Here is a 72089-nt window from a genome sequence, read left to right as displayed (position 1 = left end):
ATAGATGATTCCAGGTCCCTTCAGTAAAAACCAGTTATGAATGAAAATAAGATCTTCCCAGGAAACAGTTTATGCCCAGCCTCCTTGCCCTCTCCTGCCTGCTCATTGCATCCTTTAGTCCGGTCTTTCCCAGCCCGCTCCATCTTCTTGCCTTTGGCCTGAGTGGTGCGATGATTGACTGGCCACACTGGACACCTCTGCCCTTGCCTGTCTGCACATGAAATCCATATGCCACTAGCCATAAAACGATAGCTGAAGGAAACTTGCCCAGTCCTTGCCCCCCCGCCCAGTCCACTCACTGTCTAGGACCCAGTCATGTACTGCCTTCCACTGAGCACTGTTTCTTCCATCTGTGCCCACCGGGACCTCCTCTGAACACCTGCCACTTGCCATGTCCAATCACGTGCTACGAGGATGCAAAAGTTTTCGCGTATGCCCTCTGTCTTCAGTAGAGCTATTCACAACTACCCGAAGGGCCCTTTGATGGGTGAAGAAATGAAACAGCCTCACAATGGAATATTATTATGCCTTCAAAATTGCTAAAAGGGCTCCTCAGCCACTGATGGCTCAGCGGGTACAGTGCTTGCTGTGCAAGCATAAGGAATTGTTAAAATCCACAGAGCCCAGCCCGGTGGTGGTGGCGCATGCCTTTAATCCCAGCACTTGGGAGGCAAAGGCACGTGGATCTCTCTGAGTTTGAGGCCAGCCTGGTCTACAAGAGCTAGTTCCAGGACAGGCTCCAAAGCTACAGAGAAACCTTGTCTTGAAAAGCAAAACCAAACAAAAAGATCCACTGGGTTCGTGTAAAAAGCAGGGCGCTGCTGTGCTTGTCTGCAATTCCAGCACCAGGGATACGAGACAAAGACAGGAAGAGCCTGGGGCTGGCTGGCCAAGCAATCTAGCTGAATAGCAGGGCTCCAGGTTTCAGTGAGAGAACGCGTTCCAAATACTGAGGTGAGAGTGAGTGAGGAAGACATTTTATGTCAGCCTCTGCCCTCACACACATACGCACTCTCATACACACACACACACACACACACACACACACACACACACACACACATCAACCCCTTCCCATGCCAGACTGCTATGATTTAAGCCAGAACTCGTGATGCATGTATTTGGGGAGTCAAGCAGGAAGACTGAGTTCAATGCCAATTTAAACTATGCAATGAGTCTCTGTCAAAATAAAAGGAAACACACAAACACATTTATGCATGCGTGCACACACACACACACACAATGGTGCTAACAAGTTGAGCAATAGAAAGAAGAGAATTAATGACTAATGAGTATAGAGTTTAGTTGGGGAGGATAAAAACCTGTGAAACTGTATAGTGGATGTCGGTAGCACAGCAATCAAAACACGTTGAACTGTATATTTTAAATAGAATCGTGAGTATCATGCTAGGTGTCTACTGCTATAATTTTCAATTCAAAATCTTCCAGAGATAATGATCATCAAACTTTAGGGACGCAGCTCTGTGGAAGCTCACACCTGTAATCCCAGAATCTGTGAGACTGAGACAGAGGGATTTCCACAAGTTCCAGAAATTCCTGGGCTACGTAGTGAGTTCCAGACCTTCTTGGTCTGCAGAGCAAGATTCTATCTCGAAGAACAGTTTGGAGGGCTGGTGAAATGGCCCAGCGGGTAGAGGAATTCGTGGCCAAGCCTGATGACCTGAATTCGATTGCCCTGGGACCCATGATGAAAAGAGAAAACTCACCCTCCACGTTATCCTCGCTCTCTACATTCTTTCCATGGCACATGCACACCTGTACACTCACACACACACACACACACACACACCTGTGTATGCGCACGCACGCATCTACACACAAATGCATACATACCTGTGTACATACACACACCACCACCACCAACAACAACAACTATTATTATTATTATTATTATTATTATTATTATTATTATTATTATTTGTCCAAATAAAGTTTTTAGTGTACAGAAATTGCATAGCATGCATGAGTCCCTGGATTTGGTGCCTTTTATTATCCAAATCTCCAGAACCTTGGACATGACGAGCAAACGCCCTACCACACAGTCACACACACCCCCTCAACCAACCTATCTTTCTTCCTCTCTTTGTTTTTTTTTTTCTTTCTTTTGGTCAGGCTTTTGCTCCTTAGCCTGGGCTGGCCTCAAGTTCACAGTCCTCTTGCCTCAATGTCCTCATTCCTGAAATTATAGGCCTATACCAAGAAGCCAAGCTGTAAATTGCTTGTCTACCCTCCAACAATGACTAATGAGCGGCGTGTTGTTTTTAGTTTCTCCTTCTAGTGCAGCAAAATGTTCCAGGTTCCTCTTGCATGCTTCTTGACCCTGACCTTGAATTAGCCATTTGTCCAAAGAGCCCATCGGGAAAGAATGTTTCAGGGTCACACTCCAGACCTTGCAGATCATATTTCAAGCTCCAAGCTTGCTTTGCTTTCTGCCTCCAAGTCTCCTCTCTGCTTCCCCTCTTCGCCTGCTGTACTGGCTAAATGCACATTCTGTTTGCTGTGCATTACGAGCACCCAAAGAGTGAAGAACTAATGTGGTTTGCCTGCTGTCTCTGCTCATGGTCTCCACCACCTAGAACAGTGACTGGTCCAGAGCCGGTGTGCAGTGACTGAATCCGCAAGATCTATACATTTAAACTCACAGCTGTCAAAGACGCCGTAATAAAATGAGGTTTTCTGTGGGAGTGCAAGGGCAGACTTTGGAGTGTTCTTATCTCCTGATCCATCTCCCCAGAGCCCCTTTACCTTTTAATAGTGGAGCTGTCTTTTCTGTTTTATTTCATGTTTTCACTTTTAAACTCCAATAGAAAAGCTCAAACTTCGTAGAAAAGTTACAAAATCGGTACAAAGAATTTTTTATCCACTTGTTCATTCAGTAAACATATTAGTTATGTCATAACCACTTCTGGATGAGTGTCCTTACTCTGAAAACCCCAAGTCCAAAATACAATAAAATCTGAAAGTCTCTGAGCCCTGACATGATGTCACAAGTGAGAAATAACAGGTCTTATTTCATGTAACATGTCATAGTCAAAATCGAGGTGAACTAAAAATACTGCTTAAAGTTATCTGGATGTCATGTATTTAGAGCATGTGTGCCATATAGGGGCTGGAGCTTAGGAGCCACAGAGCCCCAAGTTCTACCCACAGTGCAATTCAGGTGCAGTCCTACACTCCAGTAATCCAAATGCTTGTGAAGTGGAGGCAGGAAGTTCCAGAGGTCAAGACCATCCACCACTACGTAGCAATTTTGAGGCCAGCCTGGGGTATGTGACATCCTTTCTTAAAAAAATAAAAAGACAGATGGCTGTGGTGGCCCGCACTTGAGAAGCAGAGGCAAGTGGTTCTCTGTGAATTTAAGGCTAGCCTGGTCTACATAGAGAGTTCCAGGACAGTCAGAGATACATGATAGAGAGACCCTGTCTCAACAGTAACAACAAAACAAAAGACAGACAGACAGATAGAAAGAAGGAAAGAAGAAGAGAAGGAGAGAGAGTGAAAGAAAGGAAGAGAGAGAGAAAGGGAAAAAAGAAAGAAAGAGAGAGGGCCAGGCATTCATGGTGGCGCATGTCTTTAGTCCCAGTGCTCAGGAGGCAAACATAGGCAAAGGTTTGCAAGTTTGAAGATAGCCTGGTCTAGAAATCAATTTTCTTTTTTTTTTTTTTTGGTTTTTTCAAGACAGGGTTTCTTCTGTAGCTTTTTGTAGACTGTCCTGGAACTAGCTCTTGTAGCCCAGGTTAGCCTCGAACTCACAGAGATCTGCCTGCCTCTGCCTCCCGAGTGCTGGGATTAAAGGCGTGCGCCACCACCGCCCGGCTTTAGAAATCAATTTTCTAGACAGCAGGAGAATCACTGGAAACGCTCAGACCAGGTAGCCTGGAATATGCAAATGAGAGACCCTGCCTTAAATAAAGCAGGACTGACACCTGACTGTGTCCTCTGGCTTCCTTAGGGGTCCATCCAAACACACACAAGCACATTCACATAGCTAAAAAATCGAAAGGAAGCCAGGCAGTGGTGGCGCACGCCTTTAATCCCAGCACTCGGGAGGCAGAGGCAGGTGAATCTCTGAGTTCCAGGACAGCCAGAGCTGTTACACAGAGAAACCATGTCTAGAAAAAACAAAAACAAAACAAAACAGACAAACAAAACACCAGAAAGGATGTGCAGGTATAAAAGTAAGACTCTCTGTTTAAATCTAGCCCGTGAGATACTGTGAGTTAGGATGCCGACATAGGAAGCTGAGGCAACCTAATTCATGCTAAAACTGAATCAGCAGATTTACCTAGCTTGATAGTCGTTCATTTGAATAACTAAGATTTATTACGGCAGGGGGAAGGCACGTGACAGCAGACTGGGAGGAATCTAGCCGAGGCTTCCACTGTCCCTCATGTAGGGTGAAAGCCCAGACAGCATGTTTTCTGTATAGCAGCAAACTGCAGACATGGGCTCACTGCCTCTGCACAGGGAAGCTTGCTTGGTATTGTAATGTCTGAAGCCCATATGGTTGTTGGTCACATAAACTCATACGCTGGTGGCTGTCTATGGTAACTGAAACTCGGGGTCCCAACAATGAAAGCAAGCATATATATATGAACATATATATGTTCAGTCGTGTGTGTGTGTGTGTGTGTGTGTGTGTGTTCAGTCTTTGTGCAGAGCAACCATACCAAGATGACACAGCGTGCTCTTGTATTACAAGTGTGCACCGTGAAATCATCAGTCCTGCAGCGGCGTGAGTGATCTTGTGGTCAAGTTCCCAAAGATGCAGAGTTCTTTGGAAGCTGGGCAGTGGTGGCGTACGCCTTTAATCCCAGCACTCGGGAGGCAGAGGCAGGCGGATCTCTGTGAGTTCGAGACCAGCCTGGTTTACAAGAGCTAGTTCCAGGACAGGCTCTGAGAGAAACCCTGTCTCGGAAAACCAAAAAAAAAAAAAAAAAAAAAAAAAAAAAAAAAAAGGAGTTACTTGATTAATGGAAATGACTCTTTGCATGGCACTCACATAAGGGACACTTCTTCATGTAGACTGACTGGATTCTTACATCAGCCTTCTCAGATCTTAGAATGTTTTTCTCTCTTCTTGCCTTCTTCATTTTCATTTCACGTATGTGGGTGTTCCGCCTGCACATTTGTCTGTGAAGCAAGCGCGTGCAGTTGCCCAAGGCCAGAAGAGCCCTGGGGCCTGTGGAAGAGCAGCCAATGCTCTTAAGCACTGAACCATCTCTCTCCAGCTCCTAAATATTTTTATTTATTGTTTTGAGACAATGCTAGCTTCAAATTTGCTATGAACAGCCTTGAATTTCCAAGGCTCCTGCTTCTATTTGCCAAGTTCTGGGGTTCTAGGCAGCATCACCACACTCCACTTATGAGGTGCTGCGTGGGGGTGGAGCCCAGGCCTGCTAGGCGAGCGTTCCAACTCAGTTGCTGCATTCCTAGGCTTCGCCACTGCTTAGAATAAAACCCAGCGTCTTTTCGGTGTTCAGAGCTCTACTCTCCTTATTCTTGCTCCTCTCGCCCCATCGCCTGCCATTTTCCTCTTCTCTTTCTCCTCTGTCCCCATCACACCAGAGCCATACTTGCTTTGGACTCTTCGCTGAAGTGTGGCAGCCAGCGCCTCTCTCTTAGGTGTTCTCTGTAATTGCACACAGCCTGCTCCCAAACCTCCCCGACTCTGTCTACACCCCAGATATTGTCTCAGACACCTTCTCAACCATGTTACTCAAAACAGCAGCTGCTGCCATTCCATGAACTTCCCGTGTTTTATTTCTTCAAACCTGACAATATATGCTTAACATGAATCTTGACTTCCTTTTTTGTTTGTCCCCCTACTGATCCCCAACCTCAACACTTGCTTCATGAGGGCGTGAAGAATAATCTCCTGTTCCTTGCTGTATCCTCAGGACTAGCTTACTGCCTGTACACAGTAGGGGCTCACTGCTCACAGAAGAAATGGATGACCGAGCTAGATATGTAAAAGAGTATGAATCTTTATTTTAACAGTCTGCCTTGGTGATACACTCAATCCCAGCATTCCCCAGTACTCATAGGGTGAAGCCTGGGAAACATAGCCAAAAGATTCTGCCTGGGAATATGGCCTAATTGGCAGAGTGGTTTTGCTTATCACAATAAATTTCTGCATACATTCCCGGTGTCATATGAATTGGGCATGGTAGTACATACCTACAATTCCAATATTTGGGAGATAGAGGCAGGAGATCAAAGACAGGAGTTCAAAGTCACCCACTGCTCCATAGTGATTTTGAGGCCAGCCTTGGCTTTCTCTACTCCTCCATACATCAGACAACAGACGAGGGAATGGTGTCAGATCCTTTCAGCCTGGGACTTCCAGTGTGAATCAAGGCAATCAAGACACTCTCCCACAGACATGCCCACAGGCCAAGCACTCACTGACACTCTTGTGATGATTCTAGATTTCATTAAGTTGATTGGTCATCAGAAGAGGCTGTTTCGTAGGATTTTCTCTCCTTGTTCCTATCAAAAGTAAGATATATTTACAAAGGGCCGCTCAAAATTGAGCAAAGAATACTGTGTGCTGGAAAGTCCAGATCACGTGGACTAGAGCTTAGGAAGAGAGAGCCAGGAACTACGTGTTTTCTGCAGAGCTACTGGCCCACAGTGGCTGTAGGTAGTACCTGGGTCAAAAGGGCTCTGTACCCATGAATAACTTGGCCACATCCAAATGACCTACTTTACTATTTATGTTCTTTGCCTCTTTTTCTAGGATAATTCCTTTGAGTGCATATTTTCAATTTTTGTATATTAAAAAATCTTGTCTACAAAAATATTTCATTTTTCTCTCTGTTTATTTCCATCTTCAAATGAGTTTTTTTTCTTTTTTTAGTTGTATTTGCACTTGTAGAAATCTTCCTCTTAACTGATCCAACATTTTTGTTGTTATTTTTGGTTTCTTGAGACAGGGTTTTTCTGTAGCTTTGGAGCCTGTCCTGGAACTAGCTCTGTAGGCCAGGTTGGCCTTGAACTCACAGAGATCTGCCTGCCTATGCCTCCCAAGATTAAAGGTGCTGGGATTAAAGGTGCGCACCACCACTGCCCAGTGACTGCCCCCACATTTAAGACTTATTTATTTTATGTTGTGCCTACATGTGTACCACATGTCTACCAGCTGCCCATGAAGGCCAAAAACGGGTATCAGATTCTCTAGAACTGGAATTACAGACAGTTGTGAGCCACCATGTGGGTGCTTGGAACTCAAACTGAGTCCTCTATAAGAGCAGTCAGTGCTCTTAACTGCTGAATCATCTCTCCGGCCCTAGTTTTGTGTTTTCTACCATTTAGAAGCAGTTTTTATTGTATACTCAATTCTTTCTGTGCTTTGCATTTGGTTCTGGCCATGGATATCATGCTTAGAAAGGTCAAGAATGTAGCTAAGTTGGTGTAGTGCTGGTCTAGCGTACATGAAGTCCTGGGTTCGAGCCCCAGCCCTGCATGAAGTAGGTATAGTAGCACATGTCTCTAATCCCAACCCTTGGGAGATAGTCAAGAGGACTAGAAATCCAGGGTCATCTACTAAATACCAATTTTGAGGCCACCCTGTAAGACATGAGACCATATCTCAAAATAACAAGAGAAAGTCTTACGCCTAGGCTGGAGAGATGGTTCAGTGGTTAAGAGCACCGGCTGCTCTTTCAGAGGACCCAGGTTCAATTCCCAGCACCACATGGCAGCTCACAGCTGCCTGTAATTCCAGTTTTGGGAGATCTGACACCCTCACACACAGGTATACATGCAGGCAAAACACGAATGCATATGAAATAAAAATAAATAAATGATCTTTTAAAGTCTTACCTAATCCAGAGTGATAAAACTTGCTCACCAGCATTTTCTCTGGGTATTGGCACAAGTTGATCTGTATCCTTGTGAAATTATCAGCACACCTGTCTGGTGACACCAGACATTCTCTGTGCACTTATACCAGGTCCTGTGCCCATGGAAAGGTGAGCCCTTGTGGAGAGAAGTGCTAGTGGGAGTCTTGTTCTCTTGAGTGGGATGCATAGAGACGCAGAAGCTGGTTGCGCCTCTAGGGCTGCACAGCTATGGAAGCCCAGTTCTTCTAATGTCCCAGCCTACACAGGACTAGTGTCAGGATCCAGGCTGGTGTACATGAAGTCTTTGGAAGATGAGGCAGTCAGTGGGTTCCAAAGGGGTTATAAAACTATTACCACGCCGGGCGGTGGTGGCGCACACCTTTAATCCCAGCACTCGGGAGGCAGAGGCAGGCGGATTTCTGAGTTCGAGGCCAGCCTGGTCTACAAGAGCTAGTTCCAGGACAGGCTCTAGAAACTACAGGGAAACCCTGTCTCGAAAAAACCAAAAAAACAAAACCAAAAACAAAAAAAAAACTATTACCGCATAACCTTAGGAAACATTATTTGTTTTGTGTATGTCTCCATGTCACACGTGGAGGTCAGGGAACAAATTGCCAGAGTCAATTCTCTATTTTCTTCCACTCTGTGGGTCCCAGGCAGGCAGGCTTAGTGGCAAACTGAACCATCTTTCCAGCCCCATGAATATGATTTCTTTTTTTTCCTGGTTTTTTCAAGACAGGGTTTCTTTGTGTAGCATCGGCTGTACTGGAACTAGTGCTGTAGTGCTGTACTGGAACTAGGCTGGCCCCAAACATACAGAGATTGCCCTGGTTCTGGGATTGAAGGTGTGAGCTACCAGTGTGCGGCGATCAGCATGATTTCTTTAGAAAACTTGATATTCCTGTTTAAGTAAACTACTAAACCGTTCTTCCAAAAACATCCTAGCCCCGAACTGTGATCCTTCTATATTAATCTATCTAACTAACATCACCCCCCTCCCGCCCCACCTTCTCTCTGTACCAGGGAAGAATAAGAAACAGAGAGGAAGGTGGAAACCTGGAGGGGTGAGGGGGGCTCTCAGGAGCTGGAAGGGCGTAGGGAACAGAGCAGGATGAGTGGGGGGGCAGCCGGCGAGACAAAGGCTCACGTCATACGCGGTAAACTGCACAGAGCACAGAAAGAGCCGCGGCTTGGACTTTCTCTTTAGTCTGCATTTTTCTAATTCAAAAAGTTCTCTTATTTCTCTAGATTCCCCGTCTGAAGCTGCGTAGCTTGTTTTCCTTTGTTTTTTAGAGGCCATCTCTCTATGTGGCCCAAGGTGGACTCAAACTCAACATGGCCGTTCAAAAATGCGAACTATTTCAAATCAGGGAAAATGTTATCTGGCATGGAAACCAAACGATAAGGGCTGCTTTCAAGGAGCAGATGGCCACGGCCAGAGGCTGTGGGTTCTGGGGCAGAAGCCACCCTGGAAAGCAGGTGACAGGAACACACCTGTCAGTTTCCAGGGCTCTGACTCAGCAGTTTTTCCTAATGCAAGTTAAACTGTTACCTTTTCACCTAGGATTCAATTATATCGAAACTATTCTATTGAAAACAACAATATCCGTACATCTATTTACTGTGTAGAGGGCAGTGCACACTTAATAGTGAGCACACGGAGGTTAAAGGACAACTTGCAGCTGTCTGTTTTCTCCTTCCGCCGCCGTGTGGGGTCTGGCAACGGAACTCAGGGCCTTGTGCTAGCAAGCACTCGACCAGCTGAGCTACACAAAGCCTAGCTTCTTTTCATGGGTTCTGGGAACTGGACTTAAGGAAGCAGTTTACTGGTTGAGTTGTAAATTCCCCAGTCCTCCAAGAGGGTCTGGATTTTAAGGCCACAGTCAGCTATGTAAAGAGTTTGAGAAGATCCCGGACCACACTAGCCTCTCAAAAAGAGAAAGCCCAAAGTCCCTGCTAAAACTGCTTCCATGAATCCCTTCGCCTCAACAAGCCCCACACTCTCCTTTGTCAATACTGGAGACTACACCAGTCATTCTAGTTGTTTCTCTCCCAGAGTTCTTCCCTTCCACCATGCTGAAAAGGTCCAGTTGTAATTTTGCTCCGTTTGTATTTTGCTCATTTTGTAAACGAGCTTTCGTGGGCACCCAATTACCAGTGACTGCTTCAAAAACAGATATGAGGATTAGAAGGGTGGGTTTGTTAGGAGCAAGACAAGTCTCATTCATTCATTCATTCATTCATTCAGTGTTTGTAGTGTGTCTACGTGTATGAGTGTGAGCGTCTTACACAGTACCCGTGTGGAGGTCTGAGAACAACTTTTCAAAATCAATTATTTCCTTCCGCCATGTCAGTGTCAGGGATAGATCTCAGGTCATCACCTTGGCAGCAAGTGCCTCTACCAGCTGCGCCGTCTCACCAGACCAACAGGAAGGCTTTCAGGAAAAGGAAGGGAGACAGAAATAGAGCACTACGGGGCAAAAAGTGCGAAAATTCATTACATATGTGTAGGAAGCTGTCCCACAATTAAAAAATCAACTTTAAGACTGGGTGTGTCAGTGCACACCTTTAATCCCAAGACTCAAGAGGCCGAGGAAGGTGGCTCTCTAGGTGTTTGAGGCCAGCCTGGCCTACACAGCCAGTTCTAAGCTACAAGATCCAGGCTAGTCAGGACTACATAGTGAGACTCTGTCGAAATAACACTATGGTATATATTTTAAAAATACAGGCGCGAGCTTCCATTCTGGCAGTTGACACAGAAGTCCGTTTTGAGGAAGCTTGCACTTGGATTTCTACTAGCAGCCCTTGTGTGACCATAAAGATAGACGACTATTGATGTTCTTTTTTGTTTTTCCCTTCTCCCTCCTTCCCACTTTCCTTTCCCCTTTCTCTCTGTTCTGTTCCTTTGTCTCCTCTTTCTTAGGACCTTGAACTAGCACACACTACTGAGCTACACTCTCAGGCCAGGGACAGCCTCTGAGCAGCAGTGATGACGGAAATCATGTGGGTACTTGGCATCACAGTGGAGCAGTGGACCAAACATCTCTGGACTTTGCCCTCAGGTAGCTCATTAGCTCCTGTTCTGAAAGCAGCTTGGAGCTGGGCCGTCTGACTAGTCCAGAGGTTGTTACGATGACCTCACCCAGCTGTCATCCGGAGCTTCCTTTTTATTCCTTTTCGCTCTCCTCTATAATGTCACCTCCAAAATTAGGAAATTCAACATTTTCTCATACCACCCTGGGATTTTTTTTTTTTTTTGTAACCTAACATTTTGCTAAGGCAGATCCTGTGGCAAAAGCTTGCCCTCTGTTTCCCTCTTGTCTTCCTGGCCAGATCTTTCTCCAAGGCTCCTTCTTAATGTAACTTCTTCCTGAAGGCTTAATTCCCCCCAACTTTAGCTGTGTCTTCCTTTGAATAGTATCCTTCTTCTTTTTTTTTTAAAAAAATATTTATTTATTTATTATATATACAATATTTTTTCTGTGTGTATGCCTGCAGGCCAGAAGAGGGCACCAGACATCATTACAGATGGTTGTGAGCCACCATGTGGTTGCTGGGAATTGAACTCAGGACCTCTGGAAGAGCAGGCAATGCTCTTAACCGCTGAGCCATCTCTCCAGCCCCGTATCCTTCTTATTTGAGACTGGTTCTTACTTTGTAGCTCTGGCTAGTCTGGACCTCACTACATAGACCAAACTAGCCTCAAAATCAAAGATACCTGCCTCTGCCTCTGCCTCTGCCTCTAGACTGATGGGATCAAAGGTGTATGTCACTGTGGATACTTGACCTTAAGTCTCTCAAGGACAGGGAGAGTATGCTCTTTTCAAGCCTCAAAACAACTAGTGCCAAATTCAAGACACAGGAAGCCCTAAAATTATTATCTACTGAATTTGGTGGCTCTTTTGCTTATGTGGCCTTAGACAAGTGCTTTCTGTGAACAATTAGCAACTCCAGTTAAGAAATGGAGGTGGGGGGGGGGGCTGGAGAGACGGCTCAGAGGTTAAGTGCACTGGCTGCTCTTCCGGAGGTCCTGAGTTCAATTCCCAGCAACCACATGGTGGCTCACAACCATCTGTACTGAGATCTGGTGTACTGATCCTCTGGTGTGCGGGCATACATTGAGGCAGAATGTTGTATACATAATAAATAAATAAATAAATCTTTAAAAAACCAAACAAACATTCAAGGAACTGTACATAAAGAGTTTAAAAAAAGAAATGGAGGCAGAGACCAACTGAAGAGAATATTTATTCCCAGGTACCAACCAAAGACTACCTGAGTAGCCACATGAGCTTTCAACACATATATGAATGCTTGCAGAAAGGTGACTTTCAAAGTGCCAAGGTTTAGAAAGACCCAGAAAATGTGAGGAAAAAATACGTAATTAGAGCTGTGATCCAGTGGTAAGGTGAATTTAGCAAGCATAAGGGCCTGGGCTCTATCACCAGCAAATGAAAGAAAGAGAGGAAAGAAGGAAGGGGGTGGACAGCCAGGAGGAAGGGAGGGATGTAAAAGAGAAGAGAAGGAAAGGGAAGGAGGGAAGAGAAGGGAAGAAAGGAGAGAGGGAAGGAAGGAGGAAGGGAGAGAGGGATGGAGGAAGAAAGAAAGAAGGAATGGGAAGGAGGGAAGGAGGAAGAAAGGAGGGAAGGGAGGGAAGGAGGGAGGAAGGAAGGGAGGGCGGGGGAGGAAAGGAGGGAGGGAGGGGGAGGGAAGGGAGGGAGGGAGGGGGGAAGAAAGAAGGGGGGAAGGAAGGAAGGAAGGAAGGAAGAAAGGAAGGAAGGAAGGAAGGAAGGAGAGAAAAATCTGGTAGCATGGTGGCCCAAATGCAATCCCAGCACTCATCCTGAAGGTGAGATGTGTTCCAAGTGCAGGCTGGGTAGCTAGACTAGCCTAACCAGCAAGCTCCAGATTCAGTAAGACACTCCAGTAAATAAAGTGAAGGCTTGACGAAATCTTCCAATGACAACTTCTGGCCTCCACACCCACACACATGCATATACCTGCAAACATTAAGCACACCACGTACAGATACAAAGTAAACTTTCTAGGTAGAGGAAGCCATGTGTGCTACAACTGAACCTTTGAATGGGGAGGGAAAAAAGTCAGGAATGGAAGGTCTGCTGAACAACTACCAAGTTTGAAAGTCACTTTGGCCATGAATTAGGATGAGGAAGTCTGTTACAAACTACACTCATCTGGTAGGAAGCAAAAACTTGAAATTTAATTTGACAGTTTATCAGTAACACTTGAGGTTACAAATAATCATAAAAAACCATTTAAAACACATTACTCTTTCAAGTGGCTGGGAGTGTCTATAAAATTCACATTTACAAATGGCAAAGAGCACCCATAATCCTTCATGCTAGAAGTTATTTTGTCTGAAGCTGCCCACAAGATCGTAAAATAGGCCAGAAGAAAAAATCTGAAGAGTACATTGGCGAGAAGGTCTGCAGGCCTTTAAAACTGCTGCCTAGTGCCAGAGGAAGTCAAGAGGCATGCTTTAAGTTCAGCTGGGGCCTCCAAATGCCATGTAAGATGGTCAAGTCATCTCTGATTATTCCCTGAACCCTGCAATCAGCTTAATGCATTTGCTTCGTTGTTAGTGTATTTCTTTCTACAGAAAAGCTGCCTTAAGTGGCAGTGAATTACTCAGGAAGATTCTGGAATAAAATTGCCTCTGTTTAAGTTCCTTATCTGCTACTTACGAGCTACGTGACCTGGGAAAATCATGCAACCCTCTCTGGACCCGCATTTCTTTATCTCTAAGGTTGGGACGAAACAAAAAAGCAAACCCAACTTTCTTATCAGAAGATTTCGAAAGTGCTTAGAGCACTTCTGTTGCCTAACATACACATAATAATGTTAAAAATGTTAGCTATTCTTCATAACCAACAATTAAGGTTTCTTATCCCTCAACCCCCTCAAGTGTTTTCCCTCTGTACATGCGGGTTCCACATATTTGGGTTCAGCCAGACTCAGATGATAAATTTTTGAAAAACAAAATCATTCCCACATTGAACTGTGTTTTGTGTCTCATTCCCTCAACAATACAGGGTAACAGCTATTTATTCAGCTTTCATATTGTACTATGTATTGCTGGTTATCTAAAGATAATTTAAAGTATACAAGAGGTGGTATCATGACAGATTTACTGAGAAAGTCAATGCAGCCTGCCCCGTCTTGAAGGAACGCCCTCAGATCCTTCCCTGAACATAGTTTTGGAAGCTGCCTCCCAGGTTCTGGATAGGCATGGGACTTTTGACCTCGCCACCCCAATAAGGGTACGTCTGCAGGCCATAAAATCATTAGGCTGGGGTCTGGAACTGACCCATGACAGAGCAACCCACTGTGGGAGCAGAGTTGTAGGGAGCAGACCCCATGACAGAGCAACCCACTGTGGGAGCAGAGGTGTAGGGAGCAGACCCCATGACAGAGCAACCCACTAAGGGAGCAGGGGTGTAGAGCTGACACCATGTTGGCTTCCATGGTCTAAAAAACTATCTATACTGTTTCTTTCTCAGCCAAACTATGCCTGAGTCCAAGCTGCCCCCTGTTGGTGTTAACTATATAAGAACTGCTTGGCCCCAACAATGCTGAGAACGATGAAGAAAATTACTGAAGTCATTGATAGAAAGGGATATTGAGGTAGTTAAAGAGGGGACAGGGTTCACTGAGTTAGAGAGAAGGGGCAGGAGTTACAGGGATCCCGAGGCAAGGAGGAGGCAGGCTCAAGGACTGGTAGAAAGGTGGTATGGTGGAAGGGAAGGAGTCCTAAGGGCAAGATGGGGATGAATTAGAGACGTTGAGCGGGGCTAGTCTATACATGGGTTTGTAGGCCTCGGTGCAGTTGTTTTTCTGAGGTGCTAAGAGGGTGATGTGATCTGATTTATATTTTGAAAAGATCATCTTCCTCCCAAAAGTAAAATAAACAAATTAAATAAAAATAAAAAAATAGTAAAAATAAAACTAGAGTTGGAGAGGTGGCTCAGCGGGCAAAGACACTTGCCACCAAGCCTATCAGCCTGGGTTCCCTTCCAGGTTGGTGGAAGAGTTCCAGCTTCCACAGAGCACCTGAGATGGCCTTCCCTCCGTGAAATGTGCTGCACATGAGAATAATGTGTAGAAAGCACTTGCATAGATAGCATCTGACCATAGCAAACAGTAGCTAGCTGCCGCTGCCGCTGCCACTACTTCCCCTGAAGCCCATGTGCCCTTAAAATGCAAACGAAGTCTTCTCATTGCTGGCATTAAAACCCTCAAGGGCCTTCCCATTGTGGAATGCAGAAACTTCATACTTCTTGCCACAGCTTTCAAGGTCATTCATGGGCCAGCTTGGCCTTCTTTTCTGGCCTTAGTTCCTACCATTCTTTCCCCAAGCAACTCCTCATGGCTTGTCACCATCTCATTTTCTTCTGCTTTCTTTCCCCTAAATTTTCCCTGTTTTCAGCTCAACCATCACCTTTCCTAATCACCCTAACGAAGAGCGCCTGCCTCTCATGTCCACCACAGGCTGTCTTAGGGCAGAGTATAACTCAATGGTAGAGGACTTGGCTAGGGAAAGGCCTGGTCTAATATTTTTTGTTGTTATTTTGTTTTTTTGAGACAGGGTTCTTTCGTGTAGCCCTAGCTGTCCTGGAACTCACTCTGTAAACCAGGCTGGCTTCAAACTCACAGAGATCCACCTGTCTCTGCATCCCAAGGGCTGGGATTAAAGGCGTGAGCCACTATGACCCAGCTCTCCCAGCCTCGTGTGGCAGTAGGTACATGCCTGTAATATCAGTCTGGCCTACAAGACACCTATTGCAAAAATAAAACAATACAAATGAAATGAAAAGTCTTGTTTACTGTTTCTCTCTCCAACTAGAATGAATTTAGCTTGTGTCCTCCAACACATGGGACAGAGAAGACTGTAGAACCTCAAATTCAGGGAAGGACACAACTGACTAACCTTACAAGCTAACACAATGGTAGTTCCGTTAACATCTATGAATCTTCTGCATAGAGAATTAAAACAGTGACATACCAATATATAGAGATATGATTCTAGGCATCTGTCATGGAGGACTGCAAAAGCTTTTATATAACAAACCACCAACACATTCTTGGGTAGCAATATTCCTGAAACAAGAGATTCGATGTTTCGTTAAAACACAGACTCCTCACTTGGACTCAACTAAGATAACAAAAAACAGTACAAAAGCCTGGCATCTCTGCCTTCACTTTCTGTCTCTTGTATACTTCAGCTGAAAGGGCAGAGTTAAGTCAGCCTTAACCTTTCCTCGAGTTACCTAGGAATCATGGGACAGAATCTTGGAGGACAGGTGGGAGCGATTATCCATGAGGGCATACCCCTGCAGCAGAGAGATACTTGAAGGAACAAAGCTAACTCCTGCAAGAGAAGAAAGATGACAGGGATAAGGGCTTGGGCTCATCTTGCAAAACCAAAACTGAGACAACTATCAACGTGATCATGCCTTCATCAGGACTGCTTAACTACGCCTCTCTTACATTCTTTCCCCAGATTCCTCTGCTGCAACCTAAACCTCATGCTGGTACTCTGGAAGGATTATCTTGGAATCACTGGACACTTTTATTTATCATTTTCAACATTAAATAAATCTCCTTTTCTGCTTCTCACAAAGACTTGTCTTTTTAATGCATATTGGGGATGGGTGGCTGAGCCTAGCTTGTTGGGGTTGCTAGGGCCCAGGCTTATGTGCCCCCTCAAAAAACTCCACTATAACTCCTAAAATGGCTACATGCTTCCCTATGTCCCTCCACAACTTCAGTGAAATTTTGCTTTCTTCATCAGCACAATTTTACAGGACTGCGGTGAAAGTGCGGTCCCAGAGAATTGGGATAGGACAGTTGTGACCATTTGCTCCTATACTAAACAAACACAGAAAAGTACTGTGTTCTTTCCAATTTTACTTTTCCTGTATCTTAAACTGTTCCCCTACAAATGGCTGCTGTTCCTCTCAGAAACTCCCCTTTCCTGTCTTACAAACTGTCTATATTTGATCTGTAGAAAGTTGGTTTTTAAAAAATGACGTAACGGGGGTGGTGATGTAGGTCAGGAAGTAGACTGTCTAACACGCACAGTGCCCTGGGTTCAACTCATAGCACTACATAAATAGGGTGTAATTCCAGAACTTGGGCGGTGGAGGCAAGAGGATCAAAAGTGCAAGGTCGCCCTCAGCAACAGAGTTCAGTTCAAAGCCAACCTAGGCCACAAGAAACCTCTGACTCAACAAAATTACTAGAATTACATACCCTCAAAATTAGGTTAAGCAAATGCAAAGAGGCATTTCTTTCCCAGATGTTAGCTACGGCTCTGGATGAGTTGGGCAATGAGCTAAAACATTATACTAAAAACTGAAACTACTTCATGATGAAATGCAGCAGGTTTAGGCAGGTCTGGGTTAAATCTGGGCTGTCACGGTTTAACAAAACTTCTTTACATTCATTGCTTTCCAGTAACAACTAATGCTGCTGAAGCATTTGCTATGTGTCCAGGCACTGTTCTGTCTCACCTCCACTGTAGCTAATTAATCCTTCAGATAAGTCCAGCAAAATAGCTCAGCAGGTACTTGCTGCCAAGCCTGATGATCTGAGTTCAAGTCCTGACACCCACACAGTGGAAGATAACCTATTCCCAGTTGTCCTCTGACCTCTACATACCTTCTATGGCATGAGTGTAACCCCCTCAAAAATGTACAAAGAGAGAAAATAGAGCACCAACCTCCACTACCAGGTTCTAAAGGTAATTTGAAGCCAAGTCACTATTAAGGACTAGACAATCTAGTCCAGCGTAGGGCCAGAGATCTTAGTTACCTACTTGTTCAACAATCATGTGAGCTCCTCTTATTCTCTAGGCACTGATAAAGTCACCTAATACACACCAGTGAATGACACAGATGGCAGCACAGCTGGAATCCACATTCTTGGGAGGCAGAGGCAGAAGTGTGGTGAGTTTGAAGCCAGTATAGGTTAAGAGAACCCTGCCTCGGTACAGACAAAAAGCTAAGTCAAACTGTTTTGTGAGCTGAGCATGGTGGCACACCCCCTTAACCCAAGCACTAGGGAAGCAGAGACAGGTGGATCTCTGGGAGTTCTGGTCTAAAAGTGGTTTGCCTCCTATGAAGCTTAATTCTAGCAGGGGGTTCGACATACAGTAAAATATGAACACAAATGTAAATTATGGGGCATGTTATTCATTTACATCACTTCAAACTGCCAAGAGCCAAGTAGGGTTGTGTTGTTTTACCTACAAAAAGGGTCATCTCGCACGCCTCAACACAACAGAGGCGACAGTGCAACATAAAGGAGAGTAAGGAGGCTCAGCTGACGGGGGTGGGTGTTAACTTGAGTAGCCAGGTGGTCCTCAAGGGGTGACACCTGAGGGAGGAAAGAGCTCAGAAGTTATTCTTGACACTGCAACTACAAGTGGCAACACCAGGCTATGAAGAACGAATGAGAAAACAGAAATGAAATGTTTTTAATAAACAAGGAAGTTCTAGGACTGTGGCAATTTTTTTTACTTAGTCACATTTGTTTTGTCAGCTTAGTAGGTGCGTGCAGCCACACTTGTGATGGTGGGAGGACAACCTGCAGGGGTCTTCTCCTTCCACCATGCAGGTGGTCCTGCAAGCCTTTATCTGCTGATCCATCCCACCAGTGTGACCGCAGCAAGTTCTTACTTGGTATTTAAAGCTCCCTACTTCATATCTCACTACAGCAGAAAGGCAAATAGGACTTTGGGCTTAAAATATTTCTCTTACTCCCAAAAATCAAAACATTGTTTTATTGTTATTGTTCTTTGGTTAATAAAGCTTTATCTACACAAAGAAGGTAACAGGACATATCTGAAAACAAACTTGTAGGTCAAATTGCAGTCTGAACAACCTCTCAGAAATCCAAGAGCCGTGTTCTTTTAACAGAAGAACGTGTAGTAAATAGTACTTACTGAGTGTCTGTAATTTACAATCTCAAGTAGGTAGGAGCTTCCCTAAATCTACCAAACCTTTCTACCAGATAACCATTACTTACAGTATTCGGTGAGGATTAGTTACATTAGCTACTAAAACTTAAGGAAAAGGTAACCAATGGAAAACTGTATCAAGTTAATTTATAGGGAAATGATAGGCACGTAGAGTTCTATAAGAGACAGACCTTAGTTTAAGAACTTTTACATTAAAGAACTCAAAAAGCGGTAATTTTTTAGAATTTATTTATTTGCATTTAAAAGAAACTGTTGATGATTCACTAAACTAATCCAAGTGGGAAAATACAGTCAACACTGCTGAAACCTATGTTTACTCCACTGAGCATAACTTCTTAGATGGTTACTGACATGACTTCAGACTGTTCTAAACACATGGTGGTATAGTTAACAATATTCAATCACATCTTTCTTTCCTGAATATATAAAAACTAAAATACCAATTAAAAAACTAATATATCTTCTCTTTAAATGCTTCTTACACATATAATCTCAGTCTTATTTAATAGTGGTAATTTAAGAGATTTATTTTGTTCACAAGGTAAGTGACAATCTACCAAAGAGAACCAATAGTTGGCCTATAGGTTCATAGTGCAAATAAAAACTTCAAGAATGCAGCAACTGACATTTCTAAAAATAAAAAAAACATAAAATTCTTATAAGGTTCATGCAAAAAGTTTTCCTAAGCAGATAGCCGCAGAACTAGAATGCTTGCTAATTTGACTGGCAACATCAATGGGACTCCTTATGTTTTGCAGATTTCGACTTGAACTCTTGTCTTAGGCTCTGTATTTGGCTTTTCCAGTCTCACTAATGACACAAACATGCTATAAAATAAAAGAAATTCACATTAGAAAAATGTATTCTGGAGAGGCAAGAACAGCATTAGAGAATACTACTACATTGTCTGGGTTCCTACCAAACAAGGTAATTTGGAACAGTAACTTGAAGAGAACACATTTTGAAAACAAAGCAGAAATATGTTCCATTAGTGTGCTTTTTTTTCTTTCTTACTATGTAACTTTGAAAAACATATAAAGCTGAGCATTGGAGGCATATCAAAATGGGGCCAGTGTAGCCAGGTGGTGGCGCACTGCACGCCTTTAATCCCAGCACTGGAGAGGCAGAAGCACACGGATCTCTGTGAGTTTGAGGTCAGCCTGATCTACAGAGGGAGTTCCAGGACAGTAAGAGCTATACAGAAAACCCTGTCTCAAAGAACCCCTCCCCAAAAAATAGGGTTCAGGGTAAGTAATTTTAAAAAGATGAAATAAAACCCGCATTTTAGATAATGCTATCCATGTAGTCTTAACTATTCCTGGACCATGTTCATAAACTCACCTAAGGGACTCTTGCCTCCAGAGTGGGAAGCAGGTATCTAAAGTAGAGTCAATTACAAGATTTAAATAAAATTGTTTATTTCTCGTTTATGACCATCTTTATCATGTAACAGTGAGACAGTTATTGTATATTAAAGCTGTTCAGCTATTTCAGCCAGCAAGAAGTGTCACCCTAACCTGGCCACGTTCCAGTTCTAAGGATATCAGCGCTTGACTACATACAGCTTTGCGACTAATGGGAACCAGCGGTCTGGTCAAATTACAAGGTGCGGGGAGAAAACAATTCTTCCCTTTCCTAAATTTTTATGTGGGTTTTTGAAAAATGAGAGTGAGTTAAAAAAAAAGAAGCATTACTTACATTCAAATCCCTGAAGTACTCATTATAGTCAAGGGCATATCCAACAACAAACTTGTCTGGAATTTCAAATCCAACAACTGTAAAGAATCACAGTTTACAATTTAGATACAGAAAATAGCACTTTCAAATCTAATACTTGAAAATATGCCTTCTTTACAAATGTTCTCTAAAGTAACTCTAAGACATTTCACAGTCAATTTTTTCAGTTATAAGATGGAAAAATGACTGACCAAAGAGCATCTACTTACAGTCTGGCCTATACCCAACACTTCGAGAGGTCCTTTTCACCAACAAGCTGTTAATTACAAATATTACATGTGAGATATGGAAAGACAACCGAGCATTACAAAAGAAAACAGTGTTCTTAAGTAGTACCGTCTACATTTTGAATACGGTTAGCTTTGCATACTCATAGGAATACAGAAATGGAGAGTTCACACAAAGACAAGGACCTGACTGATCTCTACCTGGAAGCTGGCAAGATGTTTCTAAGAGTAGAATACTAACACTCACTTGTCTGTTGAAACACAGCTACTGAGTAGGATGAATGGGCGGGGGTGCCAAGAAGCAAAGATGAAAAGATAAGGGATTTAGATCCAGAATCCTTGAAATCCAACCCCTAAACTTTAAAGGGTGTGGGTAAGAAATGCTCTTTCATCAAGACTTTTAATAAATGGCTCACAAACGGGAACTTTAGCCTGCGAAACAAATGCGTTTAAAAAGCCTTTTTTTCCCCCCAGTGGAGATTGAACCCAGAGACTTGATTATCAAACCAAGACACAGACACTGATGAACTAAGTGACTGCGTGCAGATTTCACCAATTTTATATAAATTCATCTCTTTCTGTGTAGTTCAGGCAATTTTAATCACATGTGAATTTATCTAATCACTACCATAATCAAGATACTTTGAATCATGCAAAGCTCCCTCCTATATTCCCTTAACCCCTGGCAACCCCTAATCTGTTCTCATCTGTATGACTGCCATTTCAAAGTAGGTTATATAAGTAGAATCATGCAGTTTTATTACTTTGCTTTTGGGGGGGGTGTCTTATTATAATACCCTTGAAAAATAGGGGATTTTAGGTATGTCGAAACAGGGGCAGATAAGCAAGCAGTTTAAACAGAGCAAAACACCTGCTTTATGTACTGCTTAAAGTGTACAGCTCCAGTAAGACTCATCTGGACTGCTGTATATCAATAGTTCCTCTTTACTGCTGATTTGATGGTATAGGTGTACTACAGTTTTATTAAAATTTTGTTGCTTCTAATTCTGGGCTATCACAAATGATGTTATGAACATTCATATGTGCAAATATAAGTAGGGAGGTACGAGACAGGCATGAAAGCTCAGGCTGCGTGTCTCAAATTCAATGTGATCCTCCTGCCTCCACTTTCCAAATGCTGGGATCACAGGGGTGAACCATCATGGCTACCAACATGTATTTTCCCTTCTTAGGAATAAGCACTCAGCACAAATTGCAAGGCCTTCTGGTAGTTACGTGTGTAGTTTTCCTTCCTTCCTTCCTTCCTTCCTTCCTTCCTTCCTTCCTTCCTTCCTTCCTTCCCTCCCTTCCTCCCTCTCCCTCCTTCCTTCTTTCTTTTTATGGTTTTTCGAAACAGGGTTTCTCTGTAGCTTTGGAGCCTGTCCTGGAGCCAGCTCTTATAGCCTTTGATCCTTTAAAAAGACTTTGTAAAAATCCAGTTACTTGGTCACCAGAGATGGCTCAGTGGGTAGGACTATTGCTGCCAAGTCTGCCAACCTGTATCCCACCACCACCCAGGACTAACAAGGTAGAGAGAATCAACTCCCCCAGGCTGTTCTCTGACCTACACAAGTACATGTACCACATGCCCACATCCCTGCCACAATAAATAAGTGTAATTAAAAAAATTTAAGAATCAGTTCATCAATCATTCAGGGGAAAAAAGAAAAAAGACAAACTTTCTTCAACAAAAAACACAGATTAGTCAAAGATTTTTTAAGTCAAAATGAAATTGTAAACGTAAAAACAAAGCAAAATGTAACAGCAACAAAATAAAAATGATGTTACTTTTAGCAACAACAAAATCTAACTTAAAATAACAGAAGCATCAACTGAGTAGGTTTCCTGTATTCAAATCATCTCCCTACAGCTTATTAGCTCTGTGTCTGTGGGCAATTCCCAATGCTTCAACATTCTCGTCTGTAAAGTGGAGATAACAAGTGCTATAGGATCAAACTATAACTAAGGATAAAAATAGAAAGAACTATAAAAGCAAAAGCCAAACATCCAGGTATATAGCAAGGAAGATGTGGTACTGCTTCAGAAAAAGGAAGTAGGCATTGTAAAATTTCAATGACACAAAACAGGATGCCTTATCCAGGAGATCCAGATGTTCAGGGCCCACCCCTTGTGGGTATCACCTTTGGTATCACTGGTTTCCATTTCACAAAGTGACTCTAGATCCTCTCATGCTACTCAGCACAAGTTTGACATAAATAACAGGCTGCAAAACCAACTGTTACTTGACTCTATATATGTGTGAGAGTTCTGTATCTAAAAACTTGTGTATCGAGTTGGTCTGCAAGCCACAGGCACCCGAGTTTGCCTCTTCAGTATTCACCTGAAAAGCTGGCCATGGCTGTATGGTTAGAGATAGATTCAAAAGCTCGGGTGATAGATTCAAACAGCCTGCATTGCTAAAACTTTGAACTTACAGCTCAGCTAGAGACCCTGTCTCAGGCAAGAGAGGAAGATATCCAGTTCTGCTCTGGACTTTACATATGTGCACTTATGTACTCACCTATACACTGCACATAACACACACACACACACATTCTAACTATACTAAAAACATAAATATTTCCCTACATGATTCAGCATAATTATTTATATGACATTAACACTGTAATAGGTATTAAAGTATATGGGAGAATATACATAGGTTCTGTGCACACACTCTTGATATTCAAAAAATTAAATTACATTTATTCTATTTGCATGTGGGTTGGGGTCATGTGTCGTGGTATATACATGGATGTCAGAGGGAAATTTTTAGGAGTCAGTTCTCTCCTTTCACCATGTGGGTCCTACGGTTTGAACTCAGGTTATCAGGCTTGGCAGTAGTTGACTTCACCCACTGAGCCATCTCACCAGCCCTTCTGACATTTTTCTCCTGAAGGACCTGAATATCTAGAGAGCTTAGTGTCTGCGATGGTTCTGAATCCAAGGCCTTGTGTCTATTGTATTAGACAAGGAGTTGACTATAATGAAGGGCTTTATTAACACACAATAAAATTACAAAGGATGCTGTCTAAGTTTTAAGATCACATTACTTTTTAATGATAAAATGAGAGCTGAAAGCATTTCTCCTTACAAAGAAGCAACTACTCAGTGCTCCAAATGAAGAAAAACATTCTACTTTAAAATGTCATACATACCTTGCGACCTTAACCATTTTGGGGTTGTACTGCTTGACCAAGGAAAGCAAAGTCTGCATTGTTTTACCAGTGTCAATTATATCCTTTCAAAAAGAAAAGAGACAATTAATGGTAAATAAAACCAGCACAATTTTAAAATCCGAGTCATTATACAAACACAAAATATTAAAGCCCCAATGTTCTGGTATTCCATGGCACAATGGCATCATTTTTTCAGCACATACGAAAAAACCTAACAATTCACACACAGAGGTAGTCTGGAAGTTGTAACCCATCTGGCTTGCAGCAAGTAGTGGGAATGTCAGTCCTAGAACCAGATTGCACGGGTGTAGCAAGGTAAAAAAAACAATGACTTAAAATGGTTACATGTAGGGGCTGGAGAGATGGCTCAGAGGTTAAGAGCATTGCCTGCTCTTCCAAAGGTCCTGAGTTCAATTCCCAGCAACCACATGGTGGCTCACAACCATCTGTAATGAGTTCTGGTGCCCTCTTCTGGCCTTCAGGCATACATGCAGAGAGAATATTGTATACATAATAAATAAATATTTAAAAAAATGTTACATGTAAACACTGCACACATACACAAATATTTCTGTTGCTTTTCACACAGGGTCTAGTCTAGCTAAATGGCTCATGTTGGTGGCCTTAAACTCAAGATCCTCCTGCTTTAGATTCCTGACAGCAAGGATGACAGGCATAAACCACCATGTTTAATTCTGTAAAAGTATATTGAATTTTTTTCTTTGTAATTCCAAGATAGGGACTCTTTCATCCAAAATTCTGATATTGGGAGAAAAGGTATTTTGTATAATGTTTTAAGTTTTACTATATAAAATGACTTTATCAGGGGTAAAGCATCTTTAAGATCCGCAGGGCCACAGATCTCGAGTACTATAAAAAAAAAAAACCAGTATCAGAAAGCAAATAAAAATCCATAAAGCAATGTGAACCACAAGAAATATCAGGGCTAGAGACTTGTGAAAATGATTATTCTATGGTGTGGTGGGCAGAATACTGATGGGCACCAAAATTACTGGCCCCTGGAGTACACACTGGAAGAACTTTTCCCTCTTGGAGGTGATCGGGATCCATGAATGTAACAAGATATAGAATAAAAAGAGAATTCTCCTGCTGATTTCGAAGAAGTGAGCTGTCATGCTAGGAGAAGTCTGTGTAGTAGGACATGAGGGATGATCTTGTAGATGAGAGCCACCGTTGGCCATTAGTCAGGGAGAAAACTGTCCCTCATTTGGACATTCACACAAGGAACTATATGGAGCTATATCATCCTGAGTATATTTTTATTTGTGCAGTGTGTGTGTACACACCTGCTATGGTTCAAAGCCAGCCTTGTCTACATAGCTAGTTTCAGGAAAGCCAGGGCTACATAGTGAGACCCTACCTTAAAAAAAAGAGAAAATAAGTGAAAGAAGCCAGACACAAAGTGCAATTACTATGTAATTCCATTTATATTATAAGTCCTCAATAGACAAATCTTAGAAAGTAGAGATGGTGAAGGAAGAAATAAGAAATGAAGGTTAAGGGGACTGATTTTCTCTGTAGGGAAATGAAGATGTTTTTATAGCATTACTTAAAAAAATAAGTAAGGGCCACTAAGATGGCTTGGTGGAGAAAGCCATTTGCCATGTAAGTCTAGTGACCTAAATTCAACCCCCAGTTTCCACGTAAAAGGTAGAAGGAGAAAACCTATTATACACGGTTGTCTTCTGACCTCCATGAGCATACTGTGGCATATTCACCCATGCAAACTTTTCTTTTTCAAGATACGGGCACTCTGTGTAGGTTTCTCTGCCTTGGAACTCAATTTGTAGTCCAGGGAGGCCTTGAACTCATGGAGATCTGCCTGCCTGCCTCTGCCTTCCAAGTGCTGGGATTAAAGACTTGTGCCATTACCACTTGGCAACAAACTTTTGCTGTTGTTTTGTTTTTGTTTTCTTGGTTTTTTGGTTTTGGTTTTTCGAGACAGGGTTTCTCTGTGTAACAGCCCTAGCTGTCCTGGAACTAGCTCTAATAGACCAGGCAGGCCTTGAACTCACAGAAATCCACCTGCCTCTGTCTCCCAAGTGCTGGGAATTAAAGGTATGTACCACCACCACCTAGCAACAAACATTTTTCATTAAAGAAAAGCCAAAAGTGGTGGATAAGTACAAGGAAACAATGTTTTCTGACACAGTATAGCAGTTAATTGTACTTATCACAGTTGAGAAAGCATATATAAAACCTGTGCAGGGTCAGGCCAGACAAAATCCCAGTGTGGAGAGGAGATGGGCATCATGTCTTGCCTTCAGTGAATTAGCTATTAGCAACTGATAGCTGCTGTGAGAGAAGAGTCAGTTTTCTTTAAGGACATGGCTCCTGGTAGGTTGACCACTCTCTAGTGAAGGCCACACATCCAAAAGCAGCACTAACTGTACTGTTAGATTTTTAAAAAAGACACAAAAGTTGGTCAGATAGGGAAGGGAGGACATCTGGGAGGAGTGGGAAGAGGGAGTGAACATAATCAAAATGCATTGCACTAAATTCTCAAAGAACTAAATAAAGAGAAAAAAATTTAGAAAAGAAATACTAATTGAACATTGGTGGTATACACCTGTAATTCTATCATGTGAGAAGCATGAGTCCAAAGTCAGCACAGGTTACACAATGGGTTCAAAGCCAGCTTGGAGGCCAGGTATGGTGACACACAACTGTAATGGTAGCATTCAGAAGGCAGAGGAAGGGCATCCTGGTCCACACTGTGAGACCCAGTCCAGATGAGGCTACACTAAGACCTAGTGTCATAAAAAAAAAGCCATCTTGAACTGTACACAAAGAGTCTGCTGAAGGAATGAAGGAAGGATAGAAGGAAGGAGGGAGCAGAGATGAAATAAGGGAAAGAGAGGGAGGGAAGGGAAGATGATGGTAGATGCCTGTAATTCCAGCACTTGACTTGGGAGGTGCAGGCAGGCAGATGGGAGTTAAGAGTCTAGCCTGGGCTTTTTAGCTACCTCTTTTTCAAACAAACAAAAAACAAAACAAAGAACTGAGGGTAAAGCCTAATGGTAGAACATTTGTTTAGCATGCTCTGGGTTTGATTCCTAGCACCACACATAAAAACAAAGAAATAAAATTTCCTTTGTTAAAAAAAAAATACGGGCTGGAGAGGTGGCTCGGTGGTTAAGTATACTAGCTGTGTAATCATGAGAACTGGAGTTTGGACCTCAGTACTCACATAAAAACCAGGCATCTTGCTCCCAGATGCAACCCAGGTCTGAGAAGGCAAGAGGTGGGAGGATTGCTGGAGTTTGCTGGCTTCTAGCATATATAAGAAAATGCGAGCCCCAGATTCAGAGAGAGACCCTGTCTCAAATGAATAGACAGTGCAACAGAAAGGGCACACATCCTCTCTGGTCTCTGTATCTGTGCACAGGCATGCATACTTGCACATACATGATATACACTCAAGACACACAAAACACATGCACAAAAATAAATATTACAAAAAGCAGGAATAAACAAAGAGATTACAAAAACGAGTAAGCAACTAGGGGCAGAAAAATGATAGAAAATGTTCTGGAAATGTAGAAAGTATAAAGAAAATGAAAAATAATAGAAACAAGGTTGGTTATGTATTCTGGAACCACATTGGAAAACCTATTAAAATGTTTACTGAAGAATTGAGGATTAGCGTCAAGGTAGAAGGATGATCCCCAACAGGTATACAGAGTTCAGTAAGGCAGACAGATATGAAATAGGGAGGCCACAAAAATAAAGGGGTATGTGTGTAGGCTGTTAGACAATGATAAGTAAAAAAGTATTCAAAGGGATAGAAAGCTGACATGGAAATGTAAGATTTTATGTAGGATGGGCAAAGAAGGTCTTAATAAGAAAGTGACTGCAGAGTAAATCGATGGTTCTTAAAGCTTAGCATGCATCAGAATCAGCTCAAGGTTTGCTCAAGAAAAGCTCGCTGGTTTTCATCAGTATGTTTTTGGTTGATGCTTTTGGTTTTTAGGGATCACACTGAAAAGCAATGGGCTTCAGAAAGTGATGGTTTGAGTCTTACTCCACTCACTGCCTGGTAACTTGGCAATCTGTTTGCCCTTCCTGTGCTTGTTTCTACATCATTTACTGTAGTTAACTGGCAAAGTGAGCACTGGATAAACTTTACTGATACTATATACAAAATACTCAAGGGCATAATAGCAAACAGAAAATAACACATGAACTATAAATATTTTATAAGAATATTTGATACTCATATTATTTAAGATGAAATAAGAATCTTATGATGCTTCTTAAAATAAAATGTAGGATAGTAAATCACATATATACACATACTCCTCTATATAGTTATAGCTAGTTTTAAAAGAAAAAATAAAAACCAAAAGAAAGTGTGTAACTTTTTCATGAGCAGCAAATAATATCACTTATCCTTTTTTGTTTGTGCTTTTGTTATTGTTATTTTGTTGTTTTTAAAAACAAGGACTCTCTGGTTTCAAACTTATTATGTAACCCAGGCTAACCTAAGCGGAATTCAAGAGCCTCCTAAGTATGTGCGATTCCAGGCATGTCATACTGTACATGACTTCTCTTTGTCTTTAGAAAACACAAGTTCCTCATTAAAACAAAAGATTTTTATCCCTGGCTTACCTTTATTACTATACATGCTAATTTAGAAAATTTTAAACAGCATATTAAAAGTAAATGCAGAACTTACTTCAACAATCAAGACATTCTAGAAGAAAAAGAGAAAAGAAAGTTAGTACATGAAGTAAGATATATTTCCAATTATCAGTGAAATCATATAACAAACTCTTAAGAAATTACCCAAACTCTTGTTTATAATTATTTGATTATACTGAATCCTACTTGAAACAAGTGTGCTATTAAAACTTAGATGTCCTTAATATTAAATCTTTCATAAAGAATATTTGACCCGTATGTTCATATTTTATATAAAAAAGCTTTTAATCCTTAACACAAGATCTTTGACAACTTGTGAAATTTCTCTGGATCTCAGTGTCCCACATGTAAACTGAGAAACCTGAACCAGCTGGCCTTTTATGTATCTTGACTCTAATATTCCAAGAACTGCAATCTGTACAAATGCCTCCCAAAATCAGGTATTTAACATAACTGAGAATGCAATTAGTATTTTATTTTCACATCAAGCTAAAACTAGAATGGTTGCACACATATCTGAGGGACTACACTAAAGAAAAATACCAACACTTCTTCTTACCATAAACCCCTAAACTCATTCCAATCCATTCTTCTCTTTCCCAGGCTGGCCTAGAACTCATTATGTAGTCAACTCTGGCCTCCAACTGTGTTTCTTACACTATGCTATGATTTATCTGAATAGCTACATTGTTTTAAATCAGTATATTAATGTATTTTCAGTTTACTTAGAATTTATATAGACCTCATAATAAAAACATAGTTATGTTATTCTTTCCTTTTACTCTGTAGCCCAGGCTGGCCTAGAACTCTTTATGTAGCCAACTCTGGACTCAAACTGGCAGCAACATTCCTGTTTTAGTCTACTGAATGTTAAGATTACAGTTGTGATTTACCCTGCCTGGGTCCTCACTCACCCCACTTTCTGTGTTTATGCTAGTTGAAAGAACAAGGCAGCATTTCACATGCCTACAATACTCACTGCACAGATTTATTCTATACTGTTCATCTATAGCTCTCAATGCACTCTGTCAAACAACCATAACATTAGAATTTTAATGTCCTCCATATTATTCTAAGCTAGTGGTTATCAAGGTAGAATATATAGTTATCTACTGGGTTTCATGAAAATCTGACCCTTTCACCTTGTGGTGGTTTGAATGAGAATGCCCCCCATAGGCTCTTACATTTGAATGTTTGCTTTGGGAAAGATTAGTCAGTGTGGCTTTGTTGGCGGGTGTGTGTCACTGGGAGTGGGCCCTGATGTTTCAAAAGTCCATGCCAGTCCCAGTCTTTAGTATTCTCTGCATCCAATTTGCAGATAAAATACAAGCTCTCAGTTACTGCTCCAGTGTCATGCTGTCAGCATGTCACCACGTTCCCACCCCACCCCCCAGGATGCTCATAGACACACCCTCTGAAACTGTAACCATGCTCCCAATTAAATGTTTTCTTTTATAAGTTGCCTTGGTCATGGTGGGTCTTCAAAGCAATAGAAAAGTAACTACAGACATACTTCATCTTACTTAACCTATAGTGTTAAGTACTTTACAACATAAATTACTACCAAAACTCATACATAATTTACAAATACATATGCTGTGGGTAAATCCTTGAAAAACTGTTTTGTGACTGGGTATGAAAATCAAAGTTTGGAGAATCATAGCCTATGCATTAAAAATAAATTGTAAGCAAGAAAAACTTCTAATATGTCCATGTCTCAAAGCAGTTTATCATAGAAGGCAGTATCTCACAGTCCTGCATGAGTCTAAGAATAGAATCAAGCAAGGTTAACCCAGAACTTCTGGAAAGCAATTCACAACTGCAACCTATTCTATAGACAATTAAAAAGTCACTTTAAAGTAAAGCTCAGGATATGCATAGAAAATAAAACAGACATTAAAAATTTGGGGTAATCTAGAGGCACAGAGTACAGAGCAAATGAATCACACTGATTTATTCAAATTGTGGTTCTGTCACCTAATAGTGACTAAACGTCAACATCCTTCTATATGGAAAGGGTATGATGACTCTCTTACAGGGCAACTATGAGGATTACATGAAATAATAAACATAAGATGCAAATCTTTAGCAAAACTGAATATATAGTTAACTCATGAGTCAGAAATTGCTTCCCTAGTTCCCTACCTTGAACATTTGAAAGATACCAGTCCCATAAATAAGTGGTTCACAGCAGCAGTGATAGCTGCTGCAGTATTATAGAATTATAGACTGGTAAACAGCATGGGCTTCTGGGACAGAGACAGAATTACTGAATTCCAATCTTGTGTCTAATACTAAATACCCGTGGTTGAGTCGTAAGTACATATTTTAATTCTTTACATTTATTTTATGCTTCATTAGGGAAGTTGTAACAGCTGGAATATGGAGGTCAGAGCTATTTAACCCAGGTCACCAGGCTAAGTGGCAAGTGTCTTCCTTCACCCCAAGACATCTTGCTGGACCCTAACTATAGATTTTAGCATAAGACAGCTTATACAAATCAACAAAGTCCAGAAAGATCAAAAATTTGTCCAATCAATACAAAACTGTTCTAGATTATTGCGCCAATAGAGAAAATGAGAAATGCTACCACCGAGAGTCTATTTTATGTTAAGTTGCTACATGTCTACTTAATAATGAAAACAATGAGGCTCAGGAGTCAAACAACCTACCTAAAGTAGTCAACAAAGACAAGCACAAGAGGAATGATTTGAATAAAGGTAGATTTTGGATCTAAAGCAAATATTCTCAAGTATAAATTAATGTGAAACTATTTATATGTACCTGTACTTGCACACACATAAATTTCTGTAAAAGAAAAATTTTCAAATAAACCCATAATCTCATCACCAAGATTTAACTCCGCTTAATTTTTATTCCTTGATTTTTTTCTACAATAAACAGAATCTACTGTGACTGCCATAAAAAGTTATTTTAGAAGCAAAGATCTGTTTAAGATCATGGAACTGTGTAGTGGGACAGAGTCATTAGGTGAAAAAGACAAGGTCAAAGTAAATCACACAGGCCTTGAAGGCTAGGCCCCTTCCAGCACTGAAAACTGATTATAGAAGTGCAGGTTTCGAATGGCTTCTAAATATGGACAAAGCACGATGAAACAGGAGGAGGTCTGGCAGTTGTACACCAAATGGACAGGAGAGAAAAAGAACCAACAGATTACAACCTCTCCTCTGAAGTTTCCAAACACCACTGATGGCAGAATTAGTTTGGCATGACCCCAATACAGGACAGGACTATAGAATTTCACAAATGTTTTATGTTAAAGTTCCCCTACAGATTTTCAGCGAAGTAAACAGAGAGTACTAAAATCTAAAAGCTAAAATCTAAAAGCTAAAGGAAGAGCTTTGGTGTCTGCATTCAAACTCTTCTACTTCCTTGTTGTGTGACTTTGAGATTGTGAGATAGTTTTCATTTTATAATCCCAAGTAACTTTTCTTTTTTTTAAAATATATTTACTTATTTATTTATTATGTATACAATATTCTGTCTGTGTGTATGTCTGCAGGCCAGAAGAGGGCACCAGACCCCATTACAGATGGTTGTGAGCCACCATGTGGTTGCTGGGAATCGAACTCAGGACCTTTGAAAGAGCAGGCAATGCTCTTAACCACTGAGCCATCTCTCCAGCCCCCAAGTAACTTTTCAAACTGTAACTCTATTGATTAATTTCCTGATCTGCAGACTGGGAATAACTTCCCTCACCAGATTACTGTGAAATTTACCAAAGTAATACATTTATACATGGTATGGTGTCTGAAAGTAAACAATAACTAGCAGTTTAGAAAACATATTCAATCCAGTACAGTGGCTCATGCTTGCAATCCCAGCACTTGGAAAGCTGAGGCAGGAGGATCACCACGAATTCAAGGCCAGCATGGCTTACATATGAGATGTCAGGATGGTATGGAATACAAAGTGAGACTGTCTCAAAACAACAAAAGGCACTTGGTGCCAAGTCTGTCTCATAACGTGAACACAATTCCCTGAACCTACATGCTGAAAGCAGAGAACTGACTCCTATAAGTTGTCCTCTGACCTCCACACACTCATGTACATTTCTCTCTCTCTCTCTCTCTCTCTCTCTCTCTCTCTCTCTCTCTCTCTCTCTCTCTCTCTCTCTCTCTCTCACACACACACACACACACACAGAAATAAACCAATGTTAAAATATTTATTTACCAGAAACTGCTGTAATAGCTCTATTATTATATCACTTAAGCCTTTTAACTCTGAGATAGCTACCACTAACATTTTAGCTCTACCTGCTTCTGAGGTGTATAGGGTTAAACATCCTCCCCAAGGTCACAGAGTTAGGAAATGCTAAGGCAGGTTTTTAATCAACACTATCAGATTCCACAACTTACACTTTCAGACACCATACAATACTGATTTTCTATTCCTTTAAAGATATAAGTGGGGGCTAGAGGAATAGTTCAGTGGTTAAGAATGTGAAGAATGGGGCTGGAGAAATGGCTCAGAGGTTAAGAGCATTGCCTGCTCTTCCAAAGGTCCTGAGTTCAATTCCCAGCAACCACATGGTGGCTCACAACCATCTGTAATGGGGTCTGGTGTCCTCTTCTGGCCTGCAGGCATACACACACACAGAGTATTGTATACATAATAAATAAATATTTAAAAAAAAGAATGTGAAGAGTGCTTGATGCACAATCATAAGGAATGGAGCTAAGATCCCAGCACCCATATAAACAAGCAGGGTATCCTGCAAATGCCTGTAATTACAGTTCTGACAAATCTAACACCTTCTTCTGGCTTCTGTCTGCACATACAGGCTTGCATACTGGCAGACACTACACACACACCTTAAAAATAAAACTACACGTGAATATTTTTTTTAAAGACTGCCTTTTGTTCAGGCAATGGTGGTGCAAGCCTTTAATCCCAGCACTTGGGAGGCAGAGACAGGGGATCTCTGAGTTTGAGGCCAGCCTGGTCTATGGAGTGAGTTCTAGGGCAGGCTCCAAAGCTACAGAGAAACCCTGTCTTAAACAAAAAAAAAGAAACAAAAACAACAACAAACAAAAAACCCCACAGGACTGTGATGGCGCACACCTTTAATCCCAGCACTTGGGAGGCAAAGGCAGGCAGATCTCTGTGAGTTCAAGGCCAACCTGGTCTACAAGAGCTAGTTCCAGGACAGGCTCCAAAGCTACAGAAAAACCCTGTCTCAAAAAAAAAGGAAGAAGAAAGAAGGAGGAGGTGATGGTGGAGATGGTGGAGGAGGAGGAAGAGGAGGAGAAGGAGGAGGAGGAGGAAGAAGAGGAAGAGGAGGAGAAGGAGGAAGAAGAGGAGGAGGAAGAGGAGGAGGAGGAAGAGGAAAAAGATTGTCTTTCTTTCTCCCTATTTGTATTTTCTGAAGGATCCCAAATTAGATTCCAAAGAAGTATTACAGAAAGAATTAGCAATATGGATTTTTGGGGTTAATGTTAGATTCTGCAATCATTTGGCTATACAGTCCAGGGGATAATATTAAGCTACATAAGGTACTTTCCAAGAGTTAAGCAACACTTGCTTATCTTATACTAATAAAGTACCTCTGAGTTTGTGATTGACAGCACAGTTATTAATTTAATTGATTCTTGGTATAAAAAAAGATTCTTCCCTTCCCCTTCAAGATACATACCTTTCCAGTTAAAGTTGAGAGATCATCTCCACCAATAACTTTTATGTCCCCTGTTGACTGATCATTCTAAATTAAAAAAAATCTGAATCATTTATAGGCATATTCTTGTGTACATACAAACTTCTCAAATTATTTTATGTAAGCTACAAGATTTAAGAAGTTAGCTATCTAGTGGCCACAACATTATGGTATTCTAAATTAAATGAATTATAAGAATTAGGTTTCTAGAATGAATGACTATGTAAATTGCACATATAGATTAGTAAAAATTAAAAATCCTAATTGGCCATTACTGGTTTTTTATGTTCTGGAGAGTCCTAAAAATAGAGTACATGCATTTCTGAGTGGAATATTATAGCTATCATCATCAATCAGGCACTTCTCAGTCACAAAGGACATTTTATTAGCATGGCAGGTGTCTGCTTCTGGCCCTCTAACATTCCTGTGAGTCACACAAGGAAGGAGTTGGTCTGGGTCACATCCAACCCTTAGGGTTCCCCCTAAAAGTCCAGCCCATATCCAAGTCATCTTCAGAACTGAGAAACCAGGTATAAACTAGTCTGTTATAACATACTTCTTAGGTTCTCACTTTCTGCTCTCATAGAAATGAGCAGAAACCCTAATAGGGGTTTCAAAGGATAGCACTTAACACTCGCTATAGCTGGTGGGAATAACTAATTTGGATGAAAACAGATGAATAAAAGAGCTTGGCCTTGTTCTATTGGGACAGTAATGAGTACTATAAAGATACAGCAATTACCTTGTGTCAACCAACACAGTGATTGACAAAAAGTTAAAGGAACCAAGTAAAATCCAGAAACAGACCCAAAAACATATGACAATTTAGTATATGACAAAGATGGTATTTTGAGTCAGTAATTAAAAGATGAATTATTCAACAAATGGTGTTTGATCAATTACTTATCCATTTGAGAAAAAATAAAGCATGGTCCCTACCTCATGCCATGCATAAAAATAAATTCCAGATGGATTAAAATCTAAATGTAAAAAATAAAACTATAAGTGGATTGGAAGAAAATGTAGGAAGATATTTTTCCTTGCATTCTTAGAAAGGGCAAAAACTAGTTATGAACTCCAACTGAAAAGTTCTATAAAGAATCTTCCTTATGCATATTACACTTCAAAATAAGAATCCACCATATGGGACTGAAGAGATAGCTCATCAGTTAAGAACACTTGCTGATCTTGCAATGGATCTGGGTTCAGTTCCCAGTGCCCACAGGGCAGCTCACAATTGTCTATTACTCCAGTTTCAGGTGATCTGATCCCCACTTCTAGCCTCAAAAGCATCAGGCATGCACATAGGGCACATATACACACACTGGCATCTACACATACACATAAAGACAAGCACATCCTTTTTTAAAGTTTACAAAGAACTACTAGAGCCCAGAGGTAGTGGTTTATGCCTTTAATCCCAGCACTTGGAAGGTAGAGGCAAGCAGATCTCTATGAGTTTGAGGACAGCCTGGCCTACAGAGCAAGTTGTAGGATAATCAGGACTGTTACACAGAGAAACCCTATCTCAAAAAAACAAAAACAAAAACCGGGAACTTCTGGAAAAATGTGATTCTAGTGTTCACCCATCTGTCCACATTTACAGAACTTAAGCCCGGTAACACATTGAGGGGAAGCAAATACTCAAGTTGCTGGTTGGATAACAGAAACCAATACAACATCTTTTGAAAATATAGTAAATGCTTATTAAAACTGTAAACATGCACACCATTTTGGTCTAACAAACCCATTTCCAAGAATCAATGTCACAAAAACACTCACAATCATGCAACAGAACATGCTCACTATATCTGTTACTCATCGAAAAGAATCAACATGTATTTTAACAGGTAATTAACTAAATTAATGAAGTTAATGTATACACAATAATATTACGGAACTATTAAAAAGAATCATCACAAAATCTAAAATATACTTATATGGACCAATACTAACTAATAAGACCAAGAAGCAGACCAATATGCTACCTATAAAACTATTTTTTAAAGCCGGGTGGTGGTGCATGCCTTTAATCCCAGCACTCGGGATGCAGAGGCAGGCGGATCTCTGTGAGTTCAAGGCCAGCCTGGTCTACAAGAGCTAGTTCCAGGACAGGCTCTCCAAAACTAGAGAAACCTTGTCTAGAAAAACAAACAAAACAAAACAAAAACTATATTTATTCTGTATTTAAAAGTATGTTGGGACAGGTACTGGTGATATACATGTGCGTGTAATCACAGCTCTATGGAAGCTGAGGCAGGACTGAGTTTGAAATCACTCTGGGATACCTAACAACAGGCTATCTCAAATTAACATTAACCAAAAAAAAGATAGCCGGTGGTGCCACTGCACACCTTTAATCCCAGCACTGGAGAGGCAGGCAGATCTCTGTGAGTTCAAAGCCAGCCTGGTCTAGAGTGAGTTCCAGGAAAACCAAGATTTCATAGAGGAAACTCTACCTCAAGAAACAAAACAAATGATTGCTCAGTTGGTAGAATGTTTGTCTAGCATGTGTAAAGGGAAGTGAGAGAAATAAAAGTGTACTACTAGTACACGCTGTAAACTAAATGTTTCACTTTTTAATGTAATTTCGCATATTATTTCTCATATTAGTCTAGCCTAAAACCCAGAATTTCAAACACACAGAACTGATTAATGACAATAAGAAAAAGAACTGTACAAAACCTGAAACTAATTCAGAGGGAATTATGCTGAGTTCTACACAGTAATAACAAGCTTTGGTAAATACTGCCATCTTCTGTAGAAAAGTGGTATTACAGTTCAACACCAATTAATTCCTTGGAGCTGTGATTATAGGGTCCAAGGCTAACAGAACTTCAAAGCACACAGAACACTGACATTCTAAGATTGTTCAATTTCTACATGTTTCAGCTTACGTTTTCTTGAAACTTCTTTTCAAGGAAAAGAGCCCCCTTTTAAATGGGGCTAATAAAAAGGTTCATTTCATAGTTGTTATATGTGAGTACCTATATTGTTTACAAATGCTCTCCATGAATCAATTACCTGAGTTAGAAAAACTATAACAACCTCCCTCTCTGTCTGGAACTCACTGTGCCCTTAACTTAGAGCCGCTCTGAGAGGCCTCATCTTTATTACAGTAAATTCTATGGAGACATGACTGGAATGAATGAAAGGACAGTGCTCTCCAGGTCTGCTCTATCTCCTTTCCCCTTTCTTACCACTTCATTAAACGGGATACCTTGAGTTTTCCTTCATTAAAAAGGATACCTTGAGGTATCCTTTATCCAGGTGTCACTGTTAGTAATGAAAACTTCCCAGAGATGGCTGAAGAAGTGGCTGAAATCGGCTTCCAGAAGACCCAGGTTCAATTCCCAGCACCCACATGGCAGCTCTCAGATGTCTGTAACTCCAATTGTAGGAAGTCAGACACTCTCTTCTGGCCTCTGTAGACCTCACACACACGTGTGGTGCACAGACATGTATGTAGGCAAAACACTCATACACATAAAAGTGTTTTAATTCCCAAAGAATCTAAGGGGTCTAAAAATAGAGCCTTAACATTTGTTTCTACTTTGTCTACCTCTTAATTAGGAAGACAGGAAAGAAGTTTTATTCCTAATTTTCCATCCCTATGATTTTTGAAAATCTGTAAGTAGCAACAAGAGCTAGCTTTAGAGCATATTTGCTTATATACTTGAGGTCTTAGATTTATCCAACATTCAAAATTACAAATTTAAAACAATACTTGTTTACTAACAACCCTTTCTCCCAAAATCTCATTATTTTTTCAACTATTTAGTAGAATTTTATAAAATTGAAATAAAACTCAAAATAGAAGAAAGACATTGTGTACTTATCAAATGTTTTATTTTCCTGAAGGTTAAAGAGCACTGATAACAGAAAATGTCACCAAATATATAACACTGTATTTCACTGTTTTAAGATGCACATTCATACTTTACTACCTCTGAAAACATAATTCATGGCATCATACAACTATAACTGGAGGTATTTTCTTTCTCAGAAGCACAAAAAATATAGCGGTTTTAATTAGTGGACTCTTTCATTTAATGAAATAGATATTTGGAACCCCCAGGTTCTTTCTCACCTAGATAGTTAAATAACATCTGGAATAACACTGATTATGTAAACTACAGTATCATGTGTATACATGTATATATAGAGAAAACTCTTTAAAATACTCAAAATAAAATGTGATGACAGGAGCTGGAGAGATGGTTCAACAGTTAAGAGTATGTACTATTCTTGCAGAGGACCCAGGTTCAGCTCCCAGCACTCACATGGTGACTCACAAACATCTGAAACTCCATTTCCAGGGGATCTGATGTCTTCTGCTGGACTCTACAGACATGAAGCACTTATACAGTGCACATACATACATTCAGGCAAAACACTCATAAATATAAAATAAAAATAAACCCTTTTTTAAAATAGAATTTGGAATGTCTTAGTTTCTCTATAATTTTCTGCAGTTTTGTTTTAAAAATAAATATCTATTTTAGCCAGACAATGGTAGTGCACATCTTTAATCCCAGCACTCAGAAGGTAGAGGCAGTTGGATCTCTGAGTTCAAGGCCAGCCTTGTCTACATACTGAGTTTCAGGACAGCAAAAGCTTCATAGATTCTTTAAAAAAAGAAAAATAAAAACAGAAAAAATAAACCACACAATCAAAATTGTGAATGGTGGAATTTACGTGTTTCATCACACTGTCAATATTCTAAACTATTTCAGACTCTGACAAAGGTAAAGTGGCCCCAGGTCAGAAGTGGTTTCTGTTGTCTGAGAAAAATTGTTAACCTTAATAATCAGACTTTGCTTCAAATAACTTAGGATTCCTCTCAAAGAAATTTAGTTCCAGAAAAATTATTTGCTACCAGCACATACAGTTAGGAAAACACCAAGTCTTCAGAGCAATTCTTTTTTAAAAAAATGTGTATGGGTGTTTCAGCTGTTATGTTTGTTTGTGCACCATGTGAGTGCCTGGTGCCCCTGGACACCAAAAAAGGGTATCAGATCCCTGGGACTGGAATTACAGATCACTGTGAGCCACCATCGGGGTGCTAGGAATTGAACCTGGGCCCTCTGGAAGAACAGTGCTTTTGACAATGAGCCATCTCACCAGTTCCATAATTCTCTTAAGACTTACTTATTTTTATTTATTTGTTTATTTGTTTGTTTTTATTTTTGAAGATAGGGCTTCTCTGTAGCTTCAGAGCCTGTCCTGGAACTAGCTCTTGTAGACCAGCCTGGCCTCGAACTCATAGAGATCTGCCTGCCTCTGCCTCCCAAGTGCTGGGATTAAAGGCGACACCACCGCCCGGCAAGACTTATTTTTTATTTTATCTCGAGGCTAGGTCATCAGAGCCTCTGGAACTGGAGCTACATAGTTGTGAGACATCTTCTGGTTGCTAGTAACTAAACCCCAGATCTCTCCACAAGTGTTTGTGACTGCTGAGTCACCTCTCCAGCTCTACTCAATAGTTATTCTTAAGAGTTTTGGTTTTTTTTGTTTTTGAAAAATATCAAAACACAGCCAGTGTGGTGATGCATGCTTGGACTCCCAGAACTTGGGAGGCTAATACAGAAGGACTGTTGAGCCACAGAGTTTGAGACTAGCCTGAGCAGTATTACAAATCAAACCAAAGTCCAGATCAAAATAAGACAGTAGAAAAATTGTGCAAAATAAGTCCATCTCCTTCTTGGGTGACTATATAACAGACAATACTCACTTCGATGTTGGTCATGAACTACAGTGGTTAGTATTCTGTGTTGTGATGTAAAGTATCAATGAATTAATAACAACAATAATCATGGCCTGAAGTGGCAGCACCTGCTTGTAATCCCAGCTACTTGAGAAGCTGATGCAAGATGACTGAAATTTCAAGACCAGCCTATGTAATGAGTTCAAGGACAGTCTGAGCAAGTTAGTGAGAAAGGATCTCAAACTAAAATTCTAAAAAACGTCTGGGAGAGGGCTGGAGAGATGGCTCAGAGGTTAAGAGCACTGGCTGCTCTTCCAGAGGTCCCGAGTTCAATTCCCAGCAACCATATGGTGGCTCACAACCATCTGTACTGAGATCTGGCGCCCTCCTCTGACGTGCAGGCATACATCAAGGCAGAATGTTGTATACATAATAAATAAATAAATCTTGAAAAAAAAACGTCTGGGAGGAGGCTCAGTTGTAATCCTTACTGAGGTCCTGGGTTCCATCCCCAGCATAGAAAAATAAACAAATAAATAATAGTTATTCTACAATAACCAAGTGAGATGATTATGTAGTATAGTTTGCAGAACTTCAAAGAAAATACAGACAAAACTAAAATGGCCATATATTTTTTTAAATTATAGATTAAGTATACTTACAAAATAGCTCTTCAGTCTGATAAAGTCTACAGTCATAGGAATGGATCTATCACTATTTCTATTCAGTGCTTTAATGTAATCCAGCAGGTCAGCAAAGAATTTATAGCCCCCCTTCAGCACACAGAGGGCCACAATGTGATGACCTCCCATCTCTTTCATGACATCTCGAGCCAGTCTTTCAGTCCTGCAAAAATAAAATAATAAGGAATTGAAAAGAAGATTCCAAATATTTATATTTTATAACAAACACCTCTTAAGCATGACACATCCTTTGTTCCCATGAAGGGAATTCTTGCTTCATAACACATTTTTTAAAATAAAGTTGGGAACATTTTCCATATGCCAAAAGTAAAATTTTGGGGGTTGGGGAAGTGTCACAGGATCCCTCTATGTAGCCCAGGCTGGACTGTAACTCATAATCCTTGTCTTTACCTCCCTGTGCTGAGATTATAGATATATATCAACACACACAGCTCAACCAAAATTAAAACCAGGTACTTTCTAGGCATGATGATACATACCTATAATTCCAGCACTCTGAAGGCTAAGGCAGAAGGATTGCTATGAGGTAAATGACATCCTAAACTGCAGAATAAGTACTAGGTTACTTAGGGCTACATAATAAGATCCTGTCTCAAAGGAAAGAAAAGAAAAAAAACAGGTATACTATTATATCTACCATAAAATTAAAAAATACAAATAAGAACAAGATATAATTTTCAAAGCTTACTAGATTGGTGAGTTTTGGTTAAATTGTATTCCTCTAATATAAAATATCAGAAGATATTGTGAAGAAAAATGAGCAGACATACCACTAGAAATATAAAATGATTAACTTTCTAGAGGTTAATTTGACAGTATAAAAACATTTAATAAACATCTTTTCTTTGACCCAGAATTTCTACTTACCTAAAGCTGAGCAAGTGCCAAAATGTATATATAGGATATTTCCTCTAACATACTCTGCTAAGTGCAAAATAATGAAGATCTTAAGTATTCACCAACAGTACAGAGTCAAACCAGTTATGATACATCCATGAATAGGATAGAATATTGCCTTTAAAATAAATGTGGGGGAACTGGAAATGTAGCTTAGCTGGTAGAGTCCATGTCTAGTACACATAGGAGGTCTTAAGTTCTATTCTCAGAACTGTACAAACTGGGTATGATGGCATATCAGGAGCTGAAGCAGTAGGATCAGAAGTTCAGGTCATCTTCAGCTACACTAAGTGAGTCTGAAGTCAATCTAAGCTATTTGAGACCCAATTTCAAAACATTTCATATAACATATAGGGCTGGGCATGGTGGCACACACCTTAATCTCCACATGGGAGGCTGCCAGGGAGAACAGCTGAGTTGAGTCTGGGCTATGCAGAAGTTTAAAGCCACACCGAGCTAAACAGTGAGACCCTATCTCAAAGAGAAAATAGTTCACACACACACACACACACACACACACACACACACACACACACACACACACACACACACTGTGGGATAATGCTCTTGTACACTGTAAAGATTTATCATTCATATTAGTTTAATGAAATGCTGATTGGCCAGTAGCCAGGAAGAAAGTATAGGTGGGGCAATCAGACCAGGAGAATTCTCAGAGGAGAAAAGGCAGAGAGTCATTAGCCAGATGCCGAAGTAGTAAGATAGAATGCCTTATTGAAAAAAGGTACCAAGCCATGTGCCTAAACTTAGACAAGAATTATGGGTTAATTTAAGTTGCAAGAACTAGTTAATAGGGCTGGAGAGATGGCTCAGTGGGTAAGAGCACTAGCTGCTCTTCCTAAAGGTCCTGAGTTCAATTCCCGGTAACCACATGGTGGCTCACAACCATCTGTAATGAGGTCTGGTGCCCTCTTCTGGCCTGCAGGGATAAGTACAGACAGAATATTGTATACATAAGTAAATAAATATTAAAAAAAGAACTAGTTAATAATAAGTCTGAGCTAATAGGCCAAACAGTTTATAATTAATATAAAATAAGCTTCTATGTGTTTCTTTGGGACTGAATGGCTGCAGGACCGGGAAGGACAGAAACTTCCATCTACGCATACATGAGATTATAAAATAATTTTTAAAAGATTTGAAAGCTATAGCTATATCATATCAAAATGTTCAAAAAATTCAGTACTATATCATAGTATGTAACTCGTGTATGTGTAAACACTTTACATACAGTGATACAGTATATGTGCATAAGTAGTATCTAGGTAGGAAATGTGTATAGAAAGCTGACAGAACAGAATTAGAATCTCATCTACAGACAGACTAGAGGTTCTTCCCACCTCTCTTCAATGTTTACTGTACTCACTATGGATTCCCACTATTTATGTCTCAAACTGAGTAATTAATTAATAAGACTTCCTGATGTTTTTCTTTTTATGAAAAGAACTTTAAATATAGAAAATATTGGGGCTGAAGAGATAGTTCAGCAGTTAAGTGTATTTGCTGTTTTTGCAGAGTACCCACACAGTGGCTCACAATGTCTGTAACTCCAGTTCCAGGAGATCCATCACACTTTTCTAGCCTCCTGAAATGCATATCCTGCATGTTAATGCATGAAGACACTCACACATACAAATATAACATCTTTTTAAATAGAAAACATTTGTTCATCAATAAGTTGGCCTAGCTTATATTCAAGTATCAACTACTCAACAGTTGCTAAGTTAGAATTATTACAAGAAAAAAACCTTCATTTTAGGCTAGGGAGGTGGCTCAGTGAATAAGAGCACTTGTGCAAGCATCAGGACCTAAATTCAGATCCCCAGTACCCATATAAAAACCAGGTTAAGCTGCACCTGCTTGTAACTTCAGCACTAGGGGACAGAGACAGGCAAACAGGCAAAACCCTGGGTCTTGCTAGCAAGGCATGCTATCCAAATCAGCATGCCCCAGGTTCAGTGAGAGACACTGATTCAAGGGAATAAGACAGAGAGCAACAGAGTACGACAACCATTGTCCTTCTCTTGCTTTCACATACATACACTATACATATACATCACATACATATACACACAGAGAGACCTAAAAAACCCCACAAAACTTCAATTGAGATCTTACCAACCTGTCCATAATCAGTCCATGAGGAATAAAGACCTTTTCCAAATCCTTGGCATAATGATTAGGTATACAAAATAAATCTAGGTCATAGCCTGGTTCGTCATCACTAATCTGAAAAAGAAAAATAGCTGTTTCAAATCAGAGCATTACAAGATACCCGCATTTAATTAAATTTAGAAAATATGCCTTAGTTCAGAGAAATGTAGGTGTGAGAGGGTATGAAGGGTAGTTAATCTTATATTTTTGTAATAAACTATAATTCTCTAACAAAACCATGGTCTTATTGCTGAAGAGGGTCAAGAATGAGAAGCAAGGGTGGCTGGAGAGATGGCTCAGCGGTTAAGAGCACTGCCTGCCCTTCCAAACTTCCTGAGTTCAATTCCCGGCAACCACATGGTGGCTCATAACCATCTGTAATGAGGTCTGGTGTACTCTTCTGGTCTTCAGACAGAATATTGTATACATATACATAATAAGTAAATAAACAGAAAGAAAGAAAATGCAGTTTTTAAAAAAAAGAATGAGAAACAAAACATGACATAATTTTCCTTCAGGTCACAATAGATAAAGATAAAAATGTAAAGAGGTATGACAAATGTGGTAAAAGTATTTCAAACATGAAAGACTAGTATATGCAGTTTCCAGTCTATAAATTTTGAGCATATCTGAACACTGTTTTGTGGGGGCATATTATGCAGGTGCATGTGCATATGTGTGTGGAGTCCAGAGATTGAAACTGGGTCTAAAACTTCATTTATGTTTTGAGACTGGGTCTCTCATTGAACTTGTTTAACCAAATTGGCTAGTCTAGCTGGTCAAGAAGCCCCAAGGATGCCCCTGTCTCTGCCTCCCTGCTGCTGGGGTTATTGGAATGTGCTACTTTTTATCAAGGTGCTGGGGTTCCAAACTCAGGTCCTGAAGATGACATGGCAGGCACTTTATAGACTAAGCCATATCCCCAATACCCTAAAACATTTTTAAATTTAACACAGTATGTTTTAATAAGTTAAATAAAATCTCATATGGAAAATGAAAACTGGTGTTAAGCGTCCAAATCCTGAGTACTTATCTTACAGTGGGTGAGGGGCATCACCAAAACACCAACTGATCCTTTAAAAATCCAAACTCCCATAGTATGTGATAGTTACAATCCACTAATAAGGTAATTTTACAGAAGATACTCCAAAATCATTTTGAGTTGTATCATATTGGTTGTATTAGTATGCCCAGAACCCAGGACATAAAACATTTAATAACATTAATAATACGATACCCTTGGTGGCAAAATATTATGACAGTTTTATAAATATACATGTACCTATATACACAAAAAAGTACAGCAGAATCATAAAAGCAGGGTAAATCTGTTAAACACACCTGTTCAGCACACCCAATACTTGGGAAGCTGAGATAGACATTTCTGAGTTTGAGGCCAGCATGGGTACTAAGTAAGTTCCAGGCCAGCTAGGGTCTACAAGGCAATAGACTCCGTATCCTAAAAAGTATCCTAAAGCTGGGCAGTGGTGTTGCACGCCTTTAAACACAGTACTTGGGAGGCAGAGGCAGGTGGATCTCTGTGAGCTCGAGGTTAGCCTGGTCTACAAAGAGTTAGTTCCAGCACAGGTTCGAAAGCTACAGAAAAACCCTCTCTTAAAAAACCAAAGAAATAAAATTAAATTTTTTTAAAAAAGTATCCTGAAACTCCAAAATCATAAAAGTAACTATCTTTGACAGGGAGTATTACAGCGAGATGGAGGGTCTCATGGATCCCAGGGCTAACCTCGAACTCACTATTCAACTGACCTTCATCTTCTGAACCTTCTGCTTCTCCCACCCTAGTGTTCAGACTACAAGCATATGCCATCACACCAGTTTATGTGGTGTTAGATGTCAAACCCGGGCCTTCATGCATACCAGGCAAGCACTCTATCAACTGAGCTACATTCCCAGTCCTCTTTACAGTGAAACCAACACCAAACAAAAGAACCACATCACACCAAAAACTACAGGAAACCTTTAACAGATCATAAATCAATCTAACAAACCTATTCAGAGAAATAAGCTAGAAAGGAAGAATTATAACACTCATTCTTACATGATATTCAAACCCCATCTAAGAAGCTGGTAGTACCAGGAATGGTGTCATAGGAAATAGAGCATTAATCTGCACATGGTGGCACACACCTCTAAAGCCAGCACTCGGGAGACAAAGGCAGGAGGATTATCACAAGTTAGAGGCAAAGGTGACCTACATAGTGAACTCTTGCCTCCCACCCAAAAAATCCTCCAAACCAAGTAGACTAAAATAAAACCTGGTTGTATAAGCTCTGGCAGTTTTCAAGGAATACGGGTCAAATCATAACTAAAGCTTGTATCAGTTAATTCCTATTTTCTCTTTCAGTTAACATTTTATTGGGTGGTTTGACAAGTGGTTTGACTTTGAAAAAAGTTAAAAATACATAAATTTACATTCTTTGTAGAATTCAGTTGCTATTGTTTTTGAGACAAAAATCACACTGTATAGGCTCATGCTGGTTTCAAACTCATAACCCTTCTCTCTACTGTAAACACCAAATTCAGAATTTAGTTATATTTTGAAGTTTCTCCCAGAAGAAAAAAAATAAAGCTTGGGTAGTGTCTGTCTCTGTCTCTCTGTCTTTGGTCCCTAAAGATCTATTTTGAGTTCAACCTTTGGTAGAATTTTATTTATTTTTAGGTCTGCAGCATGCAGAAGTAAATTTTGAATTATTCCTAAATATAAATGCATTTTTTCATAAACAGAAAAAAGTGTTTAAAAAACATGGCAATTTTTAAAAATTTACTTATTATGAATACAGTGTTCTGCCTGAAAGTATGCCTGCACGCCAGAAGAGGGCACCAGATCTCATTATAGATGGTTGTGAGCCATGTGGTGGTTAGAAATTGAACTTAAGACTTCTGGAAGAACTGCCAATGTTCTTAACCTCTGAGCCATCTCTCCAGCTCCAGCAATGTCTAAAAGAATAGAAGAAGCTAATGTATCTCCTTAACATTTACTTAATACTTCACTGGAACATTTACTAACAAAAATGGAAATTAGACATTTGTATTAAAAAGGATCATTCAAACCGGGTGGTAGTGGCGCACGCCTTTAATTCCAGCACTCGGGAGACAGAGGCAGGTGGATCTCTGTGAGTTCGAGGCTAGTCTGGTCTATAGAGTGAGTTCCAAGACAGGCTCCAAAGCTACAGAGAAACCCTGTTTCAAAGGGAAAAAAAGGATCATTCAAAGAGCATTTTACAAGAAAGCATTTTTGTAAGTTTAATAAAGCAAAATTTAGTTCATGTTTTGGGAAAGAATGACAGACTACTCAATTTTATCAGCTAATACAACAAACATTCCTTCCAGGCTCATCAGAATGGATGCACTATAATCTGAAAAAAATGAAGCTGGATCATTTCAAAGTACTTTAGAATCAAGATTAGTATATAATTACTTCTTTGAGGCATAATCACCCCATCCACCCACTCACCCTGTTTCTGGCATAAATTTTAACCATATCACACCCAGGATTCGTCAGACTACCGTTACAGGTTCTACAGGTAACCTAAGAACTTCAAGGTGTGTTTGATTCAAAGACAAATTCAATGTGAACTTTGCCAAGTTCATCCCAGTTTTTTATGTGTTTAAGACAGGGTCTTGCTATATAACTCCAGCTGTCCTGGAACTAGATATATAGACCAGGCTGCCTCAAACTTGCTATAATCCTCCTGCCTCTGCTTCTTGAGTGCTAAGACTACAGGTGTACACCAACACACTCTACTCCTCGTCATGTATTCTAAGTATCCAAACAGATCAGCAGGAATTACTCCAAAATAGGAATCTTATTTCTGTCAACATACCAAACTAGTTTCTAATCCAAAAGTTATGATGTCTAATAAAAAGATTTATATGTTAGAGAATTTTTATTTTGTTCTTTTGATAATATTTATGTTTTGTTATTTGGAAAGTAAAAATTTTGTTTTTGATGATCTCAGATGGTCTCAGCTCTGTAGTAGTCCAGGCTAGTCTGAAGCTCACGGCACAGCGCAAGCTACCTGCAAACCTAAGACAATCTTCCTCAGCTTCCCAAATGGTGAGGTTTACAGATATGAGCCATCATATCCAGTTTATTAAGACCATATTGATAATTTTTCCCCAAAAGGCAAAAATAAGTCTACAACCCCTATCATTTGAGATACTTTTGCGTGTTTATATTCACTTGGGTGTATGCATATGTGAACACAGGTATACCTATGTGGAGGCCACACCTAGCAATTTCTGCCCATTCTAGAAGTTTGGACATGTTGATTACTAGTTATAAAATTAAATGGCTTATCTATTATCTATTATTCTCACCTCCTCCCTTTCCTGTCTCATCACTACATAGCCTAAGTTGGCTTGGAACTCGTGGCAATCTTCCTGCATTTACCTTCCAAATCCTGGGATTACAAGTGTGTTCTACTACACCTGGTTTATTATTATACAAGTCTTCATTCACAATAGTTTTCTTTGTTGACACAGTTGCATGAGCTCAGGCTGGCTTTGAACTCATTATGTAGCTCACATTATGTAGCTGACGATGACTGAACCCATCCTCCTGCCTTTGCCTCCCAAGTGCTGTGATTACAAGCCTTCACCACCATACTCAGCACACATCGTTCATTTTAGGACTCACTTTCACTTAATCTAGTCTTATTTGGACTCAAGAACAATGTTACTTTTTTTTAATACAAAGAGACTTAAACAGGGGCTGGAGAGATGGCTCAGTGGTTAAGAGTACTGACTGCTCTTCCAGAGGACCCAGGTTCAATTCCCAGCACCCACATGGCAGCTCACAACTATCTGAAGATCCAGTTGCAGGGGATCTGACACCTTCACACCAATGCACATAAAATAAAGTTAAATAAACCATAAAAATATTTTTAAAAAAGAGACTTAAACAATCCTTGTTGTGGATGATGAATTGGTGTTCCAAAGGTCATATTAGCTTGGGTTCGTTTCCTGCTTTTTTTTCGGCCATGTATCCGTGTAACAAGAAAATTCATGTGTAAACCCCAAGAATTTTCATGTGATTGCCATTATTATAAAAGTGTACATAGTAGGGATTTTGTGCTGGCCATGGTAGCATGTACCTCTATATTCAGCATTCAGAAGACTGAATCAGAAGTGTTCCATGTTTGAGGCCAGCATTGCCTACATAGTGAGACACTAGTTTAATTAAAATATATTAAAATTCTCCAAAAACATTAAAGCAGATGTTATCCTCTTGAGAAAATTTATATTACCTCTGGATATGATTAAACCACTATTATAGTATATTGCTAAGATATTCCTAAATGTGAAAACTTAAACTAGTACTATTTTTTCCAATTTTTTAAATCAATCCTACAAATACATATATTGTTTCTTTTCCTTCCAAGGGTTAAAGCTATAAGAAATTTAAAATAAGCTGACTATTCAGCTCAGTGATATGGGACTCCCCTCTGTATGCTATGAGTATGTTTTATTACCATTGGTTAATAAAAGTTGCTCTGGCCTGTGGCACAGAATAGAGCTAGGCAGGGAAACTAAACTGAACGCAGGGAAAAAGAAGTCAGAGTCTGGCAGATGCCATGTAGCTGCTGAAGGAGAAAGATGACTGAACCTTAGGCCACAGTCTCATGGTGATACACAGAATAATAGAAATGGGTTAATTTAAGATGTAAGAGCTAGGTAGAAATACACCTGAGTCACTGGCCAAACAGTGTTGTAATTAATATAGTTTATTATTCGGGTCTGGGTGGCTGGGAAATGAAAATGGTCTTCATTTACAGCCCAAGAATATAACCACTCTAGGCAAATAGGTCCTATAGCTACCATATCTGTAAGGACATGAATTAATACCATAATTTTTCATTTTACTAATGTGCATGGTAAAATAATAAGTATGTTCACTCTGGACAAAAAAAAACTGAAGGTAGTTTCACATCAATTTGAAATGTATGAATTCATATTAGCAGATTACTAAAATGTTAATAATTTGGCAGTCTCAACAGGAAAATAACAACTGTCAATATTACTATTATTTATAGTAATTAATACTTTTATACTCTATAAATGTTAGTGAATGCACATATGAACAAATACATTTTAGTTCCCCTTTTACTATAGGGGAAAAGAATGACATGGAACATTGACTATCTAATTAATTATGGAAGAATAACTAAGTGGAAAATTAAAGCCTTGGCAACACAGCCAGATCCTATCTCTTCAAAAATAGTATTTAAGGGCTGCTGAGATGGCATGGTGGATAAAAGCACTTACTGCCAAATTTGATCTGTGTTTGATCCTCAGGATTCATATGATGGAGGTAAAGAATCAAGTTGTTCTCTGACCTCCACACACAGTGGCAAAAGCACAAGTGTGTGTGCATGCACATACACATACAGACGAAAATACACATGCAAATAAATAAAAAATTAAAATCTTTAAAAACCACAAGTGTGGTAGTGCATGCCCTTTAATCCCAGGACTTGGAAGGCAGAGGAAGCTGACTCTCCATTGAGGCTGAAGCCAGCCTTATCTACATAGAGTTTCTGGATAGCCAGGGCTAAATAATGAGATGCTGTCTCAAAAATCAAACAAAAAATAAAATAAAAATAAGAACTATAAAAGCTAGGCATGGCAGTACTACATGTCTATAATCCCAGCATTCAGAAGAGTAAAGCAGGAGGATTCCAAGTTTAAGAAATTTCTCTAGGTATCACCCCTAGACAAAGAACTACAGGTAACTAGTAACTGCTGGGAGAATTGGCTGCTCCCAGAGAAGAGCCCCCTTATTGGTTGTTTATTGCCAAGTAATCAATCTTGTAACCATTTACACACAAACAAGAATATATATGTATGCATATGAATACATACATATATGCATGTAACAATAAAAAAAGAGGCTATCAACTTGAGAGTGGGAGCATTGGAGGGATCCTAGGAAGGGTAATGAGAGGGGCTGGAGGAAGAAAAAGGAAGAGGAAAGTGATATAATTCTATTTCAATTTTTAAAACATAGAAATTTGCCAAGTGTAGTGACACATGACACACCTTTAATCCCAGCACTTGGGAGGCAGAGGCAGGCAGATCTCTGTGAGTTCAAGGCCAACCTGGCCTACACAGTGAGTTCCAGGGCAGCAAGGGCTATATAGAGAAAGACCCTGTCTTAAAAAACAAAATGAAAGTGAAAACTTTAAAAAAGAAAATAGATGGAATTAAAAAAAACTGTAAAGTGTCTGAATTATCAACTCTGCACAAAAATAAAAATAAAGAAAATGAAAATTCAATTAATGACAGTTAGTCATTGTAATAATAAAACAAATTAGCTGATTTTCCCCTCTTACATCTAAAAAAGTTCAAAATAACAAAGTAAAAAAAAACAAGAGCTGGTCATGGTACTACATACCTATAATCCCAACACTTTAAGAGACTAAGGCAGGAGGATTCCAAGTTTGAGATCAGCCTGGCCTATATAAAGAAAATCTGTCTCAAACTAAAATAAACCAACTGTCCAATAAAGACACCCCGCCCAAAGCAACAATAATAAAATTGTAGACATCTTTTTTTTTCTGATATAACTAGTTCTTTTCCTGTTACAATAACTGGGATACAAAATAATTAAGATGGATATATAGGTTAACACAGCATAAAATTTAAAGAAAGAAACCTCTAAAACGAACTGTTCCCATTTTTTGATGATCATAAATAGTTAATTTTGTTCTTACTTATAAATGAATGATATTTTAAATACCGTTGATAATAATAAAATGGTGACAGGAAAAAAACCCACAGCATTTTAACCAATTCTGAGGAAAAAAAACAGGCTGGAGAGATGGCTCAGTGTTTAAGTGTAATTGTTGCTCTTGCAAAGGACCTGAATTTGGTTCCCAGCACCCACATGGAGGCTCACAGTCATCTCTAACTCTAGTTCTAGGGGGATCAAATGCCCTCTTCTGACCTCCACAGGCATGCTAATCATGCACATTCATACATACAGGCAAAACACCCATACACATAAAACAGAAATAAATCCTAACAAATGAAAAAAAGTATTAGATAGATAAAGGTATAGCTCAGTAGTAAAGCATATGCTTAACACATGTTAGAACCTGAATGAGATCACCAAGGAGTTAGATATCTCTCTCTTCCTCTCTCAGTAGCATACCAGGCATGGTAGAATATGTCTATCTGAAATCTCCACACTCAGAAAGCTAAGTAGGAATACTGGGAGTTGGGAGACCAGCCTATAACTACATAAAACAAAAAAAAAAAAAACCCTTTAAGCCAAGTGTGGTGGGTCATGATTGTAATTTTAGAACATGGAAGACTATATAGCAGGAGGATTATGTTAGTTTATTTAGCCAGCCTGGGCAACGCAGTGAATTCCAGGCCACTTTAAGCTACATAGTGAGCCTTTGTCTCAAAAAATATCAATAAAAAATCATTTAGCAAGGTAAAAGTTCAGTTAGTATAGCATACTTTTATCTGGACCATTTTGATATTCAAAGATATGATATATGAAACACACCTGATGTTTCATATTAGTTTGCAAAAGGCCAGAAACTTTTTCTAGCAGATAAGTTACAAGCCCATCTAGAAGCCAACTTCATGAAGGGGATCTAGCATATGGTTACTTCTTCGTCTCCCTGTGTCACCACAGTCATGTTAGTCTACACGACAGGTCACATATTATGCAACTTTAGGGTATTGACATTAGATAAAATCTGCAAAAACATTTGTCAATGCCTAAGACAGAGAAAGTATTTAATAATATTTATTCAATCTACTACAACTCCTAACTTAAATTTACTGGTTTACTGGTTAAGGGTAGAATCTGGGGCCAGAAAAAAGAAAATATGAAAGTGAAAAAGAAGTAGCACTGAATGATTTAGGCAAATTGCTTAACTCCTCTGTGTAATTGTTTTAAAGATTACATCAGGTAGGGTTAGAGGATGGCTCAGCAGTTAAGGGCACTTATTGCTCTTCCAGAGGACCCAGGTTCGATTCCAGCACCCTTATGGCAATTCACAATCATCTGTAATGCCAGTTCTGAAAGATCCGATGACCTCTCCTGGACTCCACAGGCACAGGACAAGCTCATGCTGTACATGCAGGTAAAACAGTCATATACAGAAAAAAATTAGAAATTAAGAAAAATCAAGTCCGTTAAAGGGCTTAGAATAGCAACTAGCACATAGTAAGCACGATTTAAATGGTTGTTGCTATTCCTAACATGCAGACAATTTAGGGGAAGGAAACTTAAAAAAAAGGAACAGGAATTTACAAACTAAAAATATAGTGAATTTCTTGATGTTCAAACAAAACTAAGAATAGCCACTCCTAACAGTAAAAACTGATGATTAACTCTACACTGAACAAGTACCATATCTCAAAACATAAAACCATCTGTAGAACTCCTCAGTAAGTGAATAAAAGTAAGGGCCATTTGTTGAGCATCTATTAGATCTTATGGTAGTACTTACTTACATAGGCTCCAGAGACAGAGCTAGGTTTGATGCAGAGCTCCACCTTCTAAAACTTATCCTTGCTTCTGGTGCTGACCTGAACCAGGGCTTAGTACTTAATGGAGGGGGGGCTCTCTTCCCCCTCTTAATAACTGTGCGACTTATGTCTGATAATGGGAACATACCATTGTTACAGGGTCATTTCAAAAACTAATTAGGATTATCAATGTAAACACAATGATGGCTATTATTGCTATCCCCACCTAGGGACTGTGAAACCGTTTTTTATTTGCATAAATTGTCTTACAGTCCTTGCAACACCACCAGCAGCCGGCACCAGATGATGGCACATGCTTGCCTGTAAACCACACACTGAGGTAGAAGCAAGAAGATGGCTGTAAGTTCAAGGCCTGGTTTACTTAGGGCATCAAGGGCTACGCAGCAAGAAAAAGGAAAGCTTGAGCCTAGTTGAAGATTCTGAAAGTCACACACAACATATTCTAAACCAGCAGGATTCCACATCATTAAGAACACAGTGTTTTTGCCTTAAGTAACAAGGCCTAACACGATTATGAGACAGCATTTTTTTAGGGCTCAAATGGTTATTAATTCACTGAACAAACTACTAATGAAAACTTTCCCACAACCCAGGCATTGTGCTATATGCTAAAGCTACAGTGGTGATTCCTGCCCTTATAAAGCTTATTTAAGGACCAAAGCTGTTGGCCCAGCGAGCTACATAGCAGGAATGAAGCTCTGGGTTCAATTCCTAGCACGGAAAAAAAATACAAAAAAGAAAAATCCAGCAGGGCACGGTGGTGCAGCACTTGGAAGGCAAGAGTCAGGACTGTCACAAGTTCAAGGTCAGCCTGGGGGTTTGTACCGCCAATTCTAGACCAGCCAGAGCTCTGTAGTAAGACCCTTCCTGAAAACATCAAAATAAACAATTTGTGTAAGTGGGAAAGACAATCAACAAGTAACCAGGTAACACTAAATCTACAACACTGACATAAAGAAAGCATGATACGGCATTTAACTAGTAGCGGGGACAATACTCACAATAGAGCAGGCTAAGGTATTTAATCGGAGGCAGGAGCTTTAAGTTACTTTAGCAAACAAGGCAGTGGAGCGGGGCTGCGGGGGGGGGGGGGGGGGGGGGGGGGGGGGAGAACTTGGTGGGTTACAAAAACTGGAACCAATAAGCGATGAGGCAAGATATCAGAGGCTGACTGTGGAAAAAAGCATGTCCTTTAGCCTAACAACTAAATCCATATTTTTTTTCAAATTCCTCGCAGCATCAAGGGCACCAAGTCAGATGTATCTAAATCCAATATGGGTCGTGGGGAAAATGAGCCGCCTTTTCGCCAGTCTCTGCAGGTGGAAAATGAGCGTGATTTTTCACTACCAGGGCCGCAGCGCGGATCCAAAGGAGCAATTGCGCATTCCATAAATATGAATTATGACATATGCAGAATTAGAGTCAAAGCCCAGGCCCGAACATGCCCTCCCATGCCGTTGTCTTGGATGCTGGAGCACCTTCGAGAGGTGCTCCGAGCGCTCCCGGGCCGACAAGCCCCAAACTTCCAGGTCTCTCCTGAGAAAGCTCCCCCGCCCTCCCCTTGCAGGATCATTCTCGAAGTCGCTGTCCGCCTCGTGCCCTCTGCCCACACATGTCAAGCCCAACGCCATTTCCACCTTCCTGGCCCACACGCAGTCAGCCCTCTCGGGGGGCTCAATGGAGGGGCGGCCCACCCCCGAACCCCGCCATTCCGTGCCGCCCGCCGCCCTCTAGGGACCTCCGGGCAGATTCCAGGAACCTGTGCCCGCCCCCGCCCCCGGGATATCCCGCAGCCCCAACGCCCACAGCCAGCCTTGGCGCCTCAGGGCCCCCGAGCGGCGGGCTTCACGAGGCCGCGTGGGCCTGGCTGGGCCGGCTCTGCTGAAGGGTCCCGGGACTCACCACGACGCTGGGACTGCGGGTCGCCATGACGGAATCGGTCGTCTCGCCCGAGCGAAAAGCGGTCTAAAGAGGAAGCCGGCGGAGGAGGCGCTTTGGCACGAGAAAGCCGTGAGGTAAGCCCAACGCTCTTGCCCGCCGCCGAGGCAACCGCTCAGGAACGCCACAGCTGAGGCTCCGCCCCCTTCGGCCCGCCCAGGCCCCGCCCCCAGCGGCGCTGCTAGGCGTTCTCCCGCGCTCCTCCACAACTGGTGGCTGTTTTGGTCAGGTAGCCGTGGGAATTTTCTTCTGGAAAATTCCGAGGCTGGTCAGACCGCAGCCTCCAGCCCGCTTCCAGTAGCCCAGAAGACTCCCAAATAATCAAACCTACCTCAGTCCGCATGTTTCCTTCCTTATGACTCTTAAACTAATGGACCCCTCTTCAGGTTCCGTTCACCACGTGGTTCCCCGAGCCAGGCGTCCCCTTCCCAAGACCTACATGGTGACTAGCTTCCATTTTCCTGATTTAGGACCAGTTCTTTCAAAAACTTATTACTTAGTTTTAAGAACTGAGACCTACAACCCTACAATAGCCTGATCAGGGTACAAATCCAAGAGGAAAAACTGCTTTGTAACCTTGTAAAATGGACCCCAAACTGCTTTTTGCCTTTACATAAAATGAGCATTTTAAGCTGGGTATGGTAACAAAAGGTTATATACCCAGCTACCGAGGAGGAGCGCATATCCCATCTACCTGGGCAATTTAGTAAGAAATTGCTTCAAAATAAAATTTGATAAGGTGGAATAGGGATTGAGAAAGAAAACGTGCCCTTAAACAGGCCTCCATACCTGCCCATGACTACAAAACGCGCACGTAAAAGGAAAGCATTGCTGAGAGAGGTTCTTGTTATCAAAAAGAGTGTTGACATTGCTTACAGGGCCAATTTTAGTCGGGCGTGGGGAAGCGCGCTTGGAATTCCAGCACTATGGAGGCAGAGGTAGGAGAATTGCAATTGTGAATTCCAGACCCGCCTGGTTTACGACAACAAGCTAATGACTGGAGAAAATAAGCAAGCCTGGGATATAGCGCAGCCGCAGTATGTGGGAGGCTCCGGGTTCAATCTTCTATACCACAATAAAGAATGAATGAACACAGAATAAGTGAAATGAGCATATTAACAGTACACAATCAGAATCTTGGTGGGAATTAAAGAACTACACATGCCTTTGTGTCGGAATATGTATAATACACAGTGGATGGGAACTGTGGCTGTTACTGACGTTTATTTTTGTCCCTACGTGGAATGTGTTTTCTATTTTGTTTATTAGATAGTTTGTCTTGAGATAGGCCATCCTATAGCCCAGGCTAGCTACAGACTTACTGTGTTGCTGAGTATGGCCTAGAACCCCTCTTCCTCTTGTCTCCATCTCCCAAGTACCGGGATTATAGACTTTCCAGTGTGGAACCAGAAAGCAACATCTACCGCTATTTACCTTCAAATGCAGCCAGCAGTTGCTTTCCCTAACACTACTCCTGACGGCCCCATTTTTACATCTCCAGCGCCCATCACAGTCAGTGGCCTCCCTGTGAGTAAAGACATTGTTATGAGAGACGCGATGGCAGAGTTTTGAAACTGGGCAAGTCATTGTACTTCTCAGAACCTAAGTCTGTTTCTTCGAAGAGGATGGCTTAGTGGGTGTAGAGCTAGCTGTGCAAGCACAAGGGGCACCAACACCCATGGAAAAGCCTGGCATGGTGTTTGTCTATATGCCCAGCCACGGTGGGGACAGAGGGAGGCAGACCTACACACTCGCTGGCCAGCCAATACAGCTGAAATGGCGAACTTTCTATTCAGTGAAATGTTCTTAAAAATAAGGAGGGGAGGGGTGACAAGAAGATGCCAGCCATCAGCCTCTGGCCTCAACTCATGCATGCACACATCTACGGGGAGGGCACCTCCCCCCATGCATATTCAGTGCATACACACAACTGAACATTTAAGATTTTTAAAATGTAAATAACCTGGGCATGCTGACTTGGGCCTATAGTCCCAGCTACTCGAAGGTGGAGATAGGAAGATCAGCCTAGGAGTTTTAGGCCAACCTCGGTGAGAGCGCATCTCAAAGCTATGATAGGCCAACCTCGGTGAGAGCGCATCTCAAAGCTAAGTGATAAAGGAGTGAAATTCAAACTAGGAATGATAATTTTGGCTCTGCATGCGGCCCGCAGCTCCTTTCACCACACTGAATGATTAGTATGAAAGTTGTAAAAATTATTTAATAAAGTACTTGCCACAGGACTTCCCACATATTCGGAGCTCAAGAAACACTAGCTGTTAGAATTTCAGTGTGTGTAGATGTGTGGACTCCATACCTACCTCCCGAGTTTCCCTGCCTTCCCTGTCTATCATGGGGAGTTGGGAAGCTATGACAGAAAAGACCCATCGGGACTTGGTCTGAGGAAAATCTATGTCGAAGTACTTCATTCATTCCGAATTACCCCTGTGACTTTGGGCAGTAGTTTTTACAGTCGTGTGCCTCAGTTTCTTCATGGTCAAATGAGTCTCTGTCACAGGATGTGGTAAAGAGTAAACAAACGGAAGATTAAACAAAACAATATATTCAAGAGTTCCTAGCAGCGTTCTCAGCTCAACATATGGTCATGCTAATGTCATGTGTTCCCTAGTTTTGCCTTAAATATTTCTTCCCACGATTTATCCCTTTTGCCTCTTCTTCCCTTTGGCTTCTTCACGCTCCTGTTGATAAACATGTTGGTACTTTCCAAGTTGGGGGCTATTCCAAACAGGGCTACTATGAACGTTTTGGTATATGTTTTAGAATAGGAGTATTTTTGAATGCCTGTCCATTTGGTACAGACATTGAAGTTCATATTAGTACATTTTTATTCTTATCCTTTTAAGAAATAGGATCTATCTGATAGTTACTTCTGGGAACTTGTAGTTATATTTTAGCACACAGCACACATGGACTCAGTTACCCACCTTTCCATCCCTTCCCTACCATGATATTCACTTCCCCTGCCTCCTCCCTCCCTTCCTGCTTCCCCTTTCTTTCCCCCCAACCTCTCTTTCTTTCCTTTTTTTGAAGATAAAAGACAGGACTTCCTGCATACTAAACACATTCTCTACAGTGGAACAACGGCCCCAGGCCTCACATTTGTTTCTAAATTATATATATTCAACAACTCAGATCTCTCCAGCCTGATTCAGACTTACTGTTTCTTTCCCTAAATCATGTATAAAAATATTCCTATATACAGAGGGAGGATTGAGATGAGTCCCATGTAGCCTAGGCTATCCTCAAACTTATTATGTAGCTGAAGTTGGACTTGGACTTCTGATCCTATTGCTTCCAATATTTGTTCCACTAAGCAGGGATTGCTTTTTAATTTTTTTCTTTTTTTTAAATTGATGTAGAGTATCAATATGTAGGTCAGGACTAGCCTTGAACTGTTGTAAATCCTCCTAGTGTCTACAGAAACCAGAAGAGGACGTTGAATTTCCAGAACTGGAGTTATAGATGGTTGTGAGCTTCCTTGTGGGTGCTGGGAGCAGAACTTGGATCCTCTGCCAAACCAGCAATTGCTGTTAACTTCTGAGCCGTCTCATAGTGCCCCCTACTCACCCCATTTTGAGACAGAGTCTCACTATATAGCTGTGGCTGGCATGGAACTCACTATGTAGAACAGACTTAAGACATTTGCCTGCCCCTGCCTCCTGAATACTGGTATTAAAGACAGCTGATTTTTCTTCTAATTTTTTAACAATGGATTATGAGGTTTTGTTTGTTTTGAGTCAGAGTCTCACTATGTAGTCCCTTTTGGCCTGGAATTTGCAACCTTCCTGCCTCTGTACAGTGGAAAACACCCCACAGACTGCAAGCTGAAAGACAATGCTCTTTTGGAAAGTGAACCATCTGGTTCACATATAAAGTGCTTTTACCGAAATCAGCCATTACCTTTAAAATTGAAATTTTAAGTGTATTATTTCAAGGTTTTGTTTTCCCATTTAATATGAAATCAAGGAAGTGATTATTCCTAATTCTCATATGAGCTACTGAAATAATGTTGTCATATGGAGTCAATGGAGACCAAAATTTCTCTGCCGTGGATCTGGAGCTATGCTCAGTAGTAGAGCACTCGTCCAATCAGAACCAGACTTGGGACTGAAGCCAAGCACGGCAAAAAAAATTTACCACATCACTTATGCCTTTGTTTGGACACAATTATGAATTATCTGTGCACCATACACATTTCCAAACATATATGTTTCTGCCCCACAAGTTTCTTGATTTATTTTTCTTTTATTCACTTTCTTTGATTTCTTTCTTTCTCTTCCTTTTTTTTGACAAGACCTCTCTCTTAGTTCAAACCTCTCTCTGTTTTGTAACTCCATATGTAGATTAGACTTGAACTTAGGGTCATCTCCTTTTGCACTCTGAGTACTAGGATAATAGAAATGGGTCCCTATGTCAAGCAAGAGCCTCAACTTTTTTGGTGAGTGTATGTATGTATGTATGTATGTATATGTGTGTGTGGTTGGGAGGAATATGTTCACATGTGTGCATGTGGAGGTCAGAGGTTGATATTGGTGTCTTTTTCGACCACACTCCACCTTATGTACTGAGGCAGGGTCTCTCACTTGAACCCAGAGCTCTCCTATTTGGCTAGTCTAACTAGCTTACTCCAGGGACTTCCAGTCTCTCCCTAATGTGATCTGGAATTACAAATGGCTACTACCAACATTTATCTGGGTTCTGGGGATCTAAATGCTGGTCCTCATGCTGGTGTAGCAAGTGTTTAACACGCTAAGCCATGACCTCCAGTTCTCACGAATCTTATTTTCTTTTTAACCTTAGCGTTACAGTCCTTCAAATTTCTAGAGTTGGCTGTGAGAACTCACATGTAATCCCAGAACTTGGGAGGATGAAGAAAGAGGATAAGGAATTCAAGGCTGGTCTCAGCTATAGCACATTTTAGGACAGCCTGAGCTACAGAAGACCTTATTTTAAAAACAAAAAAGATGGATTTATGTACATATATTTCCATAAGAAATATTATACAAAATACTTATCCTTAACATTTTTTAATTGGTTATTCTATCACCGGGTGGTGGTGGCACACACCTTTAATCCCAGCACTCAGGAGGCAGAGACAGAAGCATCTCTGTGAGTTCGAGGCCAGCCTGCTTTACAGAATGAGTTCCAGGACAGGCTCCAAAGCTACAGCGAAACCCTGTCTCAAAAAAACCAAAAATAGTTTACTCTGTTTGTGTGTGGTGTGGTGTGGTGTGGTGTGGTGTGTTTGTGTGTGTGTGTGTGTGTTTAATATGTGTGCCTGTGAACATGGAGGCTAGAGGAGGCTCTATCACACTCTACCTTATTCTCTTAAAACAGCATCTCTCACTGATCCTAGAGCTAGGCTGACAGCCATACAGCTTCACAATTTTTCCTCCATCCAGTCCTGTCCAGTCCCATGTTTTCCCATTCCCCCATCCTCCCCCTTTTCCTGGCCCCAGAAGCCCTAGTGTTGCAGACACTCAGGAGAGCACGTGGATCTGAACTCTGGTCCTCATGCTTGCTTGCTCAGCAAGTGCTCTAACCCATGACATTGAACTGTTTAAAATGACCTTCATCACAATACATTAATACATTTTACATCGGTAGAAACATACAACTTTAGCTATATGAATTAGAAGCTAAATTGAATCATTAGTGGCATAAAAGAAAGTGATGATAAATTTTGTGTGTCAGCTCATGCAGCTGTTGGTCCCTAGGTAGTTAGTCAGACATCATTTTGGGTGTTTATGTGAAGGTGCTTCTGCAGGAGATTAACATTTATTTAGATCAGTGGATTTTTACTAAAGCATGTTGCCCTGTGTAATGGTCTGTCCTGTCTCTTTAAGAGACAAGCCACGCCCACTCCCTCCCCCATAGGCTGATGCAGGCAGATCTTCCTTCCTGCTTGCAGCCTGAGTCTCTTCCTTTTTCCATCTCAGAGGCTGCTTAGTTCTCTCCCATCGATAGATAAACACCAGAACGATAAAGATCAAACGCACTGCGCAAGATCAAGAGAGGAACCTCACTACCTCCCTCACTCCCTCCACTCCCTCCCTTTCCCCCCCCCCCCCCCCCTCTCTCTCTCTGCCTCTGCTCTTCTCCCCTTCTCCCTTCCCTCTCCATAATCCACTAAATATATCCATCCTCACTCTGCTTGGCGTGCCTATCCGTCTGTCTCTTGCCTGCCGCCACTTAGCTCCCTTCCCTGGACCAGCCACCTTTGGAGACCTGCGGCTAGTCTCGTGCGCTATTCCTGCATGGGACTGGCTGCTCCCCGGACCTGCTGCCCCCTGCCTGCCACCACATGGCCCACTGCCTGCCGCGGGGACCTGCAGCGTTTCTGCCGCTGCAGCCACCAGGGATCCGCAACATATTTTTAATTTTCCCAATACACCCTGCACTGGGTGGGTGGACCTCCTCAGATAATGACTATTGGAGAGGAAAGATTGCTGTCCCTTGAGTAAGCAGTCTGCCTTTGAATAAGAAGGTCAGCTTGTCTCCAACATACTGGATTCCCCCTTCTGGAACTTACCAGGCCTTTACAGTAACGTCAGCCAAATTTAAAACATGTTCTAACCCTGCACCTCCTCGCTCTCCAAATAAATTAATAGAACCGATTTTCTAGTTAAAATGTCTGAGGCCTAGGCCATGAAGTTCAGTGACAAACTCGTGGTCCTCATTAAAAAAGTATTGTGCCATCTTTCATTGTGTGTCAAGGAAACTTGATACGGAAACTGAGCAAGAAGAGGAGTTATTTGATCTAAGCAAACGTGATTACCAGGGTGGTGTGTAAGTATCCTCTTGGTGGTAGCCCCTTTGGAAATCATTGTCTTTGGATATACCCATCTGCAAATAACCACAGGTCCTCAGGCATGAACAGCTTCAGGTCTTGAGGCGTTTGCTAACGTATCCCCTTTCCTCTTAAGAGATGTTCTTTCTGGTATTTATGTGGTCAGCTACATTGTGTGCAAAAGGTAGATGATAAATGTTAATGTTCGTGAGCTTCTCATCAACTTGGGTGAGAAATAAATTTAGTGGTTAACCTTTCATCATTTAGGTGCTTTTGAATATTTTTTTCTTTTTCAAGATAGGGTTTCTCTGTCTCTGCCTCCCAAGTGCTGGGATTAAAGGCATACTCCACCACCATCTAGGCTGCTAAGAAATTTTTCTTTTTTCTTTTATTTTTTATAGCTTTCCTGCCTTCTTTTCTTCTTTTTCATTTTCTTTTTTCCTTCCTTTCTTTGTGTTTGTTTTTTGTTATGCCCAGATCCACGAAGTCCCCCAAAAACCAACAAGGAGACTGAGTCCCTCCCGTGTGTAAAAGCAAAGAGCCTTTATTTTATGCAAGTTTACAAACTTGGTCTCTCCACATGTCCAAGGTATTGGAATGAACGAAGAGCCCCGAGCTCAGTTAGAGTTGGGTTTTTATAGTAGTAAAGGTGAGGGTGAGGGGTTTCTGAGGTTTGGGACCCCTGATTGGCTGACATTTGTCTAGGGGTGTCCTGGTGAGTGTGCTGGCAGGTGATCCTATGTACAACGGTTGGAACGTTAAGCATTTCCTTTGGATGGTCTGTTCTTGGGTGGTGCTCGGGTAATCTCAGTTTGTGGTTCTTCCTGCAGCCAGGATTGCTTCAGGGTAAACTTCTGAGACTCAGGCCTCCATTAAACTTACTGTGGCTGAGTCCTACTCTGGCAGGTGATAATGGTTGGAAGTAAAGAACTTCCTTTGGGTGGTCAGGTTCTATTTAGCTTATCATGGCTGGCTCCTACATTTTGAGCCAGAGTTTCTCAGTGTAACCCTGGCTGTCCCGGAACTCACTCTGTAGATCAGGCTGGCCTCGAACTCACAGAGATCCACCCACCTGTGTCTGCCTCCTGGGTACTGGGATAAAGGGTGTGCCCCACCAGCTCACGGCTGCTTTTGAACTTCTGTACTAAAATATTCTAGTGCAATTTTGAAAATTACCCACCAGTCAAATAATGAGTTTGAGATGTGTACCCTATGATGCGTGGCACAACCATTGGACCAAGGGCAGTCAGACCTGTTCTTTTCAGACTACCAGCTACATGTTTTCTGACGAGATTCTTTTCTCTTTGTCTCCTGAATGTACTTTCCAAACATGTACCCTATGGGGTATCCTCTGTGGACTGGCCTCGGGGCTAATGGTGTAGCAGCTACTTGTATTTCTCAGGCCTTGGCATGTGTAAAATTGGCTGGCACAGCAGATATTCGGCAGGGCACACACGGTGGCCTGTAATCTTCTCACCCCCTCCTGGGAATGGAATGAGTTTCAGGTCCCTAATTCCTAGAGTCGAGTCTGCGCCGCCCTCCTTGTGTTTTGTGTTGTTGTGAATTCTCTGCATGCTGTCCTTGAGAGAGGAATCTTAGTTAGTTTGTATTTGGAAAGGATTAGGGAAAGGGGTAAGAGTTATTTTTGTTTGCCTTTGTTTAACTCTCTGTTGGAATGAGAACTCTGATCTCTGTTCTAAACACCCTAGCAGTTAAGGCCAAAGCAGAAGCTAGAATTAAGAAGTTACAGTTCACCAGACCCATCCTGACTTCATTTCATTTATGCCCTGGCGATGCTTAAGCACGCATGGGCAGCCAGTTTATGGAGGTTCTCCAGTTATTCCTGTCCTGGGCAGTCCTAGATGCTTGGCTGGCATCTAGCATCTAGCATCCTGACTTACTTCACTCCACCGTTTATATTAGTAGTTAAAAACCAGAAAATCTGGACTAGGGAGGTGCCTTGGTGACTTTAGGTTCCCAGCACTCACATCAACACTGACATAATTCCAGTACTAGGTAAGGAAAGGCAGGTGAATCCCAAGGGCTCACTAGTCAGTCGAGCTGAAACACAAGCTCCAGGTTCTGTGAGAAACTGTGCTTCCAAAAGGACGGTGGATAGGCTAGAGGAGCGCGTATGATACCCACCTCTGGCCTTGTGTAGTCCACATCAGAATCCCAGCGCAAGGAAAGTAAATGCAGAAAGATCGGAAAGTCAAAGTCCTTAGCTACACAGTAAGGTTGATGCTAGCCTGAGCTACGCAAGACCCTCCCAGAAGGAAGGAAAGAAGTAAAGGTCGGGAGGAAGGAAGAAAGGGAGGGAGGGAGAGACAAAGAATGGATGGATCTGGGACAAATTGGACAGAATCTTGGAAAACGTATAAACCAGGATGAGGTCAAATAGGGTGTGTAGTCCTCCTCTGCTGGTGTAAGCTGAGGACCTGAGGTTGCCTTGACACTTGTCACAGGAAGAGTAAATAGTTAGAGGTTTGGAATTTGAGTTCCACATGTGGCATCTGGAATGTGGGGAAAGCCTGCTCTAGAAAGACTCCTGGACAGGTCAGGGAGTTTGCTGTGAGATTATATGTCATCTAGTACTGCCAAAAGCTAGAGCCAGAAAGTCTCACAAGCATGACTGCTTGCTTATACAGGAGCTACACAAGGCTGCATCAATGGATATGCGGATATGCCTGAGTGGGTGGGGAAAAGATCCTGAGGCCTCAGCCCTACACAAACCAGTATAGGAAACAGGCAAGCTGGAAGCAGGAAAGGTGGTCTGATGTCTTCCCCAGGGAGGAGCACACCAATTGTTTGCCCCATGCCAAAAGGGTCAGCCCTGAAAACATATACAAGTAACAATATATAGACTGAGCAAGTGATTATATTCCTGCACACACACACACATGCGGTCAATAACAATTTGCGAGAAAGAAGCATGATTTTGAAGAAGAGTGGGGAGGAGTATATGGAAGGGTTTGGAGGAAGAAATAAAGACTTTTGAACAATAAAATGTCATGAGTTTCTGGGATGCTAGGGGAATAGTGTGACCAGAGACAGCATGCACATTCCAAGGCCCAACCCATACCCCACCCTACTTCCCATCTATCTGGATGTTTGTAGATTTTGTAATAGAATTTAGACTAAACTGCTAAGCGTACGCGTTTCCCTGAACCATGTGAACTGTCGTAGTATTAACTGAATCTGAGGAGGGTATCTTGAGAACATCTGCTTAATCGCTGGTTGGTCAGAAGTACAGGTCACAGCCTGGGACTTGGAATTGGCACCCGAAGTGGGAAGGAGTCTGTAAGACAGAGCCCCCAAGCTGTATGGAGGCTCTGATGCTATCTCCAACCTGTAGTTACTGACATTATCTCTGCCCTCTGAGACCTGAGAAGTCAGTTGCTTTTTCCAGTTACAGAACATCCAGATGTTATCTTTTGCAGGCTCTCTAGGTACGTGGGGATTTTCCCACGCATCTGTCCACAAAAGCATGCTGTGCAGTGTGCAGAGTACAGACTATGGGGCTGGAGAGATTTCTCAGTGGTTAAGAACGCTGGCTGCTCTTACAGGGAACCCAGGTTTGATTCCCAGCATCTATACGGTGGTTCACAGTCACGCGTAACTTCGGTTCCAGGGGACCCAATGCCTTCTTCTGCCCTCCAAGAGCACGTCACGAACATGTTGCACAGACAAAACACTCACATACATTTTTAAACATATATTTTTTGAAAGAGTTTAGACTATGAGGAACTTCAGTTGTGATATCTCATGCTCCTCCCATCTTTGCAGCTATCCTTATTACTATTACCAAAGCCTTGTTTCCCCACTTCATGACCCACGATGTCAATACTGAACATGTACAAGGTCCTGGGTTCTGACCTTATCACTACAATAAAAAGGCATGTTATTACAATATATGCTTTTTGATACAAACTCTTGCTCTGTAGCCCCGAACTTATTATGTAAGCTATGCTAGCCTCAGACATGCAGTGATCCTCCTGCCTCAGTCTTCTGAATGCTAGGGATATAGATATGAGCTGCCATACCTGGTTTATATAACTTTTTGTTTTTTTTTTTTTTTTTTAGACAGGGTTTCTCTGTGTAACAGCCCTGTCTATCCTGAAACTCTCTTTGTAGACCAGGCTGGTCTCAAACTCACAGAGATTCACCTGCCTTTGCCTCCTGAATGCAGTCATTAAAGGAGTGTGCCACCACCATGCCGGGAGTAACTTTTTATTTTTAGTGGTGGTGTTTTTGCATGCTAGGTAAGTACTCCATCACCGAGCTATACCCCCAGCCTATTATATATTTTTTCCTCTCTCCTTTAATTTTTTAAAATTTTAATGATGTTTATGTAAAGAAAGCAGAGGTGCCAGATCCCCAGGGGCTGGACTTCCAGACAGCTATACTGACCCATGGGGCCCTGAGAACTAAAATTGGGGCTTCTTCAAGAGCAGTTTGTGGGCAGTGGCAAGTGGCCAGTGCGGACCGGGCAAATGGGCAGGAGAGACAGGAAATTAGAGATCCTGAAGAGTTGGGTGATGTATATGAATGACTTAAAGCTACAAATAAAGATGGAGAGAGAACGGTGCCAACTGGGAGCAGGGCAAGGATGCCAATTCCTCCTCCTCCCCCGCCTGGTCCTCCTCCACCTCCCACTTTTAATCAGGCAAACACAGAGCAGCCCAAACTCAGTAGAGATGAGCAGCGGAATCGAGGAGCCCACTTACAAGACATTTGCAAAGGGACCAAACTGAAGAAGGTGACCAACATTAATGATCAGAGTGCTCCTGTCATCGAGAAGCCCGCCCGAAGGGAGTGGTGGTGGCTATGGCCCCGGAGCTGCTGCTTTGCAACCCAAAGGAGGTCTCTTTCAAGGAGGAGTGCCCAAGCTGCGACCTGTGGGAGCCAAGGATGCTTCAGATACTCGAGCTGGTAAGCCAGCCCTATAAGTCCCCAGTTCTCGAGCTGCTGCTCCGAGGCCTCCAGTGTCTACAGCCAGTGGGCATCCTCAAGAAGATACCGACAGCAGTCGAGTCTCCCTCCCAGAACTTCCCGGACGCAGAGACCCTCTTTACCCGACCCTTCTCGTCCCACTACCACTAGCGGTACAGACATGAAACACAGCTCATCTGCTCCTCCCCCACCACCTCCAGGGCGCCGTGCCAGTGCGCCCCCTACTCCTCTGCCTGTGCACAACAGCAAAGCTCAGGCCTACAATAGGGAGAAACCCTTGCCTCCAACACTTGGACAAAGGCTGCACCCAGTGCAGCCTTTTACAGTGCTCCGCCCACTGTAAAACCACCTCCTTCCTCTGTGAATATCAGAACCCGACCAAGCGGCCAGTCTCCGGCCCCTCCCCCACCGCCTTACCGCCAGCCTCCTGGGGTCCTTAATGAACCCTCAAGCCCCACTGAGTCAGCCCCTGAGCTGCCACAAAGACACAATTCTTTGCATAGGAAGACACCAGGGCCAGTCAGAGGCCTTGCACCTCCTCCACTCACCTTTGCCTCCCCCTTCTTGTTGAGTAACAGGCCACCTCCCCCAGCCCGAGACCCTCCTAGTATGGAAGCAGCCCCTCCACCTCCACTACCCATGGTCTGAAATGGTGCCAGGGATGCTCCCCTCCCCCACCACCTTACCAAATGCATGGGTCAGAACCTCCTAGCAGAGGAAAGCCCCCAGCTCCACCCTTAAGGACGCCAGCTGGGCCACCCACTCCCTCCTCCACCACCACCCCTGAGGAATGGCCATAGAGACTCCATCACCACTATCCGTTCCTTCTTGGATAATTTTGAGTCCAAGTACTCCTTCCACCCAGTGGAGGACTTCCCTCCACTGAGTATGAGCATCTTCAGAAAGTATACCCCAGCAAAACAAACCGAGCTGCCTGTAGAGCCCCACCTCTGCGACCCATTCTCAGGTGAAGCCTGGCTTGGTCCTGCTCCTCAGGAAAAGGATGGACCTCCTCTTCTCAGATGGTCCCTCAGCCCCTAAAACCTGCATGAGAGCTCCTACAGTGTTTCTCCAGTGCAACCCTAAGCATGCATCCTCCTGGCCCAGTTCCATCTATGCATCTCATCTCTGGACTTGGTGATTAGATTCTTTCTGTTGGCAGTAGGGTCTCAAGCCCTATATCCAGCCCTCTTCCAGCAAGCCCTGCTAAGCCAGAAGAGGAGAAAGCCTCTGTTTCTCCTGCTTTCTTCCAGGGAAAGGTGCCTTGTTATGGTGAATGGACACACACTGGGCAAGGTGGAGAATGGTACCCGTCTGCTGTTATTCACCAAGGGGAAGTGTGCTGTGTGCATTGTATTTCATAGTTGAGGAGGGTGGTGTGGCCAGGACTGTTGAGGAAAAGGTACTTTTCATGGGGCAGTCAGGGCGTTTGCAGAAGTGACCTGTTTTAAAGGTCAGGTTACAGAAAAGACAAAGAAATGGATCTTCATTTTTAAAGAGTGTTTTGGTTTTGTTTTGTTCTCATCCCTCTTCTCCCCATTCCAAGGGGCAAATTGTACATACACTAAATACTAATCAGTTGAACTAGACAATAAAAGAAGGGGACGAAGTAAAAAAAAACAGTTTGTGCTCTTAACCTCTGAGCTATCTCTCCAGCCCTATATCATATATTCTTAGTGTATGCACTAGCAGACTTTTGGGTTTTAAACTCACAGTATAGAGAAATCTGCGAATACAAAGAAAGAAGCATTATTTATGTTTTCAATATTAGCCCTCTGGAGTGTAGCTGACAGAGCTTTCTACCCATTATATAGGCTGTCTCTTCTCTGTTGGTAGTTTCCCTTGCAATGCAGAGGATTTTACATTTCATAGAAGCTTATTTATCAGTTACTGGGCAATACTTATCATGCTATTGAATCCTTTCCAGAAAGTTCTTGCCTATGTCCATATCTTAAAGTGTTCCCTAATATTTTCCACGAGTAATTTCAGTGATTTAGGTTTTATATTAAAGTCCTTTATCCATTTTGAATAGATTTTTGTGCAGGGTGAGTGTAGCATCAACAATAAAAACCCAGAGACAGTTATTGGGATTCAAGCTGAAGATCAGAAAAGCAAAACAGCCAAGGCACTAGAGTCCTACCTCTACCAAGGCTGGTTAACTGCTGACTGAGCTCTGAACTTTTGTCTCCTACCGTCTTATATTCCACTTTAGTGCTGGGATTAAAGGCATGACTCCCTAGTACTGCAATTAAAGGTGTGAGTCACTACCACCTGGACTGTTTCTGAGTTGAACTCGTGTAGCCCAGGCCAGGGTGGCCATGAACTCACAGAGATCCATCTGCCTCAGTCTCTGTCTCCCAAATTATGGGATTAAAGGTGTATGACACCACTGCCTGACCTCTTGATGTAGGTGGGTCTTCTATCTATCTGTTGCTTTCATTGGTTAATTAATAAAGAAAACTGCTTAGCCTGATAGGTCAGAACATAGGTAGGCGGGAAAGACAGAACAGAATGCTGGGAGGAAGAAGGCTGTTAGAGTCGCCATGAAGCCAGCCACCAGGTCAGACATGCTGAATCTTTCCCGGTAAGCCACCACCTGTGGTGCTACACAGATTATTAGAAATGGGTTAAGCAAGATGTGAGAGTTAGCCAATACGAGGCTAGAGCTAATGGGCTAGGCAGTGTTTAAATGAATACAATTTGTGTGTTGTTATTTCGGGTGTAAAGCTAGCTGTGCGGGACAAAAAGCAGGCCTGCTCACCTCATCACTACAACCTCTAGTAGCTTAGTTTTACCTTCTGACCTTCACACAGCTTTATTTATTAAATCATAAATAAAATATCACTATATTTCCCCTTTTTGTCTAATAAAAAAGAAGGCTATAACTAGTAAAATAAAAACTATATACAATAAGTACAATAACTATATACAATATATACAGGCAATAAATATATCAGTAATGTCTAGTCCATTTGCATTTGACAAATTCAGAGAAAATACTCTATATCTATCCTAACTTGTAAGACCAAAGTCTTGTACCTATTTTACTTTCTATCATAACTTACATTCTGCATGTGGTAAACAAGGAAACTATAATTATAACTATCTAGTCTTCAACTCCCTAAGACCCAAGAAGGAAATAATATTAACTGAGTAAGCAATAAGTACGAGCCAGTGACTTCCAAAAAAAATGAGTATGACAGAAACAGCTGACTGCCTGGAAAGTCACCCAAAGTTCCTCTGCAACATTGGGTGTCAGGGACCATTTTCCTAAAGGATAGATTTGTCAGGGACCATTGTCCTAAAGGATGGGTTTGTCAGGGACCATCGTCCTTACAGGGATAGCAGAGGTCATTGCCCTAAGGATGTTTACAGAGATCCCACCCCTCATCCCAACTATCTTGAGAACTATCTGTTAATGGAACCCGCCCCTTACTCCAATGTTAATGGATCACATGCTTCGGCTTACACCAGGTGCTGGCTGATGACCTTCAGTTACCCCGGCAGAGTTCCTGCCTACCCCTACCTCCACCCCATTCAAGGGTATATAAACTGTAACTTTCACCCCAATAAACAGAGACCTTGACAATAGAATCTTGCTTGGTTTCCTTCCTCTCTCCAGCTCATGTCTTGCAGGTTAGCGCCCCTTCAGAGGACCCTGAATAGCTGACCCGCCAAGCGGGGGTTACAATTGGGGCATCCATCTTTGGCCTACAGGCCTAGAATATATGACAGACTTTTCTATGAAGCAGGGTTTTTGAAGGATTGTCCTGTCTTGTCTGGGCAAGGGTTGGCTGATGGAGGACTCTCATTGGTTAATAAAAAAACTGCCTTGGCTTTTTGTTTTTTTTTTGTTTTGTTTTGTTTTTTTTTGTTTTTTCGAGACAGGGTTTCTCTGTAGCTTTGCAGGAGCCTGTCCTGGAACTAGCTCTTGTAGACCAGGCTGGCCTCGAACTCACAGAGATCCGCCTGCCTCTGCCTCCCGAGTGCTGGGATTAAAGGCGTGCGCCACCACCGCCCGGCTGCCTTGGCTTTTTGATAGGGCAGGATTTAGATAGGTGGAGTAGACTGAACAGAATGCTGGGAAAAAGGGAAGTTAGTCAATAGACATGCCTCTCCTCTCTGATACAGATGTGATGGAGCCAGCTGCCAGGTCAGACATGCTGAATCTTTTTTTTTTTTTTTTTAGAGTTTGAAATGGACTTCATTCAAAACTCGATCTTCCAAGTTAGCGTTTTCCACCAACTTGGGGAGCAGAGACCTTCACAGGCTTCACAATCTTTTGTTTAGGTGCTGCTTTTGTGGGGGCCTTGGCAGCAGCCATTGCGGTCTTCTTGGATGCCTGCTTAGCCTTTTTTGCTTCCTTGGCAGCCCTGATTGCCTGCTCTTGCTGGGCTTTCCTAACTTCTGGTTTCTGATTCCTCTTGGCCATTATATCAGCAAGGGATGCACCAGTGATGGCCGGCTGGAATTTGACTGCGGGGCGGGTTCTTTTCTTTTGAATTTCTTCCGACTGTCCTTTTTTGTGTTTCCTTCTGTACAGGACAGTCCAGTTTATCTGCCGGGGATTCCTTTTGGACAGGAATGCAGACTCGCATTTTGCATTAAGAAACTAGAAAACCTTCCCGTCGGTCCTGGCGTAGCGCCGCCCATGTCCGGGGTAGATCTTGTACCCGCTGAAACTGCACAGCTTGACCTTCATGATGAGAGCTGCTGCCCGGCCGGAGGAAAGATGGTGAAGAGCAGACATGCTGAATCTTTCCCAGTAAGACATCACTGGTGGTGTTACACAGATTATTAGATATGGGTTAGTCAAGATGTGAGTAAGAGGCTGAAACTAATGGGCCATGCAGTGTTTAAATGAATACAGTTTGTGTGTTGTTATTTCAGGTGTAAAGTTAGCTGTGTGGGAGCCGGGCGGGACAAAAAGCAGGCCTGCCCGCAGCTCCTCACTACAGTTGGCAGTCACTCTCTTTTGTGTTCTGCTTGTCCCATTAGGACAGCATACTGTCAGTTGAGGC

General features: G+C 41.6%; 1 protein-coding gene and 2 pseudogenes across 1 annotated transcript; 1 reads left to right on the top strand and 2 right to left on the bottom strand.

Annotated features, from left to right (window-relative positions):
* Positions 1-19081: 19081 nt before the first annotated feature.
* Hprt1 (hypoxanthine phosphoribosyltransferase 1) lies at positions 19082-55424 on the bottom strand. The gene is made up of 9 exons (XM_038316465.1): positions 55272-55424; positions 43804-43910; positions 40725-40908; positions 34338-34403; positions 28713-28730; positions 23993-24075; positions 20817-20863; positions 20569-20645; positions 19082-19697 (listed from the first exon to the last, which is right to left on the bottom strand). The coding sequence occupies exons 1-9, from the start codon at positions 55296-55298 to the stop codon at positions 19650-19652; spliced, it is 657 nt and encodes a 218-aa protein (XP_038172393.1). The 5' UTR covers positions 55299-55424; the 3' UTR covers positions 19082-19649.
* An 11300-nt stretch (positions 55425-66724) lies between these two features.
* LOC119805554 lies at positions 66725-68039 on the top strand (annotated as a pseudogene).
* A 3257-nt stretch (positions 68040-71296) lies between these two features.
* LOC119804149 lies at positions 71297-71773 on the bottom strand (annotated as a pseudogene).
* Between the last annotated feature and the right edge of the window lie 316 nt (positions 71774-72089).

Source organism: Arvicola amphibius, chromosome X, assembly GCF_903992535.2.
Source record: "Arvicola amphibius chromosome X, mArvAmp1.2, whole genome shotgun sequence".
Classification (NCBI taxonomy): Eukaryota; Metazoa; Chordata; class Mammalia; order Rodentia; family Cricetidae; genus Arvicola; species Arvicola amphibius.
The sequence above is the reverse complement of the archived record's forward strand: the minus strand, read 5'-3'. Positions and strand labels throughout refer to the sequence as shown.

What these genes read in the sequence shown, in the direction of transcription:
- Hprt1 (XM_038316465.1), bottom strand. Translation starts at nt 55,298, where the DNA reads ATGGCGACCCGCAGTCCCAGCGTCGTG. An exon ending in CATGGACTGATTATGGACAG is followed by an intron (nt 40,909 to 43,803) that starts GTTGGTAAGATC and finishes TTATTTTTGCAG; the next exon opens with GACTGAAAGACTGGCTCGAG. An exon ending in AGTACTTCAGGGATTTGAAT is followed by an intron (nt 19,698 to 20,568) that starts GTAAGTAATGCT and finishes TTTATTTTATAG; the next exon opens with CATGTTTGTGTCATTAGTGA.